This window comes from Papio anubis, chromosome 16 (assembly GCF_008728515.1).
Source record: "Papio anubis isolate 15944 chromosome 16, Panubis1.0, whole genome shotgun sequence".
NCBI classification, from domain to species: domain Eukaryota; kingdom Metazoa; phylum Chordata; class Mammalia; order Primates; family Cercopithecidae; genus Papio; species Papio anubis.
The window spans coordinates 11,386,296-11,455,910 of NC_044991.1; the positions used below are offsets into that span (position 1 = coordinate 11,386,296).

At 53.8% G+C, this 69,615-nt stretch overlaps 1 protein-coding gene and 4 non-coding genes across 5 annotated transcripts; all 5 read left to right on the forward strand.

Moving 5' to 3' along the window:
* Positions 1 to 7,371: 7,371 nt before the first annotated feature.
* Positions 7,372 to 14,216, forward strand: RPL3 (ribosomal protein L3). The gene is made up of 10 exons (XM_003905562.3): positions 7,372 to 7,503; positions 8,442 to 8,634; positions 9,427 to 9,595; positions 10,219 to 10,354; positions 11,492 to 11,678; positions 12,200 to 12,360; positions 12,847 to 12,948; positions 13,362 to 13,457; positions 13,791 to 13,910; positions 14,116 to 14,216. Exons 1-10 carry the CDS (start codon positions 7,501 to 7,503, stop codon positions 14,158 to 14,160), a joined length of 1,212 nt encoding a protein of 403 aa, XP_003905611.1. The 5' UTR covers positions 7,372 to 7,500; the 3' UTR covers positions 14,161 to 14,216.
* Positions 7,989 to 8,052, forward strand: LOC116270878. Its single transcript, XR_004179183.1, has one exon. It is a non-coding gene; the product is annotated as a small nucleolar RNA SNORD43 (small nucleolar RNA).
* On the forward strand, positions 10,164 to 10,218 carry LOC116270904. The gene has a single exon (XR_004179208.1). It is a non-coding gene; the product is annotated as a small nucleolar RNA U82P (small nucleolar RNA).
* Positions 11,740 to 11,834, forward strand: LOC116270896. Its single transcript, XR_004179201.1, has one exon. It is a non-coding gene; the product is annotated as a small nucleolar RNA U83B (small nucleolar RNA).
* LOC116270895 lies at positions 13,164 to 13,256 on the forward strand. The gene has a single exon (XR_004179200.1). It is a non-coding gene; the product is annotated as a small nucleolar RNA U83B (small nucleolar RNA).
* Positions 14,217 to 69,615: the final 55,399 nt, after the last annotated feature.

A 69,615-nucleotide genomic window follows, 5' to 3' on the forward strand; every position in this document is an offset into this window, starting at 1 on the left:
CTGGCCGACATGGTGAAATCCTGTCCCTACTAAAAATACAAAAACTAACTGGGCGTGGTGTCACATGCCTGTAATCCCAGCTACTCAGGAGGCTGAGGCAGGAGAGTCGCTTGAACAGAGATCCCACCACTGCACTCCAGCCTGGGCAACAGAGTGAGACTCCATCTAAAACACAAACAAACAAAGATCAACATAATCACTCTTGCATTCATCCACGAAGACTTATGCAGCCCTGCTATGTGTTTGGTGCTGAGCGAAAGAAAAAGAGAGGTGACCCCATCTCTAGAGAAGCTGACAATGACAATTTAAAATCTACAGTGGGAGGGCCTGGCATGGTGGCTCACACCTGTAATCCCAGCACTTTGGGAGGCCAAGGTGGACAGATCATTTGAAGTCAGGAGTTTGAGACCAGCCTGGCCAATGTGGTGAAACCCTGTCTGCACAAAAAATACAAAAATTAGCCAGGCGTGGTGGTGGACACCTGTAATCCTAGCTACTCGGGAGGTTGAGGCAGGAGAATCGCTTGAACCCCAGAGGCAGAGGTTGCAGTGAGCTGAGATCACACCACTGAGCTACAGCCTGGATGACAGAGCGAGACTTTGTCTCAAAAAATAAATAAATAAATAAATAAATAAATAAAATCTACAGCGGGAGAGAAGTGCTCTGAGAACAAACTGAGATAGCTAAGGATTGATGAGGGGAGGGATAAAGGTTTAGGAGATCACGTGCCTGGGAAAGCCTCCTGAAGAATCACATAGAAGATGAAATCTGAAGAGCATAATTTAGGGAAAAGTGGAAGACTTGAGATAGGCAAAAGAGATTACTGGCTAGCCTTTCAATGACATGCTGGAGCCCTCAGGGATTATCTAGTTCTGTGTTGCTTAAAGGCTCTTCTTGACTGGGTACGGTGGCTCATGCCTGCAATCCCAGTACTTTGAGAGGCTGAGGCAGAAGGATCACTTGAGACCAGGGGTTCAAGACCAGCCTGGGCAAGACAGCGAGATCCTGTCTCTTGGACATTGCAGATAAAGGATAGCCTTGCAAAGAAACCATATCTCTGCATCTCTGCCTATGCAAATACTTTCTGTCCAGTAGGAAGATATCGTCCTGGCTGTGGAAAAACCAATTGTACAGCCATGTGTAAATTAATTGCAATATTTCTTCTTCTTCTTCCTCCTCCTCGTCCTCCTCCTCCTCTTCTTCTTCTTCCTTCTCCTCCTTCTCCTCCTCCTTCTTCTTCCTCCTCCTCCTCTTCTTCTCCTTCTCCTTCTTTTTGAGACAAAGTTCTGCTCTTGTTGCCCAGGCTGGAGTGCAATGGTGCGATCTCAGCTCACTGCAACCTCTGCTTCAACAATTGTCCTGCCTCGCCTCCCGAGTAGCTGGGATTACAGGCATGTGCCACCACGCCCAGGTAATTTTGTGTTTTTAGTAGAGATGGGGTTTTTCCATATTGGTCAGGCTGGTCTCAAACTCCTAGCCTCAAGGGATCTGTCCAGCCTCCCAAAGTGCTGGGATGACAGGCGTGAGCCACTGCGCCCGGCCCGAGATGGTGAATTTAATTGATAAATGTGTGTGTTCTGACTCTTCCATTGACTCACCATTTCTCTCTCTTTTCCTCTTGAGGGCAGCCCTATTCTCTGAGACACAACAGTACTGAAATTAGGCCAGCTGATAACTGCTCAATGGCCTCTAAGTGTTCAAGTGAAAGGAAGAGTCCTGTCTCTCAGTTTCAATCAAAAGCTAACAATGATTAAGCATAGTGAGGAAGGCATGCCAACAGCCGAGACAGGCTGGATTTAGGCCAGTTAATAACCCTACAATGGCCTCTCAGTGTTCAAGCGAAAGAAGAGTCACATATCTCTTGCTTTAAATCAAAAGCTGGAAATGATTAGGCTTAATGAGGAAGGCATGTCAAAAACTGAGATAGGCCGAAAGCTAGGCCTCTTGCACTAAGCAGTCAGTCAAATTGTGAATGCAAAGGAAAAACTTTTGAAGGAAATTAAAAGCGCCACTCCAATAAGTACATGAGAGATAAGAAAGTGAAACTGGCTTACTGCTGATACGGAGAAAGTTTGAGTGGTCTGGATAGAAGATCAAACCAGCCACAACATTCCCTTAAACCAAAGACTAGACCGAGCACGGTGGCTCACACCTCTAATCTCAGCACTTTGGGAGGCTAAGGCAGGAGGATCACCTGAGGTCAGGAGTTCAAGACCAGCCTGGCCAACAGGCTGGAGTGCAGCGGTGAGATCTCAGCTCACTGCAACCTCCACCTCCTGGGTTCAAGCAATTCTCTGCCTCAGCCTCCAGAGTAACTGGGATTACAGGTACCCATCACCACGCCCGGTTAATTTTTGTATTTTTAGTAGAGACTGGGTTTCACCATGTTGGTCAGGCTAGTCTTGAACTCCTGACCTCATGATCCACACGCCTTGGCCTCCCAAAGTGTTGGGATTACAGGCGTGAGCCACCGTGCCCGGCCATGTCCTTACTTTTACCTTGGTGAATTGCATATGTTTTGGTATGTAGCCTTACATCTGTACTTGGAAGGAGAAAGGATATAGTTAACCCCATAAATGAATCCATCCCTACACATAGAAATCAAACTCTTCCTTCTAAAATAACACCACATGCCCAGTATCCCAAGTGGACATCCTGACTGCCATACTCGCTGCTTCCTGTCCCACCCAACTTGATTCATAAAAATAGTCTCCAGAGTCTGTCCAGTCTCAACATCTGATTCATTCCCTTTTCTTTCTCTCCCTCCCCTCCCCTCCTGTCCCCTTCCCTTCCTTCTTTCTTTTTTTTGAGACAGAGTTTTGCTCTTGTTGCCCAGGCTGGAGTGCAATGCTGTGATCTCGGCTCACTGCGAGCTCTGCCTCCCAGGTTCAAGCGATTCTCCTGCCTTACCCTCCCTAGTAACTGGGATTACAGGCATGCGCCACCACGCCTGGCTAATTTTGTATTTTTAGTAGAGATGGGTTTCTCCATGTTGGTCAGGCTGGTCTCGAACTCCCGACCTCAGGTGATCTGCCTGCCTCGGCCTCCCAAAGTTCTGGGATTATAGGCGTGAGCCACTGCGCCCGGTCTTTCTCTCTCTTTTTCTCTCTCTCTTTCTGTCCTTCCCTCCCTCCCTCCCTCCCTTTCCTCCTTTCCCTCCCTCCCTCCCTTCCTTCCTTCCGTCCTTTTCCTTCCTTCCTCCCTTCCTCCCTCCCCCCCCCTTCTCTTCTCTGCCTTCCTCTTCTTCCTTCTTCTTCTTCTACTTTCTTCTTCTTCCCTCCCTTTTTTTTTTTTTGAGACAGTGTCTTGCTCTGTTGCCCAGGCTGGAGTGCAGTGGTGTGATCTTGGGTCACTGCAACCTCCATCTCCCAGGTTCAAGTGATTCTTGAGCCTCAGCCTCCCAAATAGCTGTGATTATATGCCTGCACCACCATGCCTGGCTAATTTTTGTATTTTTAGTAGAGACAGGGTTTCTCCATGTTGGCCAGGTTGGTCTGGAACTCCTGGGCTCTGTGATCTGCCCACCTCAGCCTCCCAAAGTGCTGGGATTACAGGCATGAGCCACCATGCCTGGTCACTCACCCCTTTCTTCTGTATATTCACCTTCAGTGCCCTTTGCCAGGTGCCTATCTTGGTGGCTTACACGGAACAGTGAAAACTCCTTCCATCCTCTCCTAATCTAGCCGGCTCCTTAAATTCACTCTTCTAAAATACACAGGTGCTGACCTGGCATGGTGGCTCACGCTTGTAATCCTAGCACTTTGGGAGGCCGAGGCAGGAGGATCATTTGAGCCCAGGAGTTGGAGACCAGCCTGGACAACATAGCAAGAGCCTGTCTCATTATAAAAATAAAAGTAAGTGCACAGGTGTTCACAGGCTTTCAATGCATTCCACTGGCCTCAGGAGGATGTTTTCCAGCTGGAGACTTTAGGTCTGAACCCTACGTATCTTCCTAAACTGGCCTCCTGCCACTGTCTTCTAGTCTGGCTGTGCCAAATCACAGCTAGTCCTGCAGGCCACTGTCTTTTATCCTCTCTGCCTTTGCACACATTGTTCCTACTGCCTGGAGAGCTGCCCTTTTTGCTTGACAAATAAAAATCCTTTGAGGCCGAGTTCAAATGACATCTCTTTGGTAGAGGCTTCCCCGATGACCCTCCCCATAAATTGGGGAATTCATCAGTCCTTTTTGCACAGGCCTCTGTTTCATAGCTATGATGTAGGTAGACTGATCTCTTCCAGGGCAGGGGCCCCAACCCCACCTCTGTTTTATTGCATGTTGCAGAGCCCTGTATGGGGCTAGGCAAAGTAAGCTCAGTACATATGTGTTGAATGAATGAACGAATTCCTCATTTGACAGATAAGGAAACTGAGGCCTAACCCAGTGTTGTGCTGAATCCCTACTTTTTTTTTTTTTTTTTTTTTTTTTTATGAGACGGAGTTTCACTCTTGTTGCCAAGGCTGGAGTGCAATGACGTGATCTTGGCTCACTGCAACCTCCGCCTCCTGGGTTCAAGCAATTCTCCTGGTTCAGCAATTCAGCTGGTTACAAACAGCATGCAGTTTATACAGCATTTTCACTTAACACCTTCCCCTTACCTCTATCTGGTAGCCTTCATTTAACCCGGAACTCAGGGCCTCAATCCCTTGTACAGTCTGTATTCCACACGACTGGCTGGGGGCTCAGGTGTTCCTCACAGACAAGGAACCAGTCTTCGGGTTGGCCACTCCCAGATTCCTTAGCTTGGAACACACATTCAGGTGCATCTGCCATACAAGGTCATTCTAAGGGTATGCTTAAGTTATTGCTATTAGGTGCGTTTACCCTACACCTAGTGAGCTACTTGGACGCTGGCAAGGCAATTCAGGTCTACTGATGCTCTCTTCTCTCTTGACTGGAAAGGGAATTCCTGAGGGAGAATAGTTTGCCCAGGACCCTTAGTGGCATTGTTCTTTTGGAACCTTCATTACAATTTTAAATTGTCTTATCTGGTCTGTGACAGCAGCCATCTTATTCTCCTCTATATTCCCGCAGCCTGGTGCAGGACCCGGCACAGAGCAGGCCTGCAGTAAGAATTTCTTCTTGCTCAGGATTCCAAAGCCCCTTTTCCGATGAGGTTATTGATCCCTGAGTCTGATGCCATGAAAAACCAACCTGGAGTCAGATAGACTTGAGCTCTGTCCTTCACTAATTATGTGACTTTGTCAAGTTATTAACCTCTTGGATGGAAGTTAATTTTCTACGTAAAAAGGGGACATATAGGTAGGTTATAATCCTTTGCATCCTGAATTTTTTTTTTTTTGAGACTGAGTTTTGCTTGTCACCCAGGTTGGAGTGCAATGGCATGATCTTGGCTCAGTGCAACCTCCACCTCCCAGGTTCAAGCAATTCTCCTGCCTCAGCCTCCGGGGTAGCTGGGACTACAGGCGTGCAGTCACCACAACTGGCTAATTTTTATATTTTTAGTAGAGATGAGGTTTCACTGTGTTGGCCAGGCTGGTCTCAAACTCCTGACCTCAGGTGATCCACCCCCATCGGCCTTCTGAAGTAAGGGGATTACAGGCATAAGCCACCGTGCCCGGCCTGTATCCTGAAATTTTAAAACGCTTCTTAAATTATTTGGCAGCAAAAAGTAAACTGATGCATTTTTTGGGCAGCGAAGTCAGCCTTGAACTGATGTGAGTCTATTTATATTTATCCCACTCAATGTGAATATTCATGTTTCCTTACAGAATATTGTTTTTCTTTAAAGAGTACTGGATTACATAATATACAGTATGTGCACAATAGTACCTTTCTAAAACTAAAAAAATGCTGAATTTTGAAACATATGTGGCCCCCAGGATTTCTAATAATGGATTGAAGATCTATCAGTTATGTCCTTTGGGGATGGTGTGAGGATTGAGATAAGTTTTTTTTTTTTTTTTTTGAGATGGAGTCTCGCTCTGTAGCCCAAGGCTGGAATGCACTGGCGCAATCTTAGCTCACTGCAACCTCCGCCTCCTGGGTTCAAGCGATTCTCCCGCCTCAGCTTCCCAAGTAGCTGGGATTAAAGACGCACACCATCGTGCCGGGCTAATTTTTGTATTTTTGATAGAGACGGGGTTTCGTCAGGTTGGCCAGGCTGGTTTAGAACTCCTGACCTCAGGTGATCCGCCTGCCTCAGCCTCCCAAATTGTTGGGATTATGGCCGAGAGAATGTTTTTTAAACCACGGAGGGAGCGAAGGCCAGGCCCAGAATAAAAGATGACAGGGTGGGACGGAGGAAGCAGAAGGTGATATGAGAGCGTGTGCTAGGGTTCAGCCATGAGGCTGAAGTAGACGGTTAGGAGAGCGTCTTCCGCGGCCGGCCGCTGAAGTTGATGCTTAATTCCGAGGAAACAACGAGGGGTCCATGTAAAGTAACGAAATACTTGATTCTTAGAAAGATTTGTAGGGGGCCGGGCGCGGTGGCTCACGCCTGTAATCCCAGCACTTTGGGAGGCCGAGGCGGGCGGATCACGAGGTCAGGAGTTCAAGACCAGCGTGGCCAACATGGTGAAATCCCGTCTCTACTAAAAATACAAAAAACAAAACAAAACAAAACAAAACAAAACAAAAAATTAGCCGGGCGCATTCCTGTAATCCCAGCTACTCGGGAGGCTGAGGAGAATTGCTTGAACCGTGACCCCGGAAGCGAAGGTTGCAGTGAGCCGAGATCGCGCCACTGCACTCCAGCCTGGGCGACAGAGCGAGACTCCGTCTCAAAAAAAAAAAAAAAAAAAAAGATTCGTAAGGGAGGAGCCTGTAGGGAGGGAATCGGTCAGGACCCGAGTTACCCTGGAGCCCAAGCGGAGATCAGCGAAAAAGTCCTCGTTGATGCAGAGGTCTGGAAGGCGTGGGGCTCAGGGAGGCTGGGCAGCTGGACTCGGCATGACCCGAGGTCGTGAGGCCGTTCCGCAGGCTTGGGACGCTCCTGAGACTCTCAGAATAAAGTGCAGGCCACTGCATTAGCATGGGAGAAATGGTAGAGACAGGGCTTGAGGGAAGGATGCCCGAGATTAAAGGTATTAAAGGCAAGTTGGTGTCGCGGCAAAACCAGCGTGGGAGCCAGGAAACAAGGGTTTCAGTCTTTCCTCGCCAATTCCAGAGATAGCTGCATATCACAGAAAGAAAAGCGACGCAGCCATTTTTCTTCATTATTATCAAGTTTGGCTGCTGCCGGACGCCGTAGACTTGTGGCACACCAAACCCTCAGCCCGCGTCTCCGCGGCTTTTCATTAAGTTTGAACCCGACCCTTCGCCGTAGAGTGTCTAATTTCGGTCTCAGAAGCTGACGTCCACCTTGGAAAGAAAGTTAGGCGCGGAAGAGCATGCGTAGAAATGGCGCTCGGTACGTGCCCCCCGACCCGACGTCTGCCGCGGGGGCGCGCTCGCACGCCGGAAGGGGCGGAGCCAGATTTGACTTTATATAGCGGACAGCGACACCAAGTCGACCTCTACCGGCGGGATTTGATGCTGTGATGGTATGTATTGTAATGGCGTCCGATTCATTGTCACCGGCGTCGGCACGGCTGAATCCGCGACGCATCGCAGCCATCCCAGCTTGGCCGACGCCGGGGGCTTGCTCTAGGGGCACAGGCGACCCAGCGGGGGCCTCAGTCAGGCCTATTTTCTGGAAAGTCGAGAGGCTTGTGGAGAAGAGCGCTTGGAGGACTGGTTTTGGGCCTGCAGGTCGGCCAGAGACAGGCCGTAAGGGTGGGAGCAGGCTAGGAGGCCCGGCATTTTTAAAGCCATGAGTCATTGCTGAGTTTTGATCTCACCAACTCCATCATTAGTTGGGATTAGGGCCCATAAGCAGCTTGTCTGGATAGGAGGACCTTGGGTGGGGGTTCTCGGCACCGTTCTCATTGGGAGGTAAAGAAGCTTGCGGGAGGAGAATGTTGTGGAGTCCTCCTGAAATATCTGGGACCGCTTGTGCACTCCGAAGGCCTCTGGAGCTCCCAGAAGCCACAGATGATGAACTTATTGACGGGCGGACAGAAACTGTGTGCTGATTGTCATGTTCTGATTTGGCTCTGCCGAGTTCTCTGGCCTACGTGTATCGGTGTAGTGAGTGTCCGGGCGCTAGAGGCAGCCCATAGCGTAGTATTGGCTACCTGCTACCCAGCATTTGTCCCTGGAGTGCCTTTCTTTAGTGGTCAAAACCTTGCTAATTGGCACATAAAGCTGCCTGTTAAGCAGTTTTTAGTGTCACTACTTAGTGTATTTTTGTGTGGTGTTAGAGAAAAAAACGGATGGCTCGTTTTCTTATAGGTTGAGAGAATTTGAAATTAGATTCAGCTTAAATTTTGTTGAATACAAAAACATTCTTGACATGTGCGAGCCTGAAAGAGATAATTATCTTTTTACTCGGTTTGCTGGGTGTCTGGTGCTGACGGTTATTTTTTTTTCTCCCCCCCAGTCTCACAGAAAGTTCTCGGCTCCCAGGCATGGGTCCCTCGGCTTCCTGCCTCGGAAGCGCAGCAGCAGGCATCGCGGGAAGGTTAAGAGCTTCCCTAAAGATGATCCGTCTAAGCCGGTCCACCTCACAGCCTTCCTGGGATACAAGGCTGGCATGACCCACATCGTGCGGGAAGTCGACAGGCCAGGATCTAGTATGTACAGGCCTCCTAAAAGTTGGGGGATAGCAGTGGAGGGGGAGGGAAACTGGAGAGATGGAGTCAAGCTGTTAGCAGAGGGCAGATTTTTTTTTTTTAAGCTGGAGTTACAGGTTGTCAGAACTGCTGTGACAGCGGACAACTTCAAGACTAATATTCCAAGGCTACAGATGGCCGGCACCGTTTGCTTTAGGTGCGGGGTGGGGTATTGCTTTCAGAGCATAGTAAATTTGCCAGGAGCCTTAGCAAAGAGAAGTAACACTAGTATGGGGGGGTTGGAGCTGCTGAGGCTGGAATAAGAAGTGCCTCATTCATGTTTTACTTGTTCACGTGCATTTCGCCTAAAAGCTTGAATAATGGCCACTTACCTGTGTGTTTTCTACTTAGAGATGTCTAACAGCACTGGTTGCTGAGCCATGGAAACATTAACGTTAGACAATTGATACTGACTCTAAACTGAGTTCAGAGCTATTTCTGTGTCCCAGTTATATTTAGGACACTTGAATTTTCCAGATAAATAGCAAATCTTGTCTGCCTCCAGAGGTTTCTGTAGAAGAGAATTGAAGCTGGACAGGTATTTGGTTATCTAGGGTCCTGATATTTTTTAAGTTAAAGAACGTAAATGCACTTTGAATGAGAAGTAGGTAGTAAGGACAGCCCTGAGTGTCCAGACTGCAGGTGTGGGGCCCAGTTGCCCTTTCGGCCTAAATGGGCATTTTGCATTTTCCTAGAAAACATTACACCCCTTGCTTGGGCTCCTGCCAAGTCTGACTACTGCTTTCTTTGCAGAGGTGAACAAGAAGGAGGTGGTGGAGGCTGTAACCATTGTGGAGACGCCACCCATGGTTGTTGTGGGCATTGTGGGCTACGTGGAAACCCCTCGAGGCCTCCGGACCTTCAAGACTGTCTTCGCTGAGCACATCAGTGATGAATGCAAGAGGCGTTTCTATAAGAACTGGTGAGGGAGGAGGCCCTGCAGTCCCTAGCTTGGGAGCTGGAGAGCAGGGAGCAGAGTGTGCATGGTTTCTCAACTCTGTAGCAGGCAGGGAGCTGCTGTCTTGGGTTTAGTTTGTCTCTTGAACAGAAAAATACCTGCAATCAGACTTTGGCCAGCCATCGGGCTTCAGCTGGGATCTGACACCCTCATTCTGAGTCCAGGCTAGTGGGTGGTGGCTGAGGACCCAGTTGGTTGAGGAGTCCAACTAGAAACCATGAGAGGTAGCAGGATAATTCAACCCCTATAGGGGTGGCAAGGGCCTCTGGCCCTGGCTGGAATGTCCCATTTCCTCCATCACTGAATGGGTGCTCCCCCAAGGCAGAAAGCTTGCTTTCTAGCACCCTGGAGCAAGAATTTTGTTTGAATGTTTGTAACTTAAATTAACCTTGTGGACCTCTGCTCAGCTCCGCTCGGCTCTGCCCGATGAGCTCCATCCAGGCTCCGCTTGCCGGTGGAAAAGGCTCCTTAGAAGCCGGCAATGAGCCCCATCCCCACGCGGTGCCAGTGTGTCTTCCGCTCACCCCTCGGAGGGGTGATGAAGGCCTGCACCCGGCCCCCTCCCCAACTCTACTCTGCTCCTGAAGGCATAAATCTAAGAAGAAGGCCTTTACCAAGTACTGCAAGAAATGGCAGGATGAGGATGGCAAGAAGCAGCTGGAGAAGGACTTCAGCAGCATGAAGAAGTACTGCCAAGTCATCCGTGTCATTGCCCACACCCAGGTGAGTGCAGTTCCCCAGGGTGGCTTGGCCTGCCACTTAGTAAAAGTGACCTATGTGATCATAGGGGTCCTGTGCTCCCATGTGTGTGAGTAGGCTTCTCCCTTGCCAGCAGAGGGCACTGTGTCCTTACTGGCCCTTAGCAAGGGAACCATGCCCCTTTAAAATTCAACTGGCTGACCCAACTGGTGACTCACCAGTGACACTGAAATGCCTGCCTGAAAGTCGGTTGTGAGGTACTGGCTGCTTTCCTGGAAACCTGGTTTGTGAGCTGAGCAGGCCCTTTACTGACTTGCTGTCCTGTTACAGGTTATCCTTTCAAGTGCTGAGCACAACCCCATGTGGTGAGGGCCACCACAGATTAGAGTGCATGTCCACCATTGAAATTTTGTCAGGACATTGCTGGGCTGTTCCTGAGTCAACGCTTTATGCTTAAATGCATTTTTTTTTTTTTTGGAGACAGAGTTTTGCTCTTGTTGCCCAGGCTAGCGTGCAATAGCCCTATCTCGGCTCACCACAACCTCTGCTTCCTAGGTTCAAGCGATTCTCCTGCCTCAGCCTCCCGAGTAGCTGGGATTACAGGCATGCGCCACCACACCCCACTAATTTTGTATTTTTAGTAGAGACGGGATTTCTCCATGTTGGTCAGGCTGGTCTTGAACTCCTCACCTCAGATGATCCACCTGCCTTGGCCTCCCAAAGTGCTGGGATTACAGGCGTGAGCCACCGCGTCCGGTGATGCATTTTCTTATTTAGAGCTTGTGCTGTCTCAAAAGCAGGCTTGTCACTAGGGGAAATGCAGGTAGCTGAGGTAAAACTACTGCAATACCCCAGGGGAACTGACCCAAAGGACAGCTACAGGAACACTGGGCTGGTGGGTGCTGGGATCTGGTTGGTTGCCTGTGGTGTGGGCCCTGTCCGCTCATCCTGACAGTAAATCAGGCACCAGAATCCAAAGTTAAGTTGTTGCTGTTGGCAAAAATGAAAGTTCTTTCCTCTTCGTGAGGTTCAGTGATTTGTTCAGAGTTAACTGGCTTTTTGCTGTATGCTTGACATCAATCAGGCCGCATGGAGCTGCAGTTCCTCTACTGTGGGAGGAGCACTGGCAGCTGGAGCTGAGTTGTGTCTACCTCCTCCTAGATGCGTCTGCTTCCTCTGCGCCAGAAGAAGGCCCACCTGATGGAGATCCAGGTGAACGGAGGCACCGTGGCCGAGAAGCTGGACTGGGCCCGCGAGAGGCTCGAGCAGCAGGTACCTGTGAACCAAGTGTTTGGGCAGGATGAGATGATCGACGTCATCGGGGTCACCAAGGGCAAAGGCTACAAAGGTGAGCTTTGCAGCAGCTTGCGTTGCTGTGCAAACCTGGGGGAGAAGTGATTTTAGGCCCAGCTGTTCAGTGATGAGGCTCAGAGTGAGCGCTGGGCACAGCGCCTGAATCAGACACTGTGGAACCATTCTCTACTGCCTTCCTTCTGAGAACAGCCTTGTGGTCAGAAGTGGCTGGGATAGCGGAGGGCCAGGGGACAACTTCTTACCATGTTCCTGGACCCTTTGCTCTTTGTAGCTCAGTAGATAACTGCAAAGGGGAGCTTGGAATTATGTCTGTCAATCCCTGCGGATGGGGGAGCTTAAACTAATGGATGCCTTAAAAAGCGCCCATTCACTGTTGAGTTCAGGGTTACACCCCCAGAACCTATCCACCTTGACAGGGGAGATCTGTGGGTAATGCACATGAAATAATCTCATCACCCCTCAGATGACCCAGCCATGGTTGGTAATTGTTGAGTAGGAGGAAGGGGTGAGTGGGAGGTGCTGGCACTGAGGTGCAGTAATATGTATCCATTTCAGGGGTCACCAGTCGTTGGCACACCAAGAAGCTGCCCCGCAAGACCCACCGAGGCCTGCGCAAGGTGGCCTGTATTGGGGCATGGCATCCTGCTCGTGTGGCCTTCTCTGTGGCACGTGCTGGGCAGAAAGGCTACCATCACCGCACTGAGATCAATAAGAAGGTGAGGTTCTGAGAGTGGTCCCTGGGGGTGGGAAGATGACCTTGTGATGGAGGCTGGGGTTTCTGTGCCTATCAGCGCTGCTTCATGGACTGTAGCTTATGCATCATGTGGACATACATCAGTGACTCGCTTCTCATGGGTCAGTTCTGGCCCATCTTGATGGTTTGTAAGGTGCCAGCCTGTAAAGTGGCTGTGGTGAGGCTGACTTGGTGTGGCTGGGGATACTAGCCTTATTGGTCCCTGATCCCACCACCAGTGGTGTGACAGGCCTCCTGTGTTGTACAGCAGGATCTTTAGTTTTAGCCCAGCCACTTCACAGAAAGGAACCTGGAGAGCCAGCCACCTTTTTGCTCTGAAGTTGGGATACACTGTGACTGGGACTGAGGCCTCAGCGGCCTTCCTAGAGTGCTTTGCAGGTCAGCACACTGGCATGTCTGGCTTATTTGTCCCTAATGCCCCAGCCTTACGCCCTTCTTGTTCATTCAGATCTATAAGATTGGCCAGGGCTACCTTATCAAGGATGGCAAGCTGATCAAGAACAATGCCTCCACTGACTATGACCTGTCTGACAAGAGCATCAACCCTCTGGTAAGTAATGGGTGTTCTGCTCTATGAGGCCACCCCAGGCCTCTTCTGTGGGGTGAGGTCCTCGTGTCTTTGGGGATAGGCTGCTCCCTAGGGGCTGTCAGCAGGATCGTTAACTGAAGCCAGCACAGCACTTAGCTATGTTCCTTGTAAGTGGCATGTTGTCATTCGAGTCCACTCGTTGGGGTTGGCTGGTGAGAAGTGGGGTCTCAGGCTCAGCTGTTCAGTGATGAGGCCTGGAATGTGCGCTGGGCACAGCGCCCGAGACAGACTGTGGAACCGTTCCTTGTTGCCTTCCTTCTGAGAACAGCCCTGTGGTCAGAGAGGGCCTGAATCTGGAGGGGTCATCTGTGCACAACAGTCCCCTCTTGTGCCTGGTGCTGGGCCTGTGCTGATCCGATGGTCTTGTTTTCCAGGGTGGCTTTGTCCACTATGGCGAAGTGACCAATGACTTTGTCATGCTGAAAGGCTGTGTGGTGGGAACCAAGAAGCGGGTGCTCACCCTCCGCAAGGTGAGGCGGGCCCTGCCTGGTCGTGGGGGGCTCCTGTAGAGGGAGGACCCAAGGCCACAGACGCTGGTGGCCCTGGTGGCAGAGGAAAGGAAGGAGAGGGTGTTGGCAGTCCTTTCACACTGGCTTTGAAGTCCTGGAATGAGGAAATTCCCAGTCTGGCCTTGCTGGGCTGTTTGCTTCTTTCTTGAGTGTGTCCTCATCTGCTGGGTGGTGGGCCGGGGGTGGGGCGCTGAATTGATGGTGTGGCTTCCCAGATGCAGGGGCGCTGTGAACCAAGTTCTGAGGAAAGCCTGTCTCTTGTAATCCTAAATCCCTTCCCCTCTTGGCCCACAGTCCTTGCTGGTGCAGACGAAGCGGCGGGCTCTGGAGAAGATTGACCTTAAGTTCATTGACACCACCTCCAAGTTTGGCCATGGCCGCTTCCAGACCATGGAAGAGAAGAAAGCATTCATGGTGAGCGCCTCTGCCTGCCCCCCTCGCTGGGTGCTGTGACTTGGCCCCCGCCAGCCTTTGGCTCCACCGGGGGTAGGGGTGGTCTTGATGCCTTGGGCCTCTCTTGTGGCTGTGGAGACTGGCCCGGAGTCTTGGTCCCCTCTAGAGTGGGCATCTGCTGTCGCCTGCCATCTTCTCCCTCTGACCACTGCCTCTCTCCCCACAGGGACCACTCAAGAAAGACCGAATTGCAAAGGAAGAAGGAGCTTAATGCGAGGAGCAGATTTTGCAGCTGGTGGGGTCTCAATAAAAGTTATTTTCCACTGATATCTTGCCTCTTTCTCCAGAGCGGCCGGGACTGGGGAGGCAGATGGGGGCCCCCGAGGTGCCTTGTGCTCCCCAAGGCTTAGCTACACTGGGTTTGCCCTCTGGCCTCCTACTCTGTCCCCCACCCTCAGTCCCTGGAGGGAGGTAAAAGCTGGACCTGGTTCTGCTGCTGAGCTGTAGAAAGCCAGCTTGGAGCAGTGGGCATTGTGCAAATGTTTGTCACCAGGGCGAGGCAGCTGGGTCTCTGCTGTTTGCACAGCTTGGGTGAAGCTAGTGCTGTGGAGAGGGGGAAGGAGACAAGGAGGCCTGGAAGTTCCCCGGCGCCTTTGATGCTGATGTGCAGGCAGACCCTGGGTCTGTTACTTGTCTAAAAAGTTCATTTGGTTTTAAATTAATCCAGGGAAGGGTGTCTTCCAGTTAAGGCTTGTTGAGGTTCTTTTGTAATCTGCACCCCAAGTCTGGTACTGGGAGAGCATGAACACAGGCACAGAGGTTAAGGAACTTGCCGGGGCTCGGCAGTTGGAAGCCTAGTTGGAAAGTGTGGTAGAGGGCTGTGTCCCCTCTGGGCTGGGATCTGCCCTCTGGGACTTGGCTGGTTCAGTCCCTGTCCCCACTGGAGATGGCCCCTCTACCCCAGCCCCCCGGCATGGGACTTAGTTGCTTTGTTGACTTGCATGTTGAGTGCCTGCTGCCCTCAGCCTCGAGCCCAGGATGCTGGGGTGTGGCTGCTGCTGTAAGCTGAAGGAAGCCTCCGGGCTCTGGACTGACCCCTGTGACCTGGCCTGGAGCCTGGTGAGCTGGGTGAAGCCCAGCACAGACCCTGGCGATTGGACCCACTTGCTGACTCCCCATCTTTGCTCAAGCTGCACCTAGGCTCTACCAGGACAGGGCATGGAATACAGGTGCCCTGATGCCATCAAAGCTGGTCCCTCAGCTTCAGATGCTGTGGCTGTGTGCAGGCAGTGCTGTACTCCAGCCCTTCCTGGGTTATTTGTGGCTAGAGTCCCCAGCTGTGGCAGCTGACTGTCCACCCAGCAGAGTGTCTGGCAGGCCTGCCAGTCACCCGGGCCCTAATTGCATGTCTGAGTCTGTTTATTTGGATGGATTGGCAATAGCTGGGATCTGAGGATCAGCGTGCACCTGTGGGCTCGGTGTGTGTGGGACTGTGGGAGAACAGCTGGGAAGATGCCCAAGTTGTCGCTGCTTCCCTGTGGACGTGAGGGTACGGGGTGGGGCACTAAAATGTCTTGAAGTCATCCAGGTGCAGAGCGGGTAAGTGCCATGTGGGTCCTGAGGCAGGGGCAGGCCAGAGTTGAGTTTGTGTAGCAACCCACGTGTGTGTCCACCCTGCATGTCTCCAGCCCCTTCTGAGCTTGGCTTGGGGCAGTTGGTCTCAAGGCAGAACCCTCCTTCCTGCAGCCCCTCCCATCCTTCGCTCTGCAGCCTGGGCCTGGATGACTGGAGCTGCACTTCAGGTTGGAGCCACCAGGGGGTGAGTGTGCGGCACGTGCCCTGCAAGAGGGCGCTGCTAGGGGTTTTGGATTGGGCAGGGTTGCCTTCTGTATCAGAGTCTCCGGATGCCCCGCATGGGTCGGGACCTGTTGTCCCAAGGCCACCAGGCACCTTAGTGGCAGGGCCAGGTGTGAGACCTGGTTGCCTGGTCTCCTGGGTGCTGCCTCTTGTCAGTCTCCCCGGTTCGATCTCGTCCTGGTGGGGATGATGAGTGGGCAGGGGTCCCAGCCTGTCCCCTCCCTTCCCCATCCCTTAGGCTGGGCCTGGAGCCCTGCTGCCCACCCAGCCCAGATAGGAAAGGGTTTGCTGGTCTGAGATGTCCTGGCTGAGCCTTGCTGCCTCTCCAGGGCTCCGTACTCAGTTGTGGGGATGCAAAGAACAAAGGCCCCTGGGGGTAGTCTGTCTGTCCCCAGGCTCAGGACACACACACCGGCATCCGGTAACACAGACACAGCTGCAGGCTGCAAGCGGAGGCTGGTGTCACACCTGTACCTGTCCACATGTGCCCAAGTGCACAGAAAGCCTTTCTCACGGGCAGCCTGGCTTGACTAGGGGCTGAGCCTTTGCTGTAGACAACCACACAGCCCATCCTTGCCTGCCATGTGTGGTGGCTCACGTCTGTAATCCCAGCACTTTGGGACACTTTGGGAGGATTGCTTGAGCCCAGGAGTTTGAGACAACATAGTGAGACCTGTCTCTACAAAAGATTTACAAGTTAGCTGGGTGTGGCGGCGCATGCCTGTATTCCCAGCTACTTGGGAGGCTGAGGTGGGAGGATCTGCTTGAGCCTGGGAGATCAAGACTGCAGTGAGCCATGCATGATTGTGCCACTGCACTCCAGCCTGGAGTGCTCCACAGAGCAAGATCCTGTCAAGAAAAAAGCAAGGCAGTTTAGCAGTGAAGACGGCTGTGAGGAAATAAAACAGGTCACTGGGATGGAGTCATGTGGGCGGGGTCAGGGAGGCCTCTCTGAGATCTGAAGAGTATCGAGGATCCTGCCCGCAGAGCCCTGTGCTGGAACACTCACTCCCGGCAGGGAACAGTGAGTGCGAAGGCCCTGGGGCGGGACAAGGCTCCTGGGCTCAGGTATGAGCTCCTGAGCGGGGCGCGTCATGATGTGGGCTCATTCCCAGCTGGATCTCCTGTCTCCCCAGCATGGAGTCGGTTTGTTGGGGGTCCCCACGTCTCTGGGCCTCATCTGTGTTGTGCGTGTGCCCGGCTGTCCCGAGCGGAGGCCTGCGGTGGGTGGGGTGGCTGCCGTGCCTGTGCATGTCACCGAGGGTACATCTCCAAGTGCCTGCTGGCATGCGCTTCCTGTCACGCTTTTCTCTCACCAGAGCCCCTAGACAGGCCTTGCCGGAATCCTGTGGCGACAGAACAAGAAGTCTCATTCCATTCCTCCTGAAAAAAAGAAAAAATACCTGCTGGGAATTTCTGAGCAAGTGGGAACAGGGAGGTGGTGGCAGGAGCTGCCTTTGCCTTAAAAGGTGTGACGGAGCCAGGGACTTCGCTCAGCTCACCTGGGGATGGCCACAGGGTGCGGAGGGGTGGGCAGCTGGCCGCCACCTTGTGGGCTCACTGCAAATTGCTCTCTGCCTAGATCCTCGTTGACAGCCTTGCTGGCGGGGGCTGTGCTGCCCTGCCTCTGTCCCCCTGCCCAGATGCAGCCCCATGCAGCTGGCAGCTCATCCTCCTCCTCTTGGTTCTCAGCCCTGTAGCTGAGAATGAAGCTACTTGCTGCAGCTTGTGGGGGTCCCCCTGCCCTGCCTCCCAGGTAGTTCCCAGGAGCCCAAAGTCCCCTTCCCTTTCAGGAGCAGTCTCAGGAGCCCATGCCAGACATGATGCAAACCTCACAGGAGGCAGGAGATTACAGTAGCCCTCCTTATCCGTGAGCCTACCCTCCAACACCCGCAGTGGTACCGCGGATACTACCAAACCCTCTGTGGATTAGGCTTTTTCTCTCTAATCACCAAGAGGGCTACAAAGTGACTCACGGGTGGGAATGCCTGCAGTGTGGAGACACTGGACAGAGGAATGAGTCACTCTCATCGCTGCATGATTTAATCACCCTACTCAGAATGGCATGCAATGTCAAATTATGAATTATTTCTGAAATTTTCTGTTTAATATTTTCAGGCCGTGGCTCGCTGCTGGAAACTGTAACCAAGGAAAGTGAAACCACAGATATGGGGGCGCTGCGGTAACTCCACAGGCCTGAGAGTGAGGAAGGAAGGGAGCATCCAGGAACCATCCAGAGCCCAACCTCACCAGCCGCTCACCCACAATTGGCAGCACTTACAGGTCAAGGCGGTGCCCAGGACGGCAGGCGGCGATAATTGTGAGCATCTTGCTCTGTATTAGGCACTGAACGTTTCACACAGAGAAAAGTCATCCGGCTCACTCCTTGAGGCAGGTTCTGTTATGATCCCATTTTACAGTAAGAAACTGGGGCTTGTGGATGAATAACTTGCGCAGGGACACTGTATGATTGGTGGGGTTGGGACGTGAGCCCCGGCATCTCTCCACCCTCACTCTAGGCTACTAGGGGTCGGTAAAGCCAATGAATGTTGGCTCAAGGGAGAAGGAGAGGGCTAATTTGTTGAGCATCTACGGTGTGCCAAGGTTTGTACTCAACTCTTTAAGAGCTGCCTTATTTTTATTTTTTGAGACAGGGTCTCACTGTGTCGCCTAGGGCTGGAGCGCAGTGGTGCGATCACAGCTCACTGCAGCCTTGACTTCCCAGGCGCAAGCAATCCTCCCATCTCAACCTCCCGAGTAGCTGGGACTACAGGTGTGTGCCACCATACCTGACTGATATTTGTTTTTTGTTTTTTTATTTTTTTAGACGGAATCTCGCACTGTGGCCCAGGCTGGAGAGCAGTGGCGCGATCTCGGCTCACTGCAAGCTCCGCCTCTGGGGTTCATGCCATTCGCCTGCCTCAGCCTCCTGAGTAGCTGGGACTACAGGCACCCGCCACCACGCCTGGCTAATTTTTTTGTATTTTTTAGTAGAGATGGGGTTTCACTGTGTTAGCCAGGATGGTCTAGATCTCCTGACCTTGTGATCCACCCGTCTTGGCCTCCCAAAGTGCTGGGATTACAGGCGTGAGCCACTGCGCCTGTCCTAATATTTGTATTTTTTTGTAGAGACTGGGTCTTGTCATGTTGCCCAGGTTGGTCTCAAATGCCTAGGCTTAAACAGTCCTCCCCATTCAGCCTTGGAAAGTGCTGGGATTAAAGGCTTTCAGCTACCTTGCCCAGCCCAGAGTTACCTTATTTGTTTATTTATGTGTTTATTTATGTTTGAGACAGCGTCTCACTCTGTTACCCAGGCTGGAGTACAATGGCGCAATCTCAGCTCACTGCAACCTCCACCTCTTGGGTTTAAGCGATTCTTGTGCCTTGGCCTCCTGAGTAGCTGGGATTACAGGTGCATGCCACTAGGCCTGGCTGATTTTTGTATTTTTAGTAGAGACGGGGTTTCACCATGTTGGCCAGGCTGGTCTTGAACTCCTGACCTCAGGTGATACACCCGCCTCGGCCTCCCAAAGTCCTGGGATTACAGGTGTGAGCCATGGCACCCGGTATCACTTCTGTTTTCACAGGGAGGAAATTGAGGCTCAGCAAGGTTAAGTCACAGTCTCTGAGGTCAGACTCTTAGGAGTGGCGAGGCAGGGATATAAAATCCAGCTCCAGACACGAGTACACAACCATCACACCACGCTGCCCTGGTGGAGGAGGGCTGCGAAGGCTCTGGCTGAGGACTGGAGGGACACATCGTGGAGGAGGGCTCGGAAGGCTCTGGGTAATGACTGGAGGGACAATGTTTCCCAGCAGCCACTGCGGCCCCCAATGCTCCTTGGCCCCCTACCCTCTCCCAGGCTCATACAATGGGCTCCTGCTTCTTTATGGATGACGTCTCCTGGAGCCCAGTACCACAGCCAGCCCCACCCTCGCTGGGCCCTGAGCCTGCACAGCTGGCCTCCAGGTCACTGGGCTTCATGTGACTATGGAGAAGTGACCCCTCCCCACCCAGTCCCCACCAGAGTCCTGCTTAGCCCGGCAGAGGAAAACGGCTGTGAGGGAAGGCACTAAAGATAGCTGCCTCGCCAACTTCCCCATTCTACTGACCACTGTCTCCTCCCCAGTGGGCTTCTCCAGCAGGCCTCCACCCCAGGCCGTCCTTGAGCCTGGTCAGCCAGCCAGGGGCACGAGCAGGGACCCAGGCAATGGTCACCACCATGGCCGCTGTTACTGAAGGCTCACTGGCCCCAGGCACTGGGCCAGGCAGGACTGTGTGCCTTATTGCACAGAAACCCCTCAACAGGAGGCAGCAAGGAGCTGCCTGTCACCCCCACTTGATAGATGGGGATCCAAGCACAGAGGAGGACCAGCTGGCGTGAAAGCCCCAGCTCATCCCCATGCCAGCACCTGGGAACATACCTGGACATTGACACGCCATGCCATCTTCCCCCATGGCCCAGGGCCTATGGACACACTGGCATGGCAACACTAGGACCCATAAAGATACCATGTCATCCCCTGTCCATCTGTGACACCATCTCCACCTGCAGCGGGAGTATTTACACCAGGGAAATAGGCAGACACTAGAGATCAGGGCCGTTCCTCCAGGGAGTTGCTTGTTAGACATTTACCAACACAGCACTGACCCCAATCTTCAGTTCTGCTGTTGATGCCGATGGCTGAACCCAGCTGGAAGTGGCAAGGGAGTTGGGTTGATATAGTCCCCAGAGGTCAGCATCCTGGGGCACAGAGCAGTGGGTGAAAGGGCGGCTTGAGGGTCTGGAGTGACAGAGGGTCTGGAGTGACAGACACAAGATCCAGCCCAATGCCCAGTGCTTCACTCTTGCTTCCTGAGAACCACTATTCCCAGCATTTCACATAACATTTAATCAGAGGCAGGACCTCCCGCCTCAGCAGCTTCCCTGGTTCCACATTGCACATTTGTTTACAGCTGACCCGTGAACAATGCGGGGATTGAGACAGTGACCCCCCATGCAGTAAAAAAATCCATGTATAACTTTTGACTCCCCTAAAACTTAACTACCAATAACTTTTTTTTTTTTTTTTTTTTTTGAGACTGAGTCTTGCTCTGTCACCCAGGCTGGAGTGTAATGGCGCAATCTCGGCTTACTGCAACCTCTGCCTCCTGGGTTCAAGAGATCCTCCTTCCTCAGCCTCCCGAGTAGCTGGGATCACAGATGCCCACCACCACACCTGGCTAACTTTGTATTTTTAGTAGAGATGGGGTTTCACCATGTTGGCCAGGCTGGTCTCAAACTCACCCCAAGTGATTCGCCTGCCTCAGCCTCCCAAAGTGCTGGGATTACAGGTGTGAGCCACTGCACCTGGCCTTAACTACCAATAACTTACTGTTGACTGTGAAAACAGTTGATTAACACATATTTTGTGTGTTACGTGTATTATATACTATAGTCTTACAATAAAGTAAGTTAGAGAAAAGAAAACGTTATTAAAATAATCTGGGCATAGTGGCTTATGCCTGTAATCTTAGCACGTTGGGAGGCCAAGGCAGGTGGATCACTTGAACCCAGGAGTTGGAGATAAGCCTGGGCAACATAGACAGACCCTATCTCTACCAAAAAAAAAAAAAAAAGCCGGGCACAGTGACTCACGCCTGTAATCCCAGCAGTTTGGGAGGCCAAGGCAGGCAGATCGCCTGAGGTCAGGAGTTCGAGACCAACCTGGTCAACATGGTGAAGCCCCGTCTCTACTAAAAATATAAAAACTAGCCAGGTGTGGTGGTGCGCACCTGTAATCCCAGCTTCTTGGGAGGCTGAGGCATGAGAATCGCTTGAACCCAAGAGGTGGAGGTTGCAGTGAGCTGAGATCGCACCATTGCACTCCAGCCTAGGGAACAAGAGCAAGACTCCATCTCAAAAAAAAAAAAAAAAAAAAAGAAGGCCAGGCGTGGTGGCTGATGCCTGTAATCCCAGCACTTTGGGAGGCTGAGATGGGCGAATCACCAGGTCAAGAGATCGAGACCATTTCAGCTAACACAATGAAACCCCGTCTCTACTAAAAACACAAAAAATTAGCCGGGTGTGGTGGCGGGCACCTGTAGTCCCAGCTACTGGGGAGGCTGAGGCAGGAGAATGGCGTGAACCCAGGAGGTGGAGCTTGCAGTGAGCCGAGATTGTGCCACTGCACTCCAGCCTGGGCGACAGAGTGAGACTCTGCCTCAAAAAAAAAAAAAAAAAAGAAGTGGAAACTCCAATTCCAAACCCGTGTTGTTTGAGGGTCAATTGTATTTTTTTTTTTTCTTGATCCAGGTTCTTGCTCTGTTGCCCAGGTTGCAGTGCAGTGGCGAGATCTTGGCTCACTGCAACCTCTGCCTCCCAGGTTCAAGAGATTCTCCTGCCTTAGCCTCCCAAGTAGCTGGAGTTACAGGCACAGACCACCATGCCCAGCTAATTTTTGTATTTTTAATAGAGTTGCTGTTTCGCCATGTTGGCCAGGCTGGTCTTGAACTCCTGACCTCAGGTGATCCACCCGCCTCTGCCTCCCAAAGTGCTGGGATGGCAGGAGGGAGCCACTGTGCCTGGCCTCGAGGGTCAATTGTATTCATATGTCACCGTTACCAACCTTTATTAAGCACCAACAGGCATTCAAGGCTGCTCACTAGGCGGCTGCAGCCTGCCAGCTCATCCCAGGCTGCTGTGCCGCTGCGGTGTGGGACCAACAGAGTCGTCCTTCCTCCTGGCTGTGCCTCGGTGTCCCTGTCTGCAGTCCTGGTGTGGTGCATGGAAAAGAGCTGTCTGGGCTGGCAATTGGTAGCTCAAGGGCCAGCCCAGCTTGCAGTTATGCTTTATTTGGTCCTGAGAGCTGCAAAAGACAATTAAGGGGAGCTGACTTTTACAAGTCAGGAGCTTTCACACAGAACTCAGATTTCCAGCTTCTTTGGGCAGTAGGGTGATCTGGCAGCAACAACCTGGAGCTGCAAAGCTGCTGCCCTCCCACCATAGCCCCTCCCCAGCCTCTGTCTCAGGGTTACCTCGGCAGGCCTGCCAGCCAGCAGGGTCCAGCACACAGTAGGTGCTCAGTGAAGAACTGGGAGGTGGAAGAGACTGGGACAGAGGGACGAATGAAGCACCTACTGGCCCCTCCTATGAAACCCCTGTTCGGGTGAGCTTGTCTTACACGAGGCCTTGAATTCAGGAGTTGGCAGACTTTGACCTTCTTTTATTTTTTATTTTTGAGATGAAGTCTCATTCTGTTGCCCAGGCTGGAGTGCAGTGATGCAATCCTAGCTCATCACAGCCTCGACCTTCTGGCACAAGTGATCCTCCTGCCCCAGCCTCCCAAGTAGCTGGAACTATAGGCACATGCCACCACGCCTGGCTAATTTTTTTTTTTTTAGACAGAGTCTTGCTCTCTTGCCCAGGCTGGAGTGCAGTGGTGCAATCTCAGCTCACTGCAAGCTCCGCCTCCTGGGTTCAAGCACTTCTTCTGCCTCAACTTCTCAAGTAGCTAGGACTACAGGCATGTGCCACCACACCCAGCTAATTTTGTATTTTTAGTGCAGATGGGTTTGATTATATTGGCCAGGCTGGTCTCCAACTCCTGACCTCATGATCAGCCCGCCTCAGCCTCCCAAAGTGCTGGGATTACAGGCGTAAGCCACTGTGCCCAGCCCTATGCCTGGCTAATTTTTAAAAAATTATAGAGACAGGGCCTCACTATGTCACCCAGGCTGGTTTTGAACTCCTAGGCTCAAGCAATTCTGCAGCCTCGGCCTTCCAAAGTGCTGGGATTACAGATGGATGCCACCACACCTAGCCATTACACTTTGATCTTTAAAAACCTGATCAATAGCACGAGCCTGGAAACCATCCAAAAGTCCACTGGCCCTGAGGCCATCATGCACAGCGTTGTTGTCTCCTCAAAGTGGGAGCGTCATGCGGCAGTGCAAGTGGAGCTGGAGTTGCAGGCGCCCCTCGCGGAGGGACCTCTCGGTGCAGAGCAAAAAGGGCAAGTTGCAGAGAAAGTCCCACGTTGCAGCAAGATAGCTGTTCCCTTCTTTCAGCATGTGTGAAGGATATTATAATTCATTAAAAACATGCAAATAGGGCCAGGCGCGGTGGCTCAGGCCTGTAATCCCAGCATTTTGTGGGCCGAGGCAGGTGATCACCTGAGGTCAGGAGTTCGAGACCAGCCTGGCCAACATGGCAAAACCCCGTTTCTACTAAAAATACATACAAAAATTAGCCAGGCATGGTGGCGGGTGCCTGTAATCCCAGCTACTCAAGAGGCTGAGGCAGGAGAATTGCTTGAACCTGGGAGATGGAGGTTGCAGTGAGCTGGGATCGTGTCACTACACTCCAGCCTGGGTGACAGAGCGAGACTGTGTCTCAAAATAATAATAATAATAACAAAATAAAAAATGAAAGAAAGAAATGGCAAACCCAACCTGCACTGGCTGTGTGGCATAGTGGACAGTGACCGGGCTGGGTACTGGGTGGCCTCCTGTCCCAGCTCCCCTGAGAACTCATGGTGCAGGCTTGGTGAGGCCTTGTCTGGGCCTCAGTTTCCTTGTCTGTGGCATGAGGGCTCAGGCTCAGGGAGGGCAGGGTTGCACAATTTCTGAGAGCCCTTTCAGCTCTGAGGCTGGGACTCCAAAGGCCAAAGGTCAGTGCAGAGTGAAAAGACTGACAAAGAGAGATGCTGTGGGCTCTAGCAATCAGGGAAGGCTTCCTGAAAGAGGGGGGCTTGAGCTGAGCTGTGAAGGCTGAGTGATGCCCTGCCAGGGCTAACCCGAATAAGAAGGGTGGACATTCATGATGCCAAGGAATTGACTGATGCAGGACAAGAAAGGGCTAGCCAAATTAGGGCTTAGCCTGGGAGGGTTCTTGGCCTCTCCCAGGAAAGAATTCAAGGGCGGGCAGGTGGTGATAAACAGTACCTTTTACTGAAGCAGCAGAGGTACAGTAGCCGCAGAGGTCTCACGCCTCCTGGAGCAGGGCTACCCCATAGGCAGTGGGCCCAGAGCAGCAGCTCAGAAGCAGGGTTGCCCTCATATTTATACCGACTTTAATGATATGCAAATGATGGGGTGGGTTATGCAGAAATTTATAGGACAGGGGGGCAATTTCTAGGTTGTTAGGTCAATGCTATGAAAGAGGTTGGCAATTTCTGGGTGTTGCCATGACAATGGTAAACTGATATGGCACACTGGTGGGCGTGTCTTAGGGGGAGGTGCTTCCCCCGACCTGTTTTAGCTAGTCCTCAATTTGGTCCAGTGTCTGAGCTGTGCCTCTGGAGTCAAGTCCGACCTCCTACCTCGGAATGAGTTTGTGAGAGAGACTTCAGGCACAGCAGGCAGTGAGTTAGGGAGAGATTTGTGGGTGGGCTGTGGGAGGCCTTCCCCGAGATCCTCCATCGGACATCATCCCAGGGGGCTCACTTCTCCATCCTAGATGGGTGGGTGGGCATGGGAAGTGGATCTCATAGCTTGTCGTGCCCTGTGAGCCAGGCATTGCACCTGCCCTTGTCACGCATGGTCCATTTGCTCCTCACACCTGGGGAAGGAGGCGGCAGGCACAAAGGTCACCCCCATTTCACAGAAGAAACTGGGCTCCAGAGCCAGGCTCCTCTGGGCTCGTCTACCCGGGGAGGGAGAGGAGAGGAAGGAAGCCCCTTGGGGAAGCGGAAGGCCAATGCTCAGAGCTCCTGTGTGGCCATTCTCCCTACCTGGAATGCCATTCCCTGCACCCTAACTTGCCCTTCTGGGCTTGGCTCCAATGTCACCTCCTCCTGGAAGCCTTCCCTCACCCCCGCCTGCATCAGGGTTGCCTGATGTTTGCTCTTTTGCACTCTCTGCTTCTCCCTCCCCACTTTGTGCTCCATGTCCATCTTCTCAGCCAGGCGGTGACCTCCTTGGGTCCCGGGTTGTGTCTGTCTTGCTATTGTTGTACCCTCTGCACCTAGCACGGTGCTGAGCACATCATAGGAGTTCAACGAACGTTTGTTGAAAGACCCATTCCCTGAAAGTACAAGTAAACTAAGAATGAATGAGGTGACTCGCCCAGGGTCACCCAGATGGTCAGGGCCGCATGGTCCTGGTGGAACAGCAGTGCCCCAGCCCCTCTGGTGTTCTGCCTGGTTTCCCTCTTCTGTTTTTTTCTTTTTTTTTTTGAGATGGTGTCTTCCTCTCTTGCCCAGGCTGGAGTGCAGTGGTGCAATCTTGGCTCACTGCAACCTCAGTCTCCTGGGTTCAAGTGATTCTCCTGCCTCAGCCTCCAGAGTAGCTGGGATTACAGGCTCCTGCCACCACACTTGGCTACTTTTTTTTAAGTATTTTTAGTAGAGACAGGGTTTCACCATGTTGGCCAGGCTGGTCTCAAACTACTGACCTCAAGTGATCCACCTGCCTTGGCCTTCCAAAGTGCTGGGATTACAGGCGTGAGCCACAGCGCCCAGCCCTGCTTCTGTTCTTGACGCTCACATCTATCCTCCCCCCGGCAGCCAGAGTCGAACAAACCCCCGTCGATTGCACCCTGCCTCTGCTGCACACCCTCCATAGCTCGGCTGGATGCAGAGTGAGAGCTCAGGCCACCGCAGTGCCCAGGACCCGCTCCTCCCAGGCCTCACGGCTACACTGGTCTCCTCTCTGTTCCTGCAACGCCACAGGCTGGCCCCCGCCTCGGGCACCTTTGCACTGGCTCTCCCTGATTCTTGGAATGCTCGTCCCTAGAAATTTGCAGAGGCCACTTTCTCAGCTGCAACATTGCTGCCCCAGGCTCCTGACCCCGCACCCCGCTCTGCCTGCTCTGTTCCAGGCACTGTCGTCTGCCACCGGCAGCAGGATGCATTTCTGTGTCATGGTCACTGCGTGTCTCCCCTACTCCTGCTAGGACAGGGCCCTTTATTTGGGTCTCTGTTCTCCAGGCTTCCAGAAAAGGGAGGGTGGGGGAGATGTGGTCTGGAGCGCGTGAGAGACCAGGGAGAACTCCAAGGCGGCAGCAACTTCCTCAAAGCAAATTTAGGAAAAGCTGAAGTGAAAAAGGCTCGGGCAGCTGCGTGCTTCCTGCAGCCAGTCCGGGGCCCAGGGCTTGTGTCTGGGTCTGTGTGTGACTCGTGTGTCTGTATGTCTGTCTGTGTGCACGTATGTTGTGGGGTGGGGGGCAGTGGATTCTGGAACCAGGGACCTCTCCGAGCCTCGGGGGGCAGAGCTAGGTGGTCTCTGGCCCAGGGGTTCCGGATGTGGGTTCCCCAGAGCTGTGGGGCTGGGTGTTTCTGTCCTTTTCCCCTGGGGCAGGGTGACCTAATGGGACAGGATGCGTGTAAACTCTGGAGCGGACTTTCAGGGTTCCATTCCCAGCTCCACGGCTTCCTTAGTGACCTTGAGGAAGTGATTTAAACACACTGTGCCTCAGTCTCATCATCTGAAAAACGAAGATGCTAAGATGAGAGGCCACCTCCTGTTGTTGCCAGGATTTGATGAATGAAGGCGTTTGAGCGGCTGAGACCTACAGTCGGCCCTCAGCTCACATTCCCCAGGGGCGTCAGTCTAAGATCCAGTGTTAGTGAGACCCAGGCCAGCCTCAGGGAGGGGGCGCCAGGCAGAGGGAGAGGCCGTCAGTGCTGTGCAGTGGTGTGAGGGCTGGGGAGGCAGGCTGGGGAGGGGTCCCACCCCAGGCAGGGAGTCCAGAGGAAGGCGGTCTCAGGGGAGGCTGAACAGGCCAGGAAAGAGGAAGAAGAGAAAGTGGCCACAGGGACGGGGCAGTGAGGGCCAAGCCTGCAGGGGGAGAAATGGAGGGGTGAGGGCTGCAAGAAACTCGGGGAGACCCATGCCCAGTGGGACCAAGGGATGAGACCGGAGTGCAGCCACAGGTTCCACCTTCCCCAGGTGCCAGGCTGCACTGGACTTTGTTCTGGAGCAGCGCAGAGCCATGGGAGGTGGTTGAGCAGGGACTTGGAGGCCTCAGCTTATGGTTTCCATCTGGTTCCAGGCTGATGGAAAGGCACCATCACAGCCCAGGCCAGGAAGGTGAGACACTCACACCAAACACTTGAGGCTGGGTGTGGTGGCTCACGCCTCTAAACTCAGCACTTTGGGAGGCCGAGGCGGGTGGATCACCTGAGGTCAGGAGTTCGAGACCAGCCTGGCCAACATGGTGAAACCCTGTCTCTACTAAAAATCCAAAAAATTAGCCAGTTGTGGTGGCTGCACACCTGTAGTCCCAGCTACCCCACAGACTGAGGCAGAAGAATCGCTTGAACCTGGGAGGCGGAGGTTGCAGTAAGCCAAGATGGTGCCACTGCACTCCAGCCTGGGCAACAAGAGTGAAACTCCATCTCAAAAAAAAAAAAAGCCAGAGCACCCGGGTCGGCGGCTGAGAAAGGCTTAAGGGACAAAGGGGCCTGAGGAAGGGTGGCCTGTGAAGGTTTCCTGGAAGAGGCCCTGGAAGTGAGCCTCAGTGGAGCCAATAAGAGACCTCCTCAGCCTGCTGAGTGACTTCAGGCAAACCACTGCCATCTCTGGTCTCAGCTCCCACCTGCCCTGGCAGGGACTCACCTGGCCCCACCCCTGTGTCTCTCTTGGGCTCTGACATTCCACGATCACAGATGGGGAAGACTGGAATCCGCCAGGGAAAGATTCAGATTCTTGATTTAGAGGAGATTCTGCCTCGATTTCTCCCCTGCACTGTGCTGGGGGTGGGGCAGGGAGGACAATTGCGTTTGATTGTCAAAGACCTTGCACGCCTCAGGGGCCAGCTGCCAAGGATTGTTTTCCATTCCTGGGAGGGTGGGCCCTTCCTGCCAGGAGAAAATTCCAAACTCCCGCCAGGAAGGGGAGAGCTCCTGCCACCCCCGGTGACCACACACCCGCCGCCCAAACCCTGTGGCATCAACTGCGGTTTTTCTCTTCAGCTCCTCTCTGTTGGCCAAGGTGGAGGGAGCCTCCCTGGTCCTGGAGGAGAGGCCCTCAGCACCTCCAGTTTGCTCAGAAGCGCCCTCTCTCTTCCCCTGCCCCTTCCCGCCTTCTCTGTTCCAGGCGCAGGCTCACAAGGTGCAGGCCTTGTGAATGTGTGAATGGCCCCCAACCAGGGCGCCTTGCTCTGCTCCTGGGTGTCTGTTAGTCTGGGTGGTGTGAAGAACATGGGGCTCCTATCCGCTGGGACAACGGGATTGTTACTTGGGAATTAAGAGGGTAATTAACGGGAATTACCTAGTTTCCATGGTCTGATCTTTGTTTGTTAAGATATGCATTCCTGAAATTATTTAGTTCTAAGAGTTCTTGGGACTAGAATGGAAAATATCCCAGTAGTCGATGGTCCTGGAATTTTCTGGTTGTAAGAATGTGTTGTTCTAGGATTCTCTAGTTCAAAGGCACTGTGGTTCTGGAAGTCTGGATCCAGCTGTCCAGAGTTCAGATACCACACTGTGGGCTGAGGGCGCCGCAGGAGCTGGTGGGGCCCAGGGAGGAGCTGGGAAAGGGGTGGCAGCCGGGTGGCAGGGTGGCACAGGGCAGGCCAGGTGTGCTGGTGTGGGTGTTGGCGGCAGCTCCAGTGCTGACAGCTGGGGAGGGGCCGCTGCCTGAGCCCATCGCACCTGGCCCTGACCCAGGAAGGGGAGGGGGCAGGGACAGGAAGGGGACCCAGAAGAGGCCTGGCTGAGAGCCTCCCGGGAGCTCTGCCCTCCCCTGAGACTCCTCTCCTGTTGCCCACTGAACTCCCAGTGGCTGAGCGTGCTGGGGCCCCCTTGGGCAAGTGGAGCGTCCAGGCACAGCCAAGGGTGGGGCCTCCTCCTGGTCCCACTGAGAGCCAGGGTAGCCCAGGACTCCCCATGGCCAGTCTGGGGCTCCTTCCATGGGTCTCCTGTTAATTGGCCCCCAAACGCTCCCCCTTCATCCCTGAGTGTTTGGTCTCTGGTCATGGCCAACCCTCTCCCTGTGCACTACTGGCCGCCTCAGGTCTTGGGCCTGGGAAGAGTCAGGAGCTCAGAGTTTGCTGTCAGGAGGCCTCAGTCTTGCCATCTGGGTGCTGGGAGTGGTGGGCCATTAGGCCGGCCCTCCCGCCCTGTCTCCATGCTAACTTCTTCCCTCGTCCTGCCGTAGGCTTCCCGTGCCCTCCCGGCTCCTTCGAGGAGGGGCTTCCTGCCGTTCCCCAGCCCTGCCTGGCGGGCTCCCAGCGGCCCGTGGGAGCTGGAATTCGGAGCAGTCCCTGGCGTGTGCGCGCTGCCTCCCGCCTGCCTGCCGGGGCACCTCCTCTGACTCGGGGCCAGGAATTCCTCCCGCCTGTTCCCCACCAACCCCAAGGGAAGGGGTTGCTGTGGGAAGGACCAGGCACAGGCTGGAAGTCTGGACTGAGGGAGAGTTAGGGAGGGAGCCACGGCCTGGGGCTGGCAGAGCAGGCTGGGGTGGGCTGGGGGAGAACGGGGAATGGGTTCTGACCATGCCCCCAACCCTTCTTTTCCTTGCATGGGCACAGATGATAAAAGGTTTAGAGTCCTATGCCTTCCTAGAGGACTCACTCACTCAAGTATTTACTGAGCACCTACTATGTGCCAGGCACTGCACTAAGTGCTGGAGATACATCGTGAGTGGGACAGAGAGAAGCCCTGCCCACACCACACGGGGCTTCCAGTCTAGCGTGAGGACAGACACAATCGGGGAGATAAGTGCAGAGAGGTTTATGCGAAGACACGAACCGGTGGGTGCTGGGTCAGCAAGTGGCTTGTGCTGCTTCCACGGGGAGATGCGGGGCGGCGGGGATCTGGACGGTCTCTTGGAGGAGCCATCTTGGCGGAGGCTTGTGTAATAAGAGGCCAGGGAGGGAGGCTGAGACTGTGGCCTGGGAGGAAGGCAGGTCAGCCGGTTACTGGCTGTGGTTGGGAGAGGGCAGGACTTTGGAAACAGGGAACCTTGCTTATCTTTGTTTATCATTTTGTGTGTTTATTAATACTATTTTTTTTGAGGCCCAGTCTGCGCTCTGTGCCTGAGCTGGAGTGCAGTGGTGCAGTCTTACAGAAACTTCACTGCAAGCTCCGCCTCCCGGGAGTTCCACGCCATTCTCTTGCCTCAGCCTCCCAGTGGCTGGGACCAAGTGGCCAGTCTGCCTTCGGCTAATTTTTTGTATTTTACCCCAGTGGGGTGGGGTTACTTGTGTTTAGCCAGGATGATCCTGAATATACGGCCTCAGCGAATCGCCCTTTCGACGCCCCCAAAGTGTTTGGGATTACAGGCTTGAGCCACCAGCGCCCGGTAGCATCATTTTGTGCTAGAAAGGTCTTTCTTGTGGCTGGCAGCCGTGGCTCACATGTAATCCCTAACCTCTGGGGGCTTGAGGCAGGAAGATCGCTTGAACCCTAGGAGTTCAAGACCAGCGCAGAAGTATGGGGCTCACCTCTACAAACAAAATAAAAATTAGCCGAACCCAGCTTCTAGTCCAATATCAGGAAACTGGATGGGAAAGAGGCTCAGCTTTGACTTGGGAGAGTTGAAGCCATTGAGCTGTTCATTTTTTCACTCCAGGCTCAAGACAACAGAGGTGGGGACCCTACTCAGGCTGCTGGATGGAGAAAGGGACTGGCAGGGAGGCAGAGAGGTACAAACCAAGGGCATGCCAGTCAGTGAGAAAGAGGGTACAGGAGGATAGGAACAGGAAGCAGGGAATTATAAGAACAATCAGAGGGAGCTTTCCTGGATGGACAGGACGAGGAGCAAGCATGGCTGGCAGTGTTTTTGTTTGTTTGTTTGTTTTTTGTTTTGAGACAGAGTCTCAATGTGTAGCCCAGGTTGGAGTGCAATGGCACGATCTTGGCTCACTGCAATCTCTGCCTCCTGGGGTTCAGGTGATCCTCCTGCCTCAGCCTCTCATGTAGCTGGGATTACAGGTGCCCACCACCTCGCCTGCCTAATTTTTGTATTTTTTGCAGAGACGAGGTTTCACTATGTTGGCCAGGCTGGTCTCGAACGCCTGACCTCAGGTGATCTGCCCGTCTTGGGCTCCCAAAGTGCTAGGATTACAGGCGTGAGCCACCGCGCCCGTCCGGTTAATGTTTAACAACTGGCTCTCTCGGCAGGGTAGGGGCTGGCTTAGATCCCTAACTTGCCACATTTGCCAATTTCTGTGGTGTAAACATACCCACCACAGGTAAGTTCAAGTCAGAAACCTAAAGTCCCTGCATTGGGGGTTGGGGAGAGGGGTACATCTCCCAGCACAGATCCACAGATGTAAATAACCTCAAAAACATAGATACATAGGAGAATGTGGTCAAATAATTGGGGGGTGATAAGTTTTAAATGTTTATTGAACTGTAAGTTTTTGTTGTTGTTGTTGTTGTTTTGTTTTTTTGAGACAGTCTCGCCCTGTCACCCAGGCTGGAGTGCAGTGGTGTAGTATTGGCTCACTGCAACCTCTGCCTCCCAGGTTCAAGTGATTCTCCTGCCTCAGCCTCCTGAGTTGCTGGGATTATAGGTGTGCACCACCACGCCTGGCTAGTTTTTGGTTTTGTTTTGTTTTGTATTTTTAGTAGAGACTGGGTTTCACTGTGTTGGCCAGGCTGGTCTCGAACTCCTGACCTCAAGTGATCCACCTGCCTCGGCCTCCCAAAGTGCTGGGATTACAGGTGTGAGCCACCACGCCGGGCCCTGAATTGTAAGTTTAAATACTTTGATGTCTAATCATGGCTGTGTTTCGAAGCCAGTTTGCAAAATTCCTGAAAATGCAGCAATCGCTGAGGCACCAGCTCCCGGGCTTGGTGAGGAGATAGAGCTGTGGGAGGAGCACGTTGGGGAGGAAGATGAGTTCTGAGTTGTGCTCCCTCTGTCCTCCACCAGCCTGACTCCCTGGGGGCATGGACCATCCTCACAGCCTCAGGGTCCCCTCCTGAACACAGCCCCTGCCTTCTTCCACCTTCCGTCTCTTCCACCACCCCAGCCCAGCAGTGTGGGAGCAGAGTGGCCTTTGGCTGGGTGAGACAGAACTTGGAGGGTAGACAGAACGCTGTTGGGAGGCAGGAGGCCTGGGCCCCTCTCCTGCATCCGCCCCTCACTTGCCATGTAATCCTGGAATAGTCACTACCCGCCTCGGGCCTCAGTTCCCCTACCTGTAAAATGAGGTGCTTGGACAGGAGGTGATGGGCCGCCTTCCCCACCCTGATGGCCTCTCGCTGTGGTTTCCAAGGCATGTGAGAGCCAGCCATCTTCCAGACGCCATTGGTCGCTGATGGGGGTTGGCCCCCGGGCTAGTGATGTATTTGCAACCGCCCACCTGGCCCCCGCCTCAGCTTGCCTGATCCTCCAGCTGTGTGCCCCGCGCATTCTGGCTTGCTAATGATGTCACTGCTGGGGAGACAGTGACTTCAGGTGGGGGTTACCCTGCCCCAGGCTCCGGTGGCCCAGCGCCAGGCCTGCTTCCTCCCGGGAGCCTTCATGGGTTGCTCTCCTATTCTGAACACCTCCCAACTCACCCAGACCCTCACTATAGGCCATGTCCTGATTTGGGTGTGAGCCCGGCCTCCCCATGCCAAGCTGGCACACCCAGAGGGCAGTGCAGGGGTCTCCAGTGCAGAGCGAGGAGTCCTGGCTCAAACCTACCAGCCGAGTGACTTTGGGCCAGTCATTCTCCCTTGCTAAGCCTCAACTCTGCTTCTGAAATAGGGGTCTGTTTCCAAACCGGTGCTTCAAGCACCTCACAGCGGATAGGGGGCAGGAGGACCTGTAGCATGTGGCCCTCAATTTTGCAGCAGCAAGAAACGATTCCGTCAGTGGCATGGCCAGCTCAATAGTACTCAAATTCCACGGCTTGAAATGCCGTCGATGAGCTGACGTTTGCTGACTTTCACCTCCAACCCCAGTCCTGGGCCCAGCTGGTCTGTCACATCTCCCAGAACTCTGGATCCCCGCAGCTGTCCCCAGCCCCACTGTCTACCTGCTGCTTAAGGTAAAAGCCCACTGGTCACCCTGGCTACAGGCAGCGGCAAGGGCGGAACTCATGCTGAGTGCACAAACCCCACGCCTGCAAAAAATCACATGCCGGTTTCACTGACATGGAGGTCCAGACCGGGCGGGCTCCTGGTGACGGGAGAGTGGTTACCCTTGGGGGCAGGGGTGGGTACTGACCAGAGGGAGAGCCAGGGCGGCTTCTGGGGCCGGAAATATTCTCTGTCTTGATCTTGGAGCCGGTTTTACCGGTATGTTGAGTTAAAATAATCTTATCATCAGTCTTGATTCTTCCATCATCTACTTCATACAGCAAAACAGATAAAAAATCCCAACTCTCATACACCTTCCATTCTAGCGGGGGTGATGGGAGGGCAGACCTTAAACATGAATAGCAAGTTACTAAGTGGGAAATCAGATTGTGGGAAGAGCCAGAAGAAGGGTGCGGGGTCAGGGGGAGATGGGTGCTGCGTGCTGGGGTGGGCATGGAGTTGCTATTTTTATAGGGTGGTCTTGTTTGAACAGGGCCCCGAAGGAAGCGAGGGAGAAGCCCTGAGGCTCTCTGGGGGAAGGGTGTCGGCAGTGGGAGGGAACAGCGCCTGCAAAGCCTCTTAGCAGGGAAGTTCAGTAGAGTGACTCTCTACTGATGGGCATGGAAGTGGGTTAGAACCGGCCCCATGAGCGCTAAGGAGAGATGGAAACCAGGGGTGGGGAGTGGGAAGGAAGGGGCGCTTGATATTTTAGACTCAGTGGCCCCCCTTTTTTTTCTTTTCTTTTTTGAGATGGAGTCTTGCTCTGTCACCAGACTGGAGTGCAGTGGCGTGATCTTGGGTCACTGTAACTTCCTCCTCCCGGGTTCAAGCCATTCTCCTAACTCAGCTTCCCGAGTAGTTGGGACTACAGGTGCATGCCACCACACCGGGCTAATTTTTATATTTGTAGTAGAGATGGGGTTTCACCATATTGGCCAGGCTGGTCTCGAACTCCTGACCTCGTGATCCACCCACTTCAGCCTCCCAAAGAGTTGGGATTACAGGCGTGAGCCACCGAGCCCAGCCAACCCCCTGGTTTTATGACCTGGGGAGTGCATATTATCTGACCCATCTCCCTGAAGGCAGGCTGTCCAGACTCCTCACCCTGTATCTCACCTGTATCCTAGCCCAGTGCCTTGTCTACACCACGGGCTTGGAGTCACATGCTGGGTGAATGAGCAAACTAAGGCCTGCCTGGCTTCAGCAGATCAGCCCGCCTTCGTGGAGCAGGACCCTTTCCCTCAAGGCTTTGTTTGGACACCACTTTCTCCCCTGGATGCTCCCTCGCTCCCACCCCGGCAGGCTCTGCCCTGCACTGTTCCCTGCAGGAGGTGGAAAGCGCGTGGGCCGGGCTGGATCTCGGCTCACTGGCTTCCTCGCTGGGTGGCCTTGGCAAACTCCTCCCCGCCCTGAGTCAGCTTCCTGGTCCTGTGTGATATTGGGGAAATTCACACCCAGCAGGGCTGCTGGGACCCGTGAGGGAGGCAGGGTTGTAGGGGCCGGCACAGGGCCTGGCCCACAGCTGGTGCTTGGGAGGCAAGGTCTAAGCTGTTGAGCCAGGGTGCCCCTCAGCCCAGGGATATAGGGTGAGGAGGAGGAAGGGTTCTTAGGGAACAGTAAATAATTGGGGATCCGGGGATTTGGATTTGGATTTGGCCTGCGAGACTTGGGGCAAGTCACTTCCCTCCTCTAATCCTTGCTTGGTTCCAAGAAAAATGGCAGGTGCCCATTCAGGGCTGGGGACGGGGAGAGGGGTGCTTGGGCTTGTGGAGCCCCACCCGGGAATGGGAGGCGTGGGGGTGTGGCAGAGGCCGGGGGCGGCGGCAGCTCAAAGTGTCTGGGCAGACAATGAGCCCTGTGTGCGGGGAGCAGGCGGGGCGGCGCGGGTGGCAGAGTGGCTCCCTGGCAGGAATGTGCCCCGGAATGTGCCTGTCTGGGAATGCACATGGCTCCCTCGGCTGGCAGCCTGTCTACCCCGCCACGCGGCGGCTCAGAGCCTAGAATGGCCCAGGGAGGCACTGGCCGACCGAGCCTTCCTGGGTCCTCACCCCCTGCAAGCCTGAGCAACCTCTCTGGGGCCTTGGAACAATGATGGGGACGGGTGTCAGGGTTCCCTGTGCCACCAACTGTCGGGGCCTCGTTTGTGTAAGGGGTCTCTGATCGCCCTGTGGGGTTTTCCTCGGATTAAAACATCTCTCACTGCCCAATTCACCTTCTTCACACTCCTTTCTCTCCTCGTGGAATGGCATCTCGGGCTGTCTTGGGCTCTCTTGGGCACCACTGTGTCCCCAGGGCCCAGGACGAAGCTTGGCCGTGGCTGTGCTCAGTAAGAACTGGCTGTGAAGGCATTCCCATCAGGTCCCTCCCCGCCACCCTCACCCCCTGCCTGTGGGCTGTGCCCTGAAGTGGGCTCTCTGGGCAGTGGGGTCGGCCATTGGGAGGCGCTGCAGACAGGGGGGCCATGGGGTGAAGTGGGGTGTCCCCTGCTCCCTTCTCATCCCAGCCGGCCCCTACAGCTGTAGTTCCTCTCTCTCAGCCTTTTTTCCTCCTCCAGTTCTTGCTGGCTGTCAGAGCCCTCGGCTCCGGGATGGAAACAGCTCCTGCCATTAGCACAGCTTGGATCTGGTCCCCTCAACCAGGTCTCTAAGATCTTTTCCTCACATTCCCCGTGTCTGTTTCCTGCTGGGACACTGATTTTGTCCTCCTAGCCACCAGGCCAGGCAGCTCTCACCAGCCCCTTTGACAGATGAGAAAACTGAGGCCCAGAGAGGGGGCGTGAAGAGGTTCAAGCCTCAAGGATGGAGAAGGTCAGATTTGAGCCTGTGTCCCTGTTCCTCCGATGTCTGGGGCCTTTGGTCCTGGGCAACACTGTTTGTCACCTTTCTGATAAGCACAGTGATGGAGCTGTGGCTGCTCAGGTGGGTGCCCCGCAGATCATACAAATGATCACAATGTTCCCTGACTCCCTCTCCAGCCAAGCCCTGGGCCCTGAGCCAACACCGCGTTCGAGGCGTCTCCTTCATCCTCTCTGTGGTGGGGCTGCGAGGAAGGCGCTGGGCGGGCCAGGGACCTGCTCCTCTGAGGCCTGCCGTTGGGGCCGACGGGGTCGAGCCAAGGGTTGGGAGCCTCTGAGGTCATACTCCGTTCACACCGACGGCTGCCTCTGTCCTTCAGCCAGGGGAACAGACAGCTGGGGAACTCCCAGGCCGGTGAGACCAGAGGCCAGGACAGCCTCAGGAGGTGGCCCCGGCCGCTGGATGACTTCACGGGTCTTTCCTGCCCTGAGTCACCCGGGCTCACTGACCCCTTGGGCGCCTTTGGAGGGAGGGGCGATGGCCGGCTCAGCTGGGTGGGCTGGTGGGAGGTGGGGCTGGGCTCTGTTACCTAACGGTGGAGGAGCAGCTGGGGAAAGGGGCAGGTTCACGGCTTTCTGCCCGTGGTGTTGCCTCTGGGGTGCTGTGCGAGGGCATCCATCTTGGCCCCTCTCTGGGCCTCGGGACCATATCAACCCCTCTGGGGGTGTTGGTTCATCTTGAATCCCTCCCCCTCCCAGCTCAGACCTGCTGGAATGGGCTGCCCCAGAGCGAAGGGAGGAATAGTCTCTGTCTCCTCCCCACCGCACTCCACACAGGTGTGAATCAGCCCAGGTGAGGAAGCTGACTCACCTTCCCCACCTGGCCCTGGAGAAAGGGACTCTTTCCTCTGCCTGGGGGTTAGAATGAACTTGGCTGTTATTCTCGGAGGAGAGTGACTCTGACACGAGTGGGGCACAATGCGGAGACTTGGAGTGTCGGGTCTCCGGGAGGAAGTCCTGAGCACCTACTGCGCGCCGAGCTCATGGACAGTGCGGACATCCTCTCCTCCAGTCTACAACCACCTGCTGTGAGTGTCCTCCTCTGAAACGAGGTTCAGAGTGGGCAGTGACTCGCCTAAGGCCACACAGCCCAGCCAGTGCCTGTGGAGGGAAGTCCAACCGGGGCTGGTTCTTGCTCCTGGAAGTTCCTGGCCCCATCTTCTACGCCTCAGCCCCTCGCTGTGAGCTCAGAACCCCTCCTTGGAGACCAAGAGAGGCTGGGGATGGTGGGGGGACAGGAAAGAAGGGGTGGGGGTGCAGAGCCAGCCTCCTTCATACCCCCTCACCCGTGTCACAGAGTCCAGGGGTCGACAGGGACAGGGAAAGCTCCCCTTCCGTGCCCCTGTCATGAGTTAAGCCTTTCTCCCACCATTCTGCTGTTAATCGTTAAACAGCCCAGTGGTTAATTAATTACCCAAGACCCACAGGGATTCAGTTGAGTGCCCCTGGTATCTGCGATCAGGGCACCCTCTCTGCAGTACCCCGGTCTCCCAGCCCCTGATGTGAGAGCAAGGAGGCACACAGATGAGGCCCGCCAAACTTACAGACACAGGCGAGGATGTGACTGTCATCGGTCCAGCAAACCCTGCTCTGTCCTGGGCCCTGGGCCACAGCACAGCCTGCAGGAGATGGGGCAAGGCACTGTCAGGAAAGAAGACAGAACCCCAGAGGCCAGGCGGGGCTAGGAGGGCTCCTCGCAGCCCCAGTGGGACCCTGCGGCGGCGGCACACGGGGGAGTCTGGTGTCTCTGTGTCCTTGGGGCACTGGCGGGGAGATCTGAGCCTAGTGAGTGTCTGCTAACTGGTTCTGACTCCGACTGCCCCTTCGCCAGCCTGAGCCTCAGCTTCCCTCATCTGTGCACAGGGCTGATCATTTCCTGCTCTCCTCGCAGGGTGAGCTGGGGAGAATTAAGAGCCGCTCTGGCGGAGGCACCAGGGCTGCCCTAGCGGGTGTGGAGGAGGCTGGGGAGGTCATTGCTGAGCAGCAGTGGGACAGGCCACATGGTTCCTAATTCAGGAGTTGACCCTGGCCAAGCCCTTTCTTCTCTGTCAGTCTCGGTTTCTCTATTGATAAAACAAGGGGTTGGAGGCCCGGCGTGGTGGCTCATGCCTGTAATCCCAGCACTTTGAGAGGCCGAGGCGGGTGGATCACTTGAGGTCAGGAGTTTGAGATCAGCCTGGCCAACATGGTGGAACCCCATCTCTACTAAAAATACAAAAATTAGCCAGGCGTGGTGGCGGGTGCCTGTAATCCCAGCTACTCAGGAGGCTGAGGCAGGAGGATCACTTGATTCCGGGAGGCAGAGGTTGCAGTAAGACGAGATTGTGCCATTGCACTCCAGCCTGGACAACAGAGCAAGACTGTCTCAAAACCAAACCAAAACAAAACCAAAAATGAGGGGTTGGGATCAGTGACTGCCCAGGATCATTGAGGAGCCTGTCATGGGCAAGTAGGCTGCTGGTGCCAGGCAGAACCCACAGTCCACTGTCCCCCACTCCCCGGCCCTGCCATGCTCCAAGGTGCCCAGCTCCTACCCGGAGCAAGTGCTAGGCTGGGAACGTCAGCCATCACCTTGCCATTGACTCAGGGAGGCTTACCACCTGGAGGCCTGAGGATGCCACGGCAACTTCCAGCCTGGTCAGCCAGGCAGGGGTCAGGGGTGTCCACTCTGCCATGCTGATCATTTCCACCCCATTGCCGAGGGGCCCCCCTGGGTCTCCCAGAAAACTGGAGACATTGACCCTGGGAGGCAGAGGATCTTTGAAGACAACTTGTCTTCTGGGATTTTAGAACTTTTTAAAATGAGGTCAGACACAGTGACTCATGCCTGTAATCCCAGCACTCTGGGAGGCTGAGGTGGGAGGATCGCTTGAGGCCAGGAGTTCGAGACTAGAATGGGCAACATAGTGAGACCCTGTCTCTAAAATAATTTTTAAAATTAGCCAAGTGTGGTGGCGCACACCTGAAATCCTAGCTACTTGGGAGGCCGAGGAGAGAGGATTGCTTGAGCCCAGGAGTTTGAGACCAGCCTGGGCAACATAGTAAGGCTTTAGCACTACAAAAAATAAATTTAAAAAAATTAGCCGAGTGTGGTGGCGAGTGTCTATAGTTTCAGCTACTCAGCAGGGCTGCGGCGGGAGGATCGTTTGAACCCAGGAGGCCCAGGTTGCAGTGAGCCATGACTGTGCCACTGCACTCCAGCCTGGGTAACAGAGACCCTGTCTCAAAAAATAAAAAATAAAAAATTAACCCGTTTATGCCTGAGGTTGCAATTTTTAAAACTTTTGCAATCAGACCTTGGCAATGACCTTGAGCAGTAGGACAGAAATAACTCCCAATAATGGAACACTAGGCATACATGAAATGATACACAAATAACACACAAGTCCAGAAATACACCCTCCTTGCAGCAGGACCAAATGATGGAGAAGACACATCGGCCTTCCACATTGTTGTGGGTTGGACAGGGTCTCCCCAAAATTCACGTCTATTCTGCCCCTCAGAACATGACCTTATTTGGAATAAGGATTTTTGCAGATGTAATTAGAGTATGGATCTCAGAATGAGGTCATCCTGGGCTGGGGCAGATCCTAAATCCAGTGAGAGTGTTCCTACAAGAAAAAGGGATGGGAGATTTGCAAACAGAGACCCAGGAGAGGAAAGGGCCCTGTGAAGTCAGAGGCAGGGATTGGAACAATGCGACCACAGGCCAAGGAACCCGGGAGTCCCCAGAAGCTGAAAGATTCTATCCTGGAGCCGTAGAGGCAGCATGGCCCTGCAGACACCTTGATTTTGGACTTCCAGCCTCCAGAGCTATGAGAATAAATGTCTGTTATTTCCACCACTGAGTGTATGGTAATTTATTACAGGAAACCAGTAGCCACCTGCCCCACGGCCCTGCTCTGTCTGCAGCTCCTCCCTCCAGGGTTCTTTTCTGCTCTCCATACATGACTGTGGCATGCCGAATGCAGTTTTGTTTTGAAATGTGGCATTTTGAATGCAGAAGTTTTGTTTGTTGAATGCAGAAGTTTCATAGGCACATACCAGACGCGGCGTTCTGTAAACGTTCCGTAAATGGCTCTGGCCGTCGGTGCAGGTGGGGGCAGCTCCCAGTTCTCCTTGGCTACACGAGAAGCCACTGTGAACACTTTTGCCTCATCTCTTCTGCATGTGCTTGATAATTTCTGGAGGCTGGAAGATTCCCTAGAAGGAGAATTGCTGGGTCAAAGGGTAAGCCCGTTTGCAATTTGACGGGTGCTGTTAAATTGAGTCAAATCAGAAACTCAGAATCTTAAGAAGGAGAGGAGGCTTGGCGCAGTGGCTCATGCCTGTAATCCCAGCACTTTGGGAGGCCAAGGTGGGAGGATCGCTTGAGCCCAGGAGTTTAAGGCCAGTCTGGGCAACATAGGGAGGCCTCGTCTCTACAAAAAATACAAAAGTTAGCCAGGTGTGGTGGTGCATGCCTGTAGTCCCAGCTACTTGGGAGGCCGAGGTGGGAAGATCGCTTGAGCCCAGGAGTTCACGGCTGCAGTGAGCCATGGTTGCACCACTGCACTTCAGCCTAGGTGACAGAGCGAGACCCTATCTCAAAATAAATAAATAAATAAATGTGAAAGAGAAGTAGAGAAACAGACTTTTGGATTTTACCGTATGGGACACTTCCAACCCCAGAATTATAAAATTTTAGGAGAGGGGACCTCAGGAGAACATCTATTCTGGGGTCTCACTTCAGGACCCAGGAGTGATATCCTCCAAGCCCTGTCTGGGTTTCTGTTTCCCTGGAATGGGCTTGGAGAAAGCAGAGGAGATAGGACCCGGGAGCCTGGAACTCTGGGGCTCCAAGGGAGCTCTGGCAGTGGGTAGTGAAATGCCTTCCCCACCTGGGCACCCAGCTCTTCTATCCAGAGGCTGCCCCTTTCCAGCCGAGGTGCCAGGCCAGCTGGGCCTCTGTAGCCACACACAGTGACCCCTCTGTGCTTGGCACACACACACACACACACACACACACACAAATGTGAACAGAGCCTGTAATCCCAGCACTTTGGGAGGCTGAGGCAGGTGGATTCCTTGAGACCAGGAGTTCAAGACCAGCCTGGAGAACATGGTGAAACTCTGTCTCTACAAAAAATACATGAAAAAAGAAATTAGCTGGGTGTGGTGGTGCATGTCTATGGTTCCAGCTACTGGGGAGGCTGAGGTAGGAGGATTGCTTGAGCTGGGGTGGTTGAGGCTGCCATTAGCCAAGATTGTGCCTCTGCCCTCCAGCTTGGGTGACAGAGTGAGACTATTTCAAAAAAAAAAAAAAAAAGAAAGAAAGAAAAAGAAAGAAAGAGAGAGGGAGAGAAAAAGAAAGAAAAAAGGAAAGAAAAGCAAAAGAAAAGAAAAGAAAATGTAAAGGGAATGAGCAGGGGTGGATGGGACGGTCTGTGGTCTGCACTAGGCTGAATTGTGGCCCTGGCTGGAGTTCTGAGGTCTGGAACAGGGCAGGAGGCTCTGCATTAGATATTGGTTGCCTGCCTTGGGGTCCCCTCCATTCTTATTATAGTGGTTTTAGAACATGCTCTCCCCCCAATTATTTGACACTCCTCTTCTTGAAAGATGGGAATCTATGTCCTTTTTCCTTGAATCTGGGCTCTGTGGTTGCTTGATCAATATGGTGCCAGTGAGGCCATGTCAGTTTCTGGAACAGGCCATAAGAAACTGCAACTTCCACTTCCCACCTCTTGGGACTCAGCCACCATGCTGTGAGGAAGCTCAACAGCCCCATGGAAAGGCCGGTGTGGGAAGGAACAGAGGACCCTCCACCCCCTGCCAGCTGTCAGCCCCAGCAGAGCCAATGGGACCTCCAGCTGCCACTCAAGTTGCCCTAGCTGATGCCCCATAGAGCAGTGCTGTGCCTTCCTGTGGCACCTGGCTTGACTTGCAGGTCTGTGAGAGAAACAAATGATTGCTCTTGTTTTAAGCCACTAAATTTTGGGATCATTTGCAGTGTAGCAATGGATAACTGGAACACCCTTCGTGACCAACAAAGTCGCCACCAGTGCCTGCAGGCTGGGTTAAGAACACGGGCTTTGGGGTCAGACTCACCAGCCATGTGTCAAGGCCCATCTTTGCCTCAGGGGCTTCATCTGCATGTGGTGACTGTAGTAGGACTCGCCTCATAAGGTTGCCATGAGGATGAAATGCGACGACGCACATGGAGCCTGGTGCCGAGGAAGTGTGTGGTAACGGGAGCTGTGACAAGGGTTTACCACCATGGTTGTTATTTTCCTAAGCAGAGAAAATTACTCAGTCTAAGCTGGGTTCATTCAAACAGGCAGATCCTTCCCTGCTTGTTCCTTCGAAGACCCCCTCCTCCAGGAAGCCTTCCCTGACCACCCTGCACTGGGCTGCCACTCCTCTGGGCACTTCCAGCCCTCTGTGCTATGTCTGAAAGAACAAGAGTTCCCTTGTGCTCATTGCCTGTTTACAGCTGCCAGATTGGGACCTCCCTGAGGGCATCATTAGCAGGGCCAGCAAGGAATGGAAGTCTCTAAAGCTGGCACTCGGTGTGTGCCCACACAGGCGGGGGCCCGGGGGCTGCTTATGTCACTGAGTGACCCTCAGCCAGCTGGTGTCTCCCGAAGTGTACACCTGGGTGGGCCTTATGTGCAGGCCTCTGTGTAAGTCGGCGTGCCTGTGGGAGGTGGGTGTGCACATGTTTGTACACACGTGAATAGCAGTTGGTGTGTCTGCGTGAACGTAGGTGGAGTGAGCACGTCTCTGTACACAGATGTGGGTACATGCTCATGTGCACACCACTGCACGTTCACGATCGTGTGTGTGCTCGTGCAGTTGCAGGAGTGTTCCTGTGAATGGGTGTGTCCACATGTGTGTGCCTTCATACTGGGTGCGTGCCCTGTGTGCCAGGCCGGGCTGTATGGTAGGAATGTAGGGTACCAGCTGCTACATCTGGGGCCCACTTGGAAACTAAAAATAGCCCATGCCCAGCCCTGTCCCGCCGGGCAGGGGGCCGCCGGGCAAGCTCCACGGGGGCACCCCAGCCAGGCTGTTGGCCTCATCCCTTCTTGGGCCGCCGCCCTGCCTGTCCTGCCCTGCCCTGCCCCGCCTGGGGCTCCCATGAGCTCATGCACACCCTGCCCAACCAGGGCAGAGAGTGGGTGGGGAGGTCCAGAGTCGTGCCTGCTAGGCCGAGGCCCTGCCCACGTCCAGGCGGCTGGACACCAGCAAGGCCTGATAAGGTCAAGTGTGGAGTAGGGTCCGCCTCCTCCCTCCAGCCAGGGACAGCCGGGCGGACATGAGTCAGCACAGGGGGCATCAGGCAGCCCGGGCCTGACCACTGGCTGGTGATGGGGCAGGCTTGGGGATGGGACGGCCTCCCTGAGCAGGCCAGGGGCTGGCCAGGAGGAATCACCTGCCGGGTTGGCCAAGCCCTGACCTCATTCTCCACCTTGAGGAACCCCACCTCCACTTCCGCCCAGAAAGCCCCTCTGGAGTCCCCTGGCTGGCTTCCTGCCCTGGCCTGGTCATTGCCGGACCTCAGGAGGGCTGTTGGCCACCCCTGCAGAAGGGCATTTCCGGGCTTAGCTGCACGGCCGCAAGGGTTCCATATGCCCCTTCCTCGGGAAGTTGTCCCTGGTTCCCCAGGCTGGATGGAGGAGGGGGTGGGGCTCTGAGATCCCAGCTCCCTCTTGGAGCCCCCCTCTCTGCAAAGTCAAAGCCTGTTTACTCGTGTCCAGACCTGAGCTTCTTGAGGGCCAGGAAGTGTGTCATTTCCATCTCTGTTTACATCTTGCTCCCTCGCTGGGTCCCCAGCACCCCAGGAGGGGTCATTGTTGTTCTCCTTTACAGGGGAAGACTCTGAGGCCCGGCATGGATGGTGACTGGCTCACAGTCCCCAGCCAAGGGGTGGCCAGTGGAGGCTGTTCCTCGATGTCCTGCTGTCCCCATCACTGTGCCACTGTGATCCTTCCTCCTGGAGCCCCTGACTTCAGAGGCTCTGATGACCCAGCCCAAGCACCCATGACTGGTTTTTCATTCTGTGAACCTGGTGCGTGTGCAGCTTGGGCTGGGCCTTCCCTGGAGCTCAGCTCCACAGGGCAAGCCAGGCAGGGCCAGACACGCTGATCACAGCTGAGTGTCAGGGTGGAGGCTCCCGCTGTATCCTTTGCCCCCCCGCAGGGCCCTGCCAAGAGGAGAGGAGAGGGCACCAGCTTGGCATAGGGAGAGCTTGTTGTGAGGGAGGGACCATCAGATGCTCCATTTAACAGATGAGGACACTGAGGCTCAGAGAGCGGGTGTGATGTCCCCGAGGTCCCACAGTGAGGAACGGCCTGGGCAGGTCTTAGGAAACCCTCCCTCGTGCTCATGGACACACTCGTGGCACTGTGTGTCATAGTGAAAGAGGAAAAATGGTCCTGGACGCTTGCCAGTCCTCTGTGAGCACCCTCCACACAGAGGGACACACAAGAGGGGGCTGGATCTGTGCTGACCAGGTGGGGCTCCAGACTAATGAAGAAGCATGCTTTCCAACACCTCAACACAGCCGGGCGCGGGGGCTCACACCTGTCATCCCAGCACTGTAGGAGGATGAGGCAGGTGGATCATCTAAGGTCAGGAGTTTGAGATCAGCCTGGCCAACATAGTGAAAGCCCGTCTCTACTAAAAATACAAAAAGTAGCCAGGTATGGTGGTGCACACCTGTAGTCCCAGCTACTTGGGAGGCTGAGGCAGGAGAATTGCTTGAACCGGGAAGGTGGAGGTTGCAGTGACCCGAGGTCACACCACTGCACTCCAGCCTGGGTGACAGAGTGAGACTCCATCTCAAAAACAGTAACAACAACAACAACGAAAAAACACCTCAACACAGACAGAGCAATGGCACGCGTGTCCATACATAGAAGCAGGGCAGCTTCGTGACTGACAAAGAGCCTGGCTTCTGCCACCGATGGCCTGGGTTTGAGTCACAGTCTTGTGGATCCTGGCTGGTTGACCCGGGGGAAGGACTTCACCTCTCTGTATCTCAGTTTCCTCGTCTGGAAAGCAGAGCTCACTACAGCAGCTCCTGTGGAGTGGGTGCAAGGAGTCAGTGAGTTGAGATGTGTAAGCATTTAGAACAGCAACTCACACTCAGGAAGTAATTTCTTTTAAATGCAAATTCAAGCTGGATGCTGTGGCTCATGCCTGTAATCCTGGCATTTTGGGAGGCTGAGGTGGGAGGATTGCTTGAGCCTAGGAGTTGGAGACCAGCCTGGGCAACATAACAAGATCCCATCTCTCTCTATATAAAAAAAAAATTAGCCAGGTGGCCGGGTGTGGTGGCTCATGCCTGTAATCCCAGCACTTTGGGAGGCTGAGGTGGGTGGATCACCTGAGGTCAGGAGTTTGAGACCAGTCTGGCCAACATGGTGACACCCCCTCTCTACTAAAAATACAAACGATTAGCTGGGCATGGTGGTGCACGTCTGTAGTCCCAGCTACTTGGGAGGCTGAGGAAGGAGAATGGCTTAGACCCGGGACGTGGAGGTTGCAGTGAGCCGAGATCACGCCATTGCACTCCAGCCTGGGTGACAAGAGCAAAATTCCATCTCAAAAACAAAAACAAAGACAAAAACAATTAGCCAGGCGTGATGGTGCATGCCTGTGGTCCCAGCACTCAGGAAGCTGGGGTGGAAGGATCACTTGAGCCCAGGAGGTCGAGGCTGCAATGAGCCGTGATGGTGCCACTGCACTCTAGGTGACAGAGTGAGACTCAGTTCAAAACAAAACAAAACAAATGTAAATTCAGAGGAAAGTGTTTTTGAGCCCACACTGTAACTGCATTAGTTTCCTATCAGTTTCCTATGGCTGCCGTGAGGAATGACCACAAATGTAGCAGTTTAAAATAACACGGATGTGAGCCCTTACAGCTCTGGAGGTCGGAAATCTGAAGTGGGTCTTGTGGGCTAAAGTCAAGGTGTGGGCAGGGCCTGTGCCTTCACGGGCTCTCCTTTGCCTTTGCAGCTCCTAGAGGCCGCTCGCATTCCTTGGCCTGGGGTTCCTTCCTCCCCTCAAAGCCAGTCGCACAGCGGCTCCCACTCCCTCTGACCCTGACACTTGCTCTTCTGCCTCCCTCTTGCACATCCAGGGATTCTTGTGATCATGCTGGGCCCACCCAAACATCCAGGATGATCTCCTTATTTTATATTCAAGGTGCTGGGAACACAACACAGTGGGTAACACAACAGACACCGTCCTTGTCTCACGGGAGACAGACAGTAATTCACATGTAGCCCTGTGACACATCTGGAGGGGTAGATGCTGGGGTGCAAAGTGAAGCAAGGGAGGAGGATGGAGAGCAGTGGGGAGCCTCATCTGCATAGTATGACTCCTTTCCAGTGAGAATGGATTTGCCATATTTGCATATTTCTTTTTTTTTTTTTTTTGATCTCGCTTTGTCACCCGGGCTGGAGTGCAGTGGTGTGATCTCTGTTCGCTTCAACCTCCGCCTCCTGGGTTCAAGCGATTCTCTTGCCTCAACTTCCTGAGTAGCTGGGATTATAGGCCCTCGCCACCTTCTTGTGTTTTTGTGTATTTTCTTTCTTTTTTTTTGGAGACGGAGTCTCATCTGTCGGCTGGAGTGCAGTGGCGCGATCTCGGCGACTAGCTCGTGCAAGGACTGCACCGTACCGCACCAACCTCTGCTGGACTGAAGTGCCTGCACCACGCCCGGCTATTTTGTATTTTGGTAGAAGACGGGGGTTCACCATGTTAGCCAGGATGGTCTCGATCTCTAACCTCGTGATCTATCTGCTGGCTCCCAAAGTGCACTGGGATTCTAGTGTAGCTTTCCACCGTGCCCTCAGCAAATTTTATTTTCTATTTATTTATTTATTTTAATTTTTTTTCCAAGATGGAATCTTGCTCTGTCGCCCAGGCTGAAGTGCAGTGGCACGATCTCAGCTCACTGCAACCTCTGCCTCCCAAGTTCAAGCGATTCTCCTGCCTCAGCCTTCCAAGTAGCTGGGACTACAGGTACCCGCCACCATGCCCAGCTAATTTTTTGTAATTTTAGTAGAGATGGGGTTTTACCATGTTGGCCAGACTGGTCTCAAACTCCTGACTTCAGGAGATCTGCCCATCTTGGCCTCCCAAAGTGCTGGGATTCAGCTGTGAGCCACCTTGCCCGGCCCCATTTACATATTTCTTCCATAACCCAAAGCAGATCTAAGTGGTTCTGAATAACAGCACAGTTTATCTTCCTGCCCATTGGCTGCGTGACTTTAACGTAATGGTCTAATCTCTCTGGTCTCTTCACAGGAGGAGTCAATGGGGTGCCAAACTCCTCCTGGCGATGCTGTGAGATGCCCGAGGAGACACCTTGAGTTCTCTGGATATCCTGTCTGCGAACCTCACCTTGGGCAGGAAGTACCGAGGGATTCCCAGGCACAAGCTCCATGGGCAGGGCGCGGGGCTGTTGGTGCAGCTAGGGGCTGGAAATGCCTCTGGATGGAGCCCAGCTGGTCTTTGGACCTGGGATGTGGCCATTCTGGGAAGGAATCCAGCTGCTCCGAGCCCAGCTGGGTAGGCAGGAGTGTGGTGGTGCCACTGGGGCCGGAACTGCCCCACTAGCTCACCAGAGGGAACTGGAGAATGAACCTGGGGCCTGGGGCCTCGGGCCTGGGTTGGGCTGTGATAGATCCCAGGCTGTGGATCCTCAGCTGAGAAATGGGAGGGCCTAGGGAGGAGCAGGGGTGGGCCTAGGACCTGGCCCCCAAGCTCCAAACCGGCTTCCATAACTTCTGGTTGTGTGACTCAGTTTCCTCATGTGTAGACGGGGACTGTAACTGTCTCCCATTCTAGGGTGGTTGTGAGGACCAAGTGTATTCGTGCACACAGAGATGGGTGTGGATTTGCAGGGTGGCTGGTACACAGGGGGTCCCATCCAGGCTTAACTCCCCTCCCCCATTCTCTCCAGCTCCCAGGGAGCTGGCCCCGGGCCCCAGGGACACTTGCAAATGTCCCTTCCTGTCCCAGGCTCAGAATGAATTGAGGGAACAATGAAAAACAAACGAAACAACCATTTACTTGCTGAAGAGCGAATATGTTCACATGTCTGATAATCAAAATACTCAAAGGATATGCAGTGAGACAGAAGTCCTCCTCCCACCCCGTCCTCATGCCATTTCTTGAGTATATTTTTCCAGAGATGCCCTAGGCGGGTACGCGGGGACATGCATTTGTATTCTCTTCTCCGCCTTAAACACGCCCTGTGAATGGCGGAGTTTTTCTTGGAGAATGGCAGGCATCAGCACAGGAACAGCTTCCTTGAGCTGCGGTGTATGGGTGGGTATTCCATTGTTATTTGATGAGGCTGTAAAGGGAAGGGTTTTTTTGTTTTTTTTTTTTTTTAAAGCAAAGGAATAGCTTCATGGAAGCATCCTTCCTGGAATCTGGAATTCAGAGACTTGGGCTTGAGTCTGAGCTCAGCTACTTACCACTCAGGGACTGCATGTGTTGCTTCCCCTGAGCCTCAGTGTTCTCATCTGCAAGATGGTGCTTGTGGCTGGGCACGGTGGCCTATGCCTGTAATTTCAGCACTTTGAACTGCCGATGCACGAGGATCGCTTGAGGCCAGGAGTTCAAGACCAGCCTGGAGCCAGGCGCAGTGGCTCACGCCTGTAATCCTAGCACTTTGGGAGGCTGAGGCAGGAAGATCACCTGAGGTCAGGAGTTCGGGACCAGCCTTGGCCAACATGGTAAAACCTTGTCTCCACTAAAACCACAAAAATTAGCCGGTGTGGTGGCACGCGCCTGTAATCCCAGCTACTCGGGAGGCTGAGGCAGGAGAATCGCTTGGACCCAGAGGTGGCAGTGAGCCAAGATCACACCACTGTGCTTCAGCCTGGGTGACAGAACGTGACTCCATCTCAAAAAGAAAAGAACAGCCTGGAGACATAGTGAAGCCCCATCTCTACCCCTGACCATCCCCCACAACACCCAAAAAACCAAATGTAGCTGGCCATGGTGCTGTGCGCCTGTAGTCCCAGCTACTCGGGAAGCTGAGGCAGGAGGATCCCTTGAGCCCAGGGGGTCGGGGCTGCAGTGAGCTATGATCACACCACCATACTCCAGCCTAGGTGACACAGCAAGACCCTGTCTCTACCAAAAATAAAAAAAAGTAAAAGATAAATATAAAAAAGGCGGTGGTTGTACCCATCCAGGAGATAATGTTGCCCATGTGCAGCCTGCGGGCTATGCCCCGTTTGTGGATGTGTTTTGCTCATAAAACTTTTCCAAACTCTGGAGATTGCAAGTTACAACCCAGATTTCTGGCTTCTCTTGAAAAATCAAAAGTCTGGCCATTGCAGGCTGGAGCCAAGTAGCCACTGCCCGCTTTTGAAGGGCCAGGGGTGCTCCATTTGGCCTCTGGCCTCACCACTCCCTATTGCTCATGTACATCCCCCAACCTCGTAGTCCTCCTCCGCAGAAGGGTGTGCTGGGGTTAAATTCATGCAAACAGAACGGGCAGGGTCCCCAGCGCCCGGCACAGGCCCAGCTTCACTCTCCTGGTGGATACTTGGGGTATCTGGGACTCAGTAGCCAGAGCCATGGACGAGCCTGTCCTGGAAACCCAAGCCCTGAGCAAGCGGCTCCAGAGTGTCTCCTCCACCAGAAGGGAAGCTGAGATGCCGGCACCATGTCCGGGAAGGGCTCTGGGCTGCATGCCAGGCAGTTTCATCCCGAGAGGCGGCGGCGGAGGCTTCTTCCCTAGGCTGGAGCCGGAAGCCGGGCTCCAGGCACCTGGAGCTCCCATCTCCGGGTCCCCAGGATGTAGATTCCTGCGCACAGCCCCCCACGCCTTCCTCTTCCCTACCTACCTTTGGCAGTCACATCCTGCCTTTCAGGGGTGGACCAGGACTGAAGGGGAGACAGGGAGGTGGGTGGGGTCCCAGGAGGACCTTGGGGACATCCTCTTTTCAGGGTGGTTGCAATCTCTTCTTGGCCCCAGGGTGCCTTGGAGCACAGTTTGAAAACCACTGATGGAGCCCTTTTGCTAGATGGGAAAACAAAGGCGGGAAAACAGAGGCCTGGAGTGGGGAGGGGTAGGACGGTCAGAGGCCTGGGGACCTTAGAGTCCCCCCTCCCCAAGTCTATGACAGAGCCCCGGCATGCGAAATGGAAGCTCACTGAGCCCCCAGCCAGCCTCCCTGGAAGGCTGCCCCTCACCCTGCTCTTGTCTGTCCAGAAGGCCAGGGAAGCACTGGGGCTCCTCCTCCTCTAAAACTCGAATTGCCTCCTCTGCCAAGTGCCCACCTTACAGGGTGGTTGTGAGGAATCAAAGAGATGAGAGAGAGCAGATAGCAAGATTAAGAACAACAGTAGCTCCTGCCTCCTAGGCTTGAACCGCAGGCCTGTCCAGCCTGGACTTGGACAAGACCATATTTACAGCACTTTCTTGGGAGATAATTTACATACCCTAAAATTTACCCACCTAAAGTATATGAGTCAATGGTTTTGAGTATATTTACAGAGTTGTACAACCATGACCACAATCTAATTTTAGAACATTTACATCATCCCCCAAAGAAACGCAACACCCATCAGCAGCCACTCCCTGTTCCCCTCCTCCAGCCCCTGGAACGCTCCTCTGTTTTCTCTCTAGAGTCCTCTGCTCTGGACATTTCATATAAATGGAATCATACAATGTGTAGCCTTTTGTGACTAGCTTCTTTCAGTGAGCATCATGTTGTGGCATGTGTCACTCTTCCATTTCTTATTGTTCATTGTTATTTCTTCCAGTAGAGCAGCCGGAAGGAACATTCCTTTTCATGGCCAAGTAATATTCCATTGTAAGGACATACCACAATTTGTTTGTCCACTTATCTGTTGATGTACATTTGGGCTGTTTTCACCTTTTGACTATTAAAAATAATATTTCTGTGAGCATTCTCGTATGTATCTTTGTGTGGACATATGTTTTCATTTCTCCTTTGTAAAATATTTCAGAGGAAAATTGCTGGGTCATGTGGCAGCTCCATGTTTAACATTTTGAGGAACTGCCAAACTGATTTCCAGAGCGGCTGAATCATTTTGCATTCCCACCAGCAACCTGGGAAGACTCCAGTTTCTCCACATCCTCACCAACGCTGGCTCCTGTCTTTTTGATGATAGCCATGCTAGTGGGTGTGACGTGGTCCCACCACTGAAGGCACAGGTTTCCATTTTCATTTATGTAATCAGCAGTCATGTTGAGTATCTTTTCATGGGCTTATTAGCCATTCATAGATCTCTTTTGGAGAAATGTCTATGCAAATGACAGCTTGCTGTTAAAACCTCACAGCCACACAGTTGGAGGAAACTGGAACTATGGTCAGCCACACTGACGACAAGGAAACTGGGGTTCTGAGGAACTCTTGAGAGATAGTGGGGACAGGAGCCCCATGGTGGGACACTGCGCCCAGGGGGAGGGGGTGTGGGTGATGGGGGAAACAAGGAGGTATGAGAACCCCCTCAGCACTGCAGGCTGGAAGAACTGAACCCTGATTCCTATTACTCTCTGCCTCTGTCTCACTCTGGGACCTTGGGCAAGACACTTCCTACCCTGCGCCTCAGTTTCCTCACCTAAAAATGCCTTCATTCTGCCGTGAGAATCAGATTTGGTGCTAAACATGAATGTACTGAGGGCCAGAGCAGGGTCCTGGTGGTTCCAGACCTGGGAATCACTCACCCTCCAGTTGCTGGCCCTCCAGGGCTGGCTGTGGGCGAGGTCTCTGCTCTGGGTCTCAGGCCAGCCTGCACTCTTGGCCACCAAGCACTAAGAGTTCTGGGCCTGCAAGGAAGGCTTGCTCAGGCTGGGGCTGGGCAGAGAGCACTCAGGCAGTGTCTCGGCTGCTAGTCTGTGGGAAACAGCACATTTGTCCCTGAGCGAGAGCCTCCTCTGTACTGGCCACCTGCAGCCCTGGCCACCTGCTGCTTCTACCTGGGGCCAGGACGGGTGCGGCGCATGGAGCTATCAAAGGAGCAGAGGCGGGGGCGGGCTGGGAGGAAGCTAGGCTGAGAGCCCCTCCACTGGGGAGAAACTGGGCAGATGGATTCATTCACTTATTCATTCGCTCACTCACTCATTCATTCATCCAGCCGTGTGTACTGGCCTCTCATGGCCCCCCGTACTTTCCTGATGGAAGCGCTCACTGCGATGCAGCCATTCCTCAGGAAACTTGCTGAAGGAGTGGACACCATGAGCGCGGGACCTGTGTTGAGAGCCGAATACCTCCAGCCCCTCGGCAGAGGAGGAGGGACAGATGGAGTAACAACGGTAGCACCTTAGAGTCTCTGCTAGGGACCAGCTGCTCCCCCAAGTCCCTTGGTCAAATTAAGTCGTTTAATCCACTATGCAGCTCTTATGGTAAAACCATTCTTGTTTTTTGTTTGTTTGTTTGTTTGTTTCTTGTTCTTGAGACAGAGTCTCGCTCTGTCGCTCAGACTGGAGTGCAGTGGTGCGACCTTGGTTCACTGCAACATCCGTGTCCTGGGTTCAGGTGATTCTGCTGCCTCAGCCTCCCGAGTAGCTGGGACTACAGGCGCGCACCACCACACCTGGCTAATATTTGTATTTTTAGTAGAGACAGGGTTTCACCATATTGGCCAGGCTGGTCTCAAACTCCTGACCTCGTGATCTGCCTGCCTTGGCCTCCCAAAGTGCTGGCATTACAGGCGTGAGCCACTGTGCCCGGTGATAAAACCATACTTATCTTCTTTTTATATATTGGGAAACTGAGGCTCAGAGAGGAGCAGAGACTGGGTCAAGGTGTCCTGGTGGGTTAGTTGCAGAGCTGGAGGCAGAAACCTGGTGTCTGGTTCCCAGCTCCAGACTCCTCGACATGATTCTGCCTCTTTCTCTCCACTCCCCAACCCACCCTCTGGAGTTTAGACCTGGTGCTTTCCAGCTCCCTGCCCCCTTCTCTTAATATTTGACCTGTATTTGAGAACGGAAGTCTGGTGTGCTCCCTGCAGTAGCCAGGAGATGTGGGTTCAAGTCCTCCCTCAGCCATCAAAATGCTGTGTGACTTGGGCAAGACCTCCAACCTCTCTGTTTTCAGCTTCTTCATTGGTCAGCGAGACGGCTGGGCTGGGCGCTTTTGAAGGCAGCTAGGCAAAGGCCATGTCTTAGGATGGCTCTGGGCTGCATGGAGCGGGTCATGGTGGGCTCCTTGGGGCAGGTTTGGGTGGCACCAGGCTTGGGGAAGGGACAGTTTCAGCCTGCAGGCCTTTTTCTTCCAGGGGACGCTGAGTGGCCAGGCTTATCACCTGCCTGTCTTGGGCCACTCTTCCGAGCGGCTCCTCCGGTTTCAGCCTGGAGTCTGCGATAGCAGGGACTGTGGGAGACCTGGGGGGCAGGTGGGTGGCCCTGTTGCTCACAGGGCTCCGGGCACCCCATCTCCTCCAGATTATCTCTGCTCTGGGACAGACTGGGAAAGTGAGAAGCTGCGCTATCTCCTTTACTTCCCCCGGAGATAGGGCTGCCTCAAAGCCCTCTTGTTCTGTCCCTACAGTCCCCTCACATCCACTGGCCTCAGAGGAAGGGGGGCACAGCCTGTAGTGCTGAGGTGCCATTCCGTCATGGGGGCTGCAGTGGGGAGCACGGAGTGAGGCTGAGGAGTCACTTTTCCAGCCTGCTGTGCCCACTGAGTGCCTACTGTGGGCAAGAACAGGGGACAGCACTTCCCATCCAGCGGGGCTGACGCTGACCAATTGGGAAGTCTGGGGAGCCCCTGCTGCCACAAGCAATGACCACTAGTCGCTGGCTCATGAGGCTCAGAGCCTGGGGGCTCTGGAGGGTCCAGGCAGTGTGAGGGGGCATTTGGAAACCTGAAGCAGAGACTAGTTACTGTTGGTTCAGGTGTATTTGAGGATTTCTTTTTTCTTTTTTGAGACAGGTTCTCTGTTGCCCAGGCTGGAGTGCAGTGGTGCCATCTTGTCTCACTGCAGCCTCAGTTTCCCTGGTTTAAGCGATTCTTGTGCCTCAGCCTCCTGAGTATCTGGGACTACAGGCGCCCGCCACCATGCCTGGCTAAGTTTTGTATTTTTAGTAGAGAAGGGGTTTTGCCAGTTGACCAGGCTGGTCTCGAACTCCTGACCTCAGGTGATCCACCCGCCTCAGCCTCCCAAAGTGCTAGGATTATAGGCGTGAGCCACCGCGCCTGGCCTGTATACAGCAAATCCTGAAATAGCTTCCTGATGACTCCCACCTAAGGGCAGGGACACCTATGTGCAAATGTGGGTGTGGCTGTGGGGACTTCATTCACCTCTCCGGGCCTTAGTTTCTTGTCTGTAAAGGGGGTTTGAGGGTGGCTTGTTCTGCACAAACTGTTGTTCAGGGGGAGCGAGGTCCTCTGGGTAAGCTTCGGTGTGGTGTGCCCCGTGCAACTTAGGGTGGACCCGATGAAATGGAGATTTGACCATTTTTCACAAGAATGGCTGTTTCCCATGCCCAGGTTAGAGTAAGTGCTAATGCGTGTTGGAATTCGGGTGTCTCAGGCCTTGTTCTAGGCACTGGGGACATAGCAGGGATGGAGGCTGGCCTAGCTCTGCCCTTGGGGAGCCCAGATCCAACAGGGACACAGGTGACTCTGGGCGTGAGGTGGCTGATGGCTTGAAGGAAGGTAGACGGAATAACAGCCCCCTAAAGACACCCACGTCCCAATTCCCAGAATGGGTGACTTTGCCATCTCACATGGCAAAAGCAATTCTGCAGATGTGACTTAGGCGTGGAGCCCGGAGATGGGGATTATCCAGGTAGGCCTGCTGTGATCACAAGATCTTTTTTTTTTTTTTTTTTTTTGAGACGGAGTCTGGCTCTGTAGCCCAGGCTGGAGTGCGGTGGCCGGATCTCAGCTCACTGCAAGCTCCGCCTCCCGGGTTCACGCCATTCTCCGGCCTCAGCCTCCCGAGTAGCTGGGACTACAGGCGCCCGCCACCTCGCCCGGCTATTTTTTGTATTTCTTAGTAGAGACGGGGTTTCACCGTGTTAGCCAGGATGGTCTCGATCTCCTGACCTCGTGATCCGCCCATCTCGGCCTCCCAAAGTGCTGGGATTACAGGCTTGAGCCACCGCGCCCGGCCGATCACAAGATCTTTCTAAGACGAAAGCAAACTGAACTGTACACTTAAAATTGGTAAAATAGGCTGGGTGTGGTAGCTCACGCCTGTAATCCCAGCGCTTTAGGAGGCTGAGGCGGGTGGACCACTTGAGGTCAGGAGTTCCTGACCAGCCTGGTCAACATGCTGAAACCCGTCTCTCCCAAAGATACAAAAATTAGCCAGGCGTAGTGGCAGGCACCTGTAATCCCAGCAACTTGGGAGGCGGAGGCAGGAGGATCACTTGAACCTGGGAGGTGGACGTTGCAGTGAGCCGAGATCGCGCCATTGCACTCCAGCCTGGGCAACCAAGAGTGAAACTCCATCTCAAAAAGTAAAATAATAAGGTTTACATTACATATACTTTACCATAATTTAACAGGTTAATAATGTAATAAACCAAACCCACTGAACTGTACACTTTAAATGGATACATTGTGGTATATGAGTTATATCTCAATCAAGCTGTTTTTTAAAAATCCAAAAGGGGCTGGATGTAGTGGCTCATGCCTGTGGTCCCAGCACTTGGGAGGCCGAGGTGGGCAGATCACCTGAGGTCAAGAGTTGGAGGCCAGCCTGGCCAACACGGCAGAACCCCATCTCCACTAATAATACAAAAATTAGCTGGGCATGGTGGCGTGCGCTTGTAGTCCCAGCTGTCCAGCTAGTCAGGAGGCTGAGGCATGAGAATTGCTTGAACCTGGGAGGTGGAGGTTTCAGTGAGCTGAGCTAGTGCCACTACACTCTAGTTTGGGCGACAGAGTGAGACTCTGTCTAAAAAAAAAAAAAAAAAAAAAAATCCAAAAGGAGGGACCTTCTGCTAAATGCCCAGCCACCAACCACTAGTCCTGAAAGTGTCAGGATCAGGAGAGACGGAGGAGCCATCACGCTTGGGAGGGGACTAAGGAGACTTGATGACCTGATGCCATGTGGGATCCTGGCCAATCCCGGAACAGGCACAGGACATCAGTGGGGAAGCTGGTGATGTCTGAATACAGTCTCTAGATTACAGGGTCGTCTCAATGCTAACTCCCTCACTTTGATAAAGGCACCACGGTTATGTAACATGTTAACATTAGGGGAAACTGGCAGGCAGGTACATGAGAAATTTCTGATTTATCGTCACAACTCTTCTATAAATCTAAGTTGATTTCAAAACGAAAAATTAAAAAAAAAAAAAAATAGAAGGTAGCTGGGCGCAGTGGCTCATACCTGTAATCCCAGCACTTTGGGAGGCCGAGGTGGGTGGATCACCTGAGGTCAGGAGTTCGAGACCAGCCTGATCAACATGGTAAAACCCCGTCTCTACTAAAAATACAAAAATTAGTCGGGCATGGTGGTGAGTGCCTGTAATCCCAGCTACTCAGGAGGCTGAGGCAGGAGGATTGCTTGAACTGGGAAGTGGAAGTTGCATGAGCTGAGATTGCACCAGCGTACTCCAGCCGGGGTGACAGAGCGAGACTTCGTCTCAAAACAAGAAAAAATAGAAGGAGGGGAGAGAGTCAAAGTCAGAGAGGAAATGTGGCAGAAGGAGAGATCAGATGAGAGTTTGCAGACGCTACGCTGCTGGCTTTGAAGACAGAGGAAGGGGCCACAAGCCAAGGAGTGCAGATGGCCTCTAGAAGCCGGAGAAGGCAAGGAAACGGTTCTCCCCTGGAGCCCGCAAAAGGAACTCAGCCCTGCCGAGACCTTGGCCTCCAGATCTGTGAGATAAAAAGTTTGTGTTGTTGTAAGTCACCATGTGAGTAATAACTAGTTACAGCAGCAATGAGAAGCTCCCCAAAGGCAAGGAGGCGATACTTAGGAAGGGCCCAGCCATGTTCTTCAAGCACTTTACATAGCTTAACTCAGTTAATTTTCAGACACTGTTCTGTGGGATGATTATTATCCCTGTTTTATAGACAAGGACACAAAAGCACAGAGAGGCGAAGTAACTTACCCAGAGCCACACAGCTGCAAGCGCAGAGGGGGATTCTCACCCAGGCAGGTGGTGGCTGAGTATGTGCCTGTGACCACTGCCTGCCAATGCCTGGCAGCAGCATGTGTGTGAACTCTGACCCCGCTTGCTCAGGGCTAGGCCCTTTACAGAAATGATTTGGTTTAATGTTACGACCGTCCTATGGGGTAGACGCTCCTGTCATTCTCCATTTTACAGTTGGGGAAACTGAGGCTCAGCAAGATGGAGCCCCTTGCTCAGGGTCACAAGGCCAGAGACTATTCCCCAATGCTGCTGCCTCCTTGCTGGGGCTGGAGGCAGGGACTCATGTTACCTGCAGGGGGTTCCCGCTCTGCGGCCCCCTTGCACCCCTGCCCTCTCCAGCCCCCATCTCCACATTCCCTGTGCTCCCTGATTGGGAATGACGTCCAGTCAGATGTCCCTACACTACTGCACGCCAGAGGCTACAGGAGGCTTCATGCCTCTTGGCCCCATTGTTTAGGCCAGGAAGCCACCCCCTCCGTCCTTGGCCAGAGGAGACAGTCTCTGGGGAGAAGGTTCCTTCCCAGAGAAGCAAATGGCCAGGAAGCAGGCCCTGGTTGGGCCCAGGGCAGAGATACATGCTGGTCCTTTAAGGGGAAGGGGCCGGGGTGGGGGCTGCATCACTGAGTCCCTTCTTTTGTTGTTGTTGTTTTTTCGTTTTGTTTTGTTTTTTGAGATGGTCTTGCTCTGTTGGTCTGGCTGGAGTGCAGTGGCACTATCTCGGCTCACTTCAACCTCCATCTCCTGGGTTAAAGCAATTATCCGGCCTCAGCCTCCAGAGTAGCTGGGATTACAGGTGTCCACCACCACACCCGGCTACTTTTTGTATTTTTAGTAGAGACAGGGAGGGGGGTTCTCACCACGTTGGCCAGGCTGGTCTTGAATTCCTGACCTCCAGTAATCCGCCCCCGCTTGGCCTTCCGAAGTGCTGGGATTACAGGCAAGAGCCACCGCGCCTGGCCCTGGGTCCCTTCTCATCAGGAATCCTTCGACGGGGTGGACCAGGGCTAAGGGCAGCTGGTGGCAGCAATTGGAGTTAGGGTCAGGGGCTCTTGCGGAAGCCACTGCCTCCTCCCTCCCTGGGTTAGTTTCCTCAGCTATAAAATAAGACAGTGGGGCTGGGGTCTCTAGGCTCCCCGCATTCTGTGAGCCCATGACCCCGGGGGTGGGTCCTCCCCGGTTCATTAATAATAAGCTGACCACTTATTAGGGTGTCCACCAGGGGCTGTTCCGGTGAAGCCTCACAGTGACCAGGGGAGGAACTCCACTATAGTCTGTTTCAGAGGCGAGGAAGCCGAGGCTCAGCGTGGTTAGGGAATACCTCAGGTCATGCAGCCAGTGTAGGGTGAAGCTGGGGTTTTCTGGGCCACCCTAGGCCACCAGCCGCCCTACTGTCCTGAAGTCACTGCTGTTTCTTCCTTTCTCTCCTAATCCACGTGGAGCTGAGGGGTGGGAGGTGGCTGGGGTTTGGAGTGTGAGCCGGGGGATCTCCCGCGGGGGGCAGTGGGAACTCAGGAATGTGCAAGTCACTGGTGCTGTAGTCTCTCCTGCCCAGTCAGGGCCGCATCTCCCTCTGGGCTGGACCAAGGCTCTGAAGCCAGCTGTAAACCCTCCCTGGGGTCAGGGAGGGCTCCCTGGAGGAGGTGGCGTCTCAGCTGAGCCAGAGAAAGCATTAAGCAGGTAAAGGCAGGAGGAGAGGGTGTTCTGGGCAGAGGGAGGCTCTCCTCAAATAGGAAAGCTCCAACCAGACTTTTGAGCTTTGGCTCCCGGGCCCATGTCCGCAGTGCTGTGTCTTAGACCTCTGCTGCCCTGGGGACCCTCTGAGCTGCCCCTGGCTGCGGTGGGGCAGTCTGTCCCCCTGCAGGGTCTCCCAGTACCTGACAGTTTTCCCACTGGACTGTGAGGCAGGTGTGGCCAAAAGCCTGGACTCAGGATCCGGGCTGCTCCGGTTCAAATCTTACCCCTGTCCCTTGTAGCTCTGTCACCTCAGCCAAGTGACTTCATCTTCTTGTGACTTGTCTCTGGATTACAATCATTAACATCCCTCCAGCCGAGTCAGGAATGGTCGCGGACTGAATGAATGTGTGCAGAAAGGACGGCCAAGAAGCTGAGTGTGCTGTGTGTCAAGATAGCCAGGTCGGGCCTGGGCGGAGGGGGTGCCACTACTGAGCTCCAAACCCTGGGGGCCCTCTGGAACCTGGGCCCAGCGTGGCCAGGCCTATAGAAGAAGCCAGAAATCCAGACTCTTGTGAAATCTCCCAAGTTTTAAGGGAAGGCCAAATGTTAGAAAACAGCTTGGGGCTGAGGAAAACCAGGACCCTGCCCTCGGAGCTGTTAGATGTCACCCTCTGCTGGCCCACCTGTTCCCAGGCGGGATGCAAATGAAAGGCCATGCAAACGAACACCTCACATTGCATATAACCGAATGCGGAGGTGGGTGAGGATGTGTCCTTCTTCCCATCATGCCTTGTGGTAGAAATACCTGCAGGGCACAGGCTTTGACTGTCCACCGCGGAGTCTCTGGAGCCCAGACCTGCGTCTGGCACACAGTGGGTTCACCTTCTCTGTTGAATCAAATGAATGAATGAAAATGATTAGAGGGAAGCGTGATGACAGAGGTAGGTGAGGGACGGAGGAAGGAGCGTGGGCACGGCTGAGCAACTGAGTGGCCATGAGCAGTGTGTGTCACCTCCTGGGGCGTCTCTGCTTCTCCGTAGACCAGGCATGGCTCAGGTCCTTAGACAAGCAACTGGGTTGAGTCAGAAGCATATCACACATGGCTTGCTGACCCAGGAATTCCATGCTAGCCAAGGAGCAACCCCTAAATATGGAAAAAGGAAAGCTATCTGTAGAAAGACATCAATCGGAATATATTATTTATAGCTTCGAAAAACTGGAAATAACTGAGATTTCCAACAATGAGGGAATGGCAAAATAAACCATGGAATATGGTTTGACAAAATATTAGGCAGCCAATAAAAACGAGGTTCAGAGAAGAGGAAAAAGAAACGAGATTACAGAGAGTAAAAGAACTAGAAAAGTGCCCATGATATAATGGCAGGTCAGAAAGGCAGGATACCACCGTTTTTTTTTTTTTTTCTTTTAATATACAGTATGACCTCAGTCCCATTTTTTTTTTTAAGTCCTCAAACAAAAAACTATGGAAGGAAATACATCAAACCTTAACAATGATTGTCTCTGGGTGGTGGGGCTGAGGGTGGTGATTTTTCTTCCTTATTTTGACTTTTCTGCAATTTTTAGATTTTCATAAATGAACATGTATTGTTGCTTTTATGGTAAAGACATTAAAAATGATTTTTTTTTTTTTTTTTTTTTTTTTTGACGGAGTCTTGCTCTGTCGCCCAGGCTGGAGTGCAGTGGCGAGATCTTGGCTTAGTACAAGCTCCGCCTCCCGGGTTCAAGTGATTCTCCTGCCTCGGCCTCCTGAGTAGCGGGACTACAGGCATCCACCACCACTCCTGGCTAATTTTTTTTGTATTTTTAGTAGAGACGGGGTTTCACCATATTGGCCAGGCTGGTCTCGAACTCCTGACCTTGTGATCTGCCCACCTTGGCCTCCCACAGTGCTGGGATTACAGGCGTGAGCCACCGTGCCTGGCCAAGACATTAAAAATGAAAAAAAAAAAAATCAAAGGAATTCGGGGTGGGGATGGGGTGGATGCTATGTGAGTTCTGCCCAGGTATTCGAGTCTCTGAGAGGGATTTGGCATCAGGGAAGGTTCTGGGCTTGGAGGCGGCAGCCAGGTGTCAGGGGCTGTCTGTGTGATCCTGGGCAGATCCCTTTAGGCCTCAGTGGCATATCCTGTCAAATGGGGCCTGGTCACCTCCTTTTTATTTTTTATTTTTTTGGAGACAGAGTCTCATTCCTGTTGCCCAGACTGCTGTGCAGTGGTGCACCATCATGGTTCACTGCACTCTTGACTTCCTGGGCTCAGGCGATCCTCCCACCTCAGCCTCCTGAGTGGCTGGGACTACAGGCTTGTGCCACCACATCCGGCTAATTTTTCGTATTTTTAGTAGAGACAGGATTTCACCATGTTGCCCAAGCTGGTCTTGAACTCCTGGCCTCAAGTGATCCACCCACCAGCCTCCCAGAGTGCTGGGATTACTGATGTGAGCCACTGCACCCGGGCCTCTGGCCACCTATTTGACAGAGCATGTAGCAAGAACAGGAAGGGAATGTGGCTGAAAACAGTATCGTCGTTAGTTCTTAGGAAGGCCAGTTCTGTTTTCAGACACCCGGAAAGATGTCAGCGTTCTTACTAGGGTGTCCCTGGGAGTATTTTTAGTCCCGGAGGTACAGATGTTCTTGACTCATTTTGGAAAGTAGAACTGGGGTGATTTCTAGACACGCATCACTCTGTGGGGGAGGGGCATGGCTAGAAAGCCAGAGTCCTGGGTTCTAGGGCTGGCTCTTCCTATATTGCTGTGTGATCTTAGACAAGTCACTCAGCCTTCCTGGGCCTCAGCTTCCCCTGTGCAATGGGCTCTGGACACAGAGATCACCAAGATGACTAAACTCTCTCTGTTTAAACGAGGCCTTCTCCCCCAGGCCCTAAGCGGCAGGAGCCCAGGAGTCTGAGAGTGAACCCCTTACCGGCTGTGAGCCCCAGAAACTTGTTTTTTTTTTTTCTTGAGATGGAGTTTTGCTGTTGTTACTCCAGGCTGGAGTACAGTGGCGTAATCTTGGCTCACTGCAACCTCTGCCTCCCGGGTTCAAGCAATTTTCCTGCCTCAGCCTCCCCAGTAGCTGGGACTACAGGTGCCTGCCACCACGCCCGGCTAATTTTTGTATTTTATTAGAGATGGGGTTTCACCATGTTGGCCAGGATGGTCTCGATCTCTTGACCTCATGATCCGCCCGCCTCGGCCTCCCAAAGTGCTGGTATTACAGGCGTGAGCCACTGCGCTCAGCCTCCCAGAACCTTCCTATGTGTCCTGTGACCTCATTTCCAGCCACCCTTCCCTAGGGGAGTATGTATGTGTGTGAGGGTGTGTGGGGGTCTCTGTGGAAACTCAGTTCACCATGATGGGATCACCCTGTTTCCGTGGACCTCAATGATATTCCACTGCCCGGAGGGTCCAGTGGTAGGGGAGGGTGGAGGCTGCCTCAGAGCAGGTGGTGTGTCCAGGAAGAGAGTGCCTGTGAGGGACTGGACACCCGTCCGTGTGCTGTGCACACACGTCCCCAGCTTGCGCGAGCAGGGAGCCGTGATGGGGCCCGGGGAGTTTCCGGCTGCCCTTGTCCTTGGTGCCATGAGGAACCTCAGAACCTCAGTCCTGAGCACTCCCAGGCTCCCACTCTGACACACATAGTAGATGTGTGCGACAAGCACCTCGCCTCCCTGTAGACGAAGATCAAAACCTAATCACGGTGCATGCACTTTCTGTGCTTTCTACAGGCCCGACTTTCCACAAAACCGGTGCTGGGAATCTTCAGAACGATTCTGTGAGACAGGCACTGATTCTCTTCAGCATTTACTGATGGGGAAACAGAGGCTCAGAGAAGTTAAGAAACTCACCCGAGGTCACACAGCAGCAAGCGGCAGGGCAGGATTCGAACCCAGGCTGTCTGCATCAGGCCCACACCGTGACTCACGCATAGACTCTTCCAGCTGCTGATCTGGCAGATGAGGAGAAGCCCAGCGGAGACCTGTGGCTTTCCACGGTCCCATCACAGGTTAGTGCAGAGCCCAGGCCCTCTGCAGGCCCCTGGATTTGGGAGTGGGTTCTTTGCCCATGAACGTGAGTGGAGCCATCTCTCAGAGTCCTGGTTTCTGTGCCCAGCACGGGGCCAGGCAAGCAGGCCAGTAGAGAATGCGTTGACTGGACCTGAATAGCTTCCCTGTTCACTCATTTATCACCAGTCTGTCCACTAAGATCCTTCTTGGTCCCAAGCCCTGCACCAGGCCCTGGGGTACAGAGACGAGCAAGACTCATTTTCTGCTCATAATCCAGGGACTTCCAGGAGAAGGTGACGTTGAGATTTGTTCAGATGGAGGAGGGCAGACAGGGCGTTCCAGGCCGGGGAAATGTCTGATGCATCTGGGGAATCTCCATGGTTTCTGGGAGGGTTGGGGAAAGCGAAGGAGGGGAGGTTTCGAGGGTCTGATGCTGCTGGAGGCAGGCGGGTGGGTCAGGTAGGGGGGACAGCTGCTGAGTCCACTGAGGCTCTGGAAGTTTCAGGCCCACCCTGGGGAGGGAGACGTAGTCTAGGGAAGGACGTGCTCCCCACTTCTGGGTCACAGCTGGAAGGGGAAGTGGGGGCTGGGCACAGGGTCTGAGGTCAGAAGGCAGGGACAGGGAGGTGGTAGAGCAGCACCCCAGCTGGTCCCTCAGGGGTGGGGAGGGGAGAGGGAAGCAGACCCAGCACCCGGGTTCTCTGACCACAGCTCCTGCGGTGCCTCCTCCCTCACTTCCCCAATGCGACAAGCTTGTCCCCGCCACAGGGCCTTTGCACCTGCTGTTCCTCCTGCCTGAAACGGTTTTCTCCTTTCAGCCACTCGCCTCCCCAGAGCAGGCTCCAATTAGCTCATTTGGTCATTGTCTGTTCCCCTCTTGGGACATGAGCTCCACGAGGGCAGGCTTGGTCTGTCTTTGCCACTGACTCCCAGCTCCAAGCACCACGCCCAGCACGCAGTGGGCCCTCAGCAACATAGCACCGAGTACTTGCCATGTGCCAGGCACGCCTCATGGGCAGTAACTCATTTAATTCTCAAAACAACCCTCTGGGCAGGGCACTAGGGGCCTGAAGCTGAGTCAGTCTCGAGATCTTCTTCCAGGAAAACACATGATTGTGGGGATGAGGGAGGCAGGGTGCCTCGGAAGGGGCCATGCACATGAGGGGTGCTGGAGCTTAGGAGTCAGGAGCCAAAGGGCAAATCTGCCCCTGCCTGTGGGGTGGGGAGTAGCCCCATGGTAGATGTGAGGAAACTGAGGCACAGAGAGATTAAGTAAGTTGCCCCTTTGGCTTGCAAGTGGCAGCCCTGGGATTTGAACCCAGGAGGTCTGGGTTCAAAGACCCCAGAAGATTTGGATGCTATATATAGCTTTAACTCAATCAGTATTTGTGGACTATGTGAGTGACTGGTTAGGCCTTGACAGATGATTTGCCTTCTCCAAGCCTCAGTTTCTGCATCTGAAGCATGGGATGTAACTTAAATAGGCAGGAGAGCAACCCATCTGGAGAGGCTCGATGCCCCTTCTCTTACTCTCTCACCCACTGGGTGCTATGGTTTGAGTATTTGTTCCGTCCAAAACTCACATTTTAAGGAAACTTAATCCCCAGTGTGGCAATATTGGGAGGTGGGCCCTTTAAGAGGTGATGGGGTCAGGAGGGCTCCGTTCTCATGGATAGATTAATCCATTTGTGGACTAATGGGATAATGGGTTATCATGGGAGGGGAACTCTTCTAGAAGAAGAGGAAGAGAGGCCTGAGCATGTTAGCCCACTCAGCTCCCTCACCACGGGATGCCTTGCGCCATCTTGAGACTCTGCAGAGAGTCCCCACCAGCAAGAAGTCCCTCACCAGCTGTGGCCCCTCAACCTTCGACCTCTCAGACTTCACAGCAGTCGGAAATAAATTCCTTTTCTTTATAAAGTATCCAGTTTCAAAGTCGGGCGCGGTGGCTCACGCCTGTAATCCTAACACTTTGGGAGGCCGAAGCGGGTGGATCACGAGGTCAAGAGATTGAGACCATCCTGGTTAACATGTGAAACTCGTCTTTACTAAAAATACAAAAATTAGCTGAGGGTGGTGGTGCACACCTGTAGTCCCAGCTACTCAGGAGGCTGAGGCAGGAGAATCGTTTGAACGTGAGAGGCAGAGGTTGCTGTGAGCCGAGATCGCGCCACTGCATTCCAGCCTGGCAACAGAGAGAGACTCCGTTTCCAAAAAATAATAAATAAATAAAGTATCCAGTTTCAGGTATTCTGTTATAAGCAACAGAAAGCAGACTAAGCAAAGGTTTCAACGGGGCAGAAAGGTTCTGGTGTCCTTCATTCATTCAACAGACGTTGGAAGGTCTGTTTTGTGCAGGGCCTGCTCTAGGCACTGAGGATAAAGCAGTAAAAACAAAGTCCGTGTTGGCAAGGGTTCATATAATGATGAGAAGAGGTAGACAACAGACAATTGAGATCTAACTCATCACCACCATGAGGAGATGGGGCATTCAACAGAGACAAATCAAGCAGAGAAGGCCAGGGAGTTTGGTGGAGGGGAAGCGGGAGTGGGGAGGCCTCCCCAGGGAGGTGATGTTTTAGCTGAGAGCTGAAGGGCTGAGGGATGGAGCCAGCCAGACACCTGGGGGAAAAGAACTAGGTAGAGGAAACGGTGCTGTCAATGGCTCTGAGGAAGGGAAATGCTTGGTGAGTTTGGGGACACAGCCAAGAGGCCTGAGGGACTGCAGCAGAGAGAGGTGGGGCAAGTGGGCCAAACTGAGGTCAGACAGGTCGTGGGGCAGGTCTTGTTGGGCCTGTGGGTCACTGTCAGGACTTGAGTGCCATGGGAGCCACTGGAGGGCTCTCTGAGCAGGGTCATCTCTGCCCCGCAGCCCCACTTGGGCTGCTGTGCAGGGGACAGACTGCAGGGTTGGGGCAGAAGTCAGGAGACCACCACGCCATCCAGGCAGGAGGTGATGGTGCTGGATTTGCGTAGTGGGTGGAGATGTGAGATGGGTTGGCTTCTGGGTTATTTGGAACTTCAGTCCAACAGGATTTGCCATGGGTCATGATCTAACTGGCTACTACTGCATAACAAACCGACCCCAAATGTAGTAGCTTAAAACAACAAGAATCACTGGATCATTTCTCGTAGTTTCTGTGGGTCAGGAATTTGGGAAGAGTTTAGCTGGATGGAGTTGCTTGGGGTCTCCGTGCAGTTGAGGTTGTAGTTGGTGGCTGGACCGGGTGCAGTGGGCACTGGCTGGGCCTCTCTTTCCTCCCCTTGTACTCTCTGGGCCCCTCTGTTGAGTCTCTCCGTGTGGGCTGATTGAGCTTCCTCATAGCATGGCAGCTCAGGGCTCCCCAGGCAAGTGTCCCAGGAAAACCAAGCAGAAACAATACTGCTTTTGATGACCCAGGCTCAGAGGCCACAGAGCTTTGGTTCTGTGGATTCCAGTTTATCTGAATTCAAGGAAAAGGAATGCAGACCCCACCTCTCCACAGGAGAAACATCAATGTGGCATTGCAAGAGAAGTGTGTGGGATGTGAGGCATTGTAGTGGTCCCTGCTGGAAAATGCAGCCTGCCAGAGATTGACAATGCTGAATTTTTATCTTGTCACTGTGTGTCCATGGGCAAGCTGCTCAGCCCCTTGATGCCTCTGTTTCCTCATTTCTAAAAGAGAGCAGAGACTAGTTGCCTCCTCAGATTGGGATTCCATATGGGCCATGCCTCTTGTGGGGATGAGCTCAGACAGGCTCGGCCATGAGCTGCCATGATGTGAGGAAGCTCAACCAGCCCACACAGAGAGACACAACAGAGTGGCCCCCAGAGTACAAGGGGAGTAGAGAGAGGCCTGGACAGTGCCCACTGCACCTGCTATAGCTACCAAGTGCAACTGCAATTGCAACTGCACGGAGACCCCAAGCCAGCCCACCCAGCTTAGCCCTTCCGAAATTCCTGGCCCACAGAAACAATGATCCAGTGATTCTTGTGAACTTCCCATCCCTACTTCCTGCCATCCACACCTGCTTCACCCTGTGTAGTCTGAAGGTCCTCCACAGGGAAGGTGGAAACAAACGGGCATGGAGTGGCTGTGCCTTGTGGCGGCATAAATTCTGCACCATCTGCCTGGGTCTGGATGGCTTGCTCCATGAGTGCTTGTGCGTGCCTGTGCATGCACGGGTGTGTGCACACTCGTGTGCTCATGGGCCTGTGAGCGCATCTCTCTCTTGCCCACACCAGAAGCTTCTCCGGTCCTATTCTCTGGGAGGCACGCCTTAGGCGCTGGACAACAGCCCTGGCAGGCAGCCCCCATTAATCCTCACTTGGGCCTGAGGGCTCCTCCTGGATCATTTTTGATGCGGCCCCTCCTTTCCCTTCCTGGACCAGGCTTACCATGGTCACCTGTCCCCTGTGACCTCACCCTGAAGGGTTCCTTGCTCCTCCTTGGCCCTCCCCACCAGGGCCCTATTGGAGGTCCACTCGGCAGCCAGAGCAGCCTATGCACATGCAGGTATGAGAGCATCACTCTCCTACTTATGTGAAATTCTAGAAACGGGAAAATTCAGGCCAGGTTTGGTGGCTCACACCTGTAATCCCAGCACTTTGGGAGGCCAAGGCCGGGGCGGATCACTTGAGGCCAGGAGTGCGAGACCAGCCTGGCCAACGTAGTGAAACTCTGTCTCTACTAAAAATACAAAAATTAGCTGGGCCTGGTGGTGGGGCCCTGTAATCCCAGTTACTCAGGAGGCTGAAGTGGGAGAATCACTTGAACCCAGGAGGCAGAGGTTGCAGTGAGCCAAGATCATGCCTCTGCACTCCAGCCTGGGTGACAGAGCGGGGGCTGGGGGAGGGGGGGCGGGAGAGGCAGAATTCTAGCGCTGGAAGGCAGGTCAGTGGTACCCAGGGCAATGGGGAGGGGAAGGACCTGCCTGGAAAGGAGCAGAGGGGACCTGGAGTGGTGGTCACATGCTCTAAAGGTTCTCCATTCTGACTGAGGTGGTGGCTACTCAACTGTGTCCCAGAGTTTGGACAATGGGTGAGTTGTATTGTGTGGAAATTACACCTCACAAAGCTGACAACAACAAATCCCTCCCAGGCTCCTCACTCATTCCAGGGCCTGTTAAATGTCTCCTGTGTGCCTGGCCTTGTTCCAGGCTCCGGGGTGCAGTGTAGACAAAACAGACAGAACCTCTGTTTTCACAGGCCGGGGAGTCAGCCAAGATTATAATGACACGGGACATTACAGCAGGGATGTTAAGGATGCCAAGGGGACAATTAGAGCAGCCCAGGAGACAGGAGAGACCAAGCCCCAAGGCCTTTGACCACTTGAACCCTCTCCACGCACCCCCACCCACCCTGAAGTCTCCCTTTGAGGCTGGGTCCCTCAGTGGTCTGGGGTGGGCCAGGCTGTGGGAGAGAAGGGGCCCAGGTGACCTGTGCCCGCCATCCAGCAGGAGGAGATGCCAGCGAGGTGGAGACACAAGGACATACTCCCGCCGGGCGTGGTGGCTCACGCCTATAATCCCAGCACTTTGGGAGGCTGAGGCGGGTGGATCACCTGAAGTCAGGAGTTTGAGACCAGCTTGGCCAACACGGTGAAACCCTGTCTCTACTAAAAATACAAATATTAGCCGGTCATAGTGGTGCATGCCTGTAATCCTAGCTACAGGCGACTGTAGCTAATCCTAGCTCAGGAGACTGAGGCAGGAGAATCGTTTGAACCCAGGAGGTGGAGGTTGCAGTGAGTGGAGATTGCACCACTGCATTCCAGCCTGGGCGACAGAGAGAGACTCCATCTCAAAAAAAAAAAAAAACCCAAACAACAACAATGACAAAAAAATACATACTCCCACTCCCTGATAAATGGCAGGGGTGAGGGGACAAGCTGCCTCAGGTCCTGTGTGTGTCTCCTGGGCACTCACACAATATCAGTAGTATGCACTTACTAGGCCTGGCACACATCTCTCACTAGGACACTGGGGCACAAACACCTGGGTTGGGCCCATGAGCAAATCCATGCCACTGATTTGATGTCTGATCTCTTCCCACACCCTGGGAGCACCACACAGGCTGGTGCACACACACACGTACACACATGCATACTTGTGCACATGGGAAGAACTCCTGTTTATTGAGCACTTACTCTACGTATTTTATTTCTTATTTATTTATTCATTCATTTTTGAGACAGGGTCTTGCTCTGTTGCCCAGGCTGGAGTGCAGTGGCACGATCATAGCTCACTGAAGACTCGAATGCCTGGGCTCAAGGGATCCTCCCGCCTCAACCT

What these genes read in the sequence shown, in the direction of transcription:
- RPL3 (XM_003905562.3), top strand. An exon ending in GTGTCATTGCCCACACCCAG is followed by an intron (nt 10,355 to 11,491) that starts GTGAGTGCAGTT and finishes ACCTCCTCCTAG; the next exon opens with ATGCGTCTGCTTCCTCTGCG. An exon ending in CAAGGGCAAAGGCTACAAAG is followed by an intron (nt 11,679 to 12,199) that starts GTGAGCTTTGCA and finishes TATCCATTTCAG; the next exon opens with GGGTCACCAGTCGTTGGCAC.